Source organism: Aegilops tauschii, chromosome 1 (genome assembly GCF_002575655.3).
Source record: "Aegilops tauschii subsp. strangulata cultivar AL8/78 chromosome 1, Aet v6.0, whole genome shotgun sequence".
Taxonomy (NCBI): Eukaryota; Viridiplantae; Streptophyta; class Magnoliopsida; order Poales; family Poaceae; genus Aegilops; species Aegilops tauschii.
In genome coordinates, this window is record NC_053035.3 from 35,412,068 (window position 1) to 35,484,156 (window position 72,089).

General features: G+C 44.7%; 1 protein-coding gene and 1 long non-coding RNA gene across 2 annotated transcripts; both read right to left on the bottom strand.

Annotated features, from left to right (window-relative positions):
• Positions 1–23,459: 23,459 nt before the first annotated feature.
• LOC120966347 (uncharacterized) lies at positions 23,460–25,932 on the bottom strand. The gene is made up of 2 exons (XR_006665767.2): positions 24,646–25,932; positions 23,460–23,777 (listed from the first exon to the last, which is right to left on the bottom strand). It is a non-coding gene; the product is annotated as an uncharacterized lncRNA (long non-coding RNA).
• A 15,068-nt stretch (positions 25,933–41,000) lies between these two features.
• Positions 41,001–52,499, bottom strand: LOC109775641 (uncharacterized). The gene is made up of 3 exons (XM_020334359.4): positions 51,824–52,499; positions 51,498–51,721; positions 41,001–41,846 (listed from the first exon to the last, which is right to left on the bottom strand). The coding sequence occupies exons 1-3, from the start codon at positions 52,443–52,445 to the stop codon at positions 41,223–41,225; spliced, it is 1,470 nt and encodes a 489-aa protein (XP_020189948.1). The 5' UTR covers positions 52,446–52,499; the 3' UTR covers positions 41,001–41,222.
• Positions 52,500–72,089: the final 19,590 nt, after the last annotated feature.

Consider the following 72,089-nt stretch of genomic DNA (forward strand, 5'->3'; position numbering starts at 1 on the left):
AGAATGGCATCGTGGAGCGCAAGAACAGAACCCTCATTGAGATGGCATGAACAATGCTTGATGAGTACAAGACACCAAGAAAGTTCTGACCCAAAGCCATTGATACTGCATGCCACGTCATCAACCGTGTTTATCTTCACAAGCTTCTAAAGAAGACATCCTATGAGCTCTTGCTGGTAAGAAGCCAAACGTCAGTTACTTTAGAGTATTTGGTGCTAGGTGCTGGATCAGGATCCACATCACACTTCAAAATTTGCACCGAAAGCACATGAAGGTTTTATGCTTAGATACAGAAAGGACTCGCACTCCTACAGAGTCTTCAACCTCTTTCACTATAAAGTGGTTGAAACTGTGGATGTGCGGTTCGATGAGACTAATGGCTCGCAAAGAGAGCACCTGTCAAATGTGCTAGATGAAGCCTCACCAAGTGAATCTATCAAGCTTATGGGTACTGGAGAAATCATACCTTCAGAGGCACAGGCTGAAGAGGAAATCATCATTTCTGCACCTAATCAACCCGAAGACTCTGCTCGGCCTGAAGCCAATCCTAAAGATGAAGACAATGATCAGCAAGGGCAAAATCTTTGTCCAGTTCATCCTCGTTTTGCAAATGAAGTACAGATTGAGAAGATAATTGATAGCATCAATGCACCTAGTCCACTCACTCATTCAAGAGCAACACAGCTAGCAAATTTTTGTGGGCACTTTGCATTTGTCTCTATATCTGAGCCCAACAAAGTTGATGAAGCCTTCATGGAACCTGAATGGATTCAAGCTATGCAAGAAGAGTTTCAACAGTTCGAGCTGAACAATGTATGGGAATTGGTTAATCGTCCTAATCCTCGCAAGTACAATATCATAGGCACCAAATGGATCTATCGCAAAAAAACAAGATGAGCATGGTCAAGTGTCAGAAACAAGGCTCGTCTCGTCTCTCAAGGATACACACAAGTTGAAGGGATTGACTTTGATGAAACCTTCGCTCCTGTGGCCAGGCTTGAAGCCATTCGCATACTGCTAGCCTATGCCAACCATCACAACATCTTATTGTACCAAATGGATGTAAAGAGTGCCTTTCTCAATGGCAAAATTGAAGAAGAAGTGTATGTTGCACAACCACTTGGTTTTGAAGACCCAAAGCATCCTGACATGGTATACAAGCTCAACAAGGCACTGCATGGCCTCAAACAAGCCCCTCACGCTTGGTATGACACACTCAAAGACTTCCTGAAGAGAAAAGGCTTCAAACCTGGTTCCCTGGATCCCACTCTCTTCACGAAGACATACGATGGTGAACTGTTTGTGTGCCAAATCTATGTGGATGACATTATCTTCGGCAACACTGACAAGAAATACGGTGATGAGTTTGGGCATATGATGCAAGAGCAATATCAGATGTCCATGATGGGTGAGCTGAAATTCTTCCTCGGTCTTCAAATCCGTCAGCAGAGCAATGGCATCTTCATATCACAAGAAAAGTATCTCAAAGATTTCCTGAAGAAGTTCGTAATGCAAGACTGCAAAGGGTACACGACGCCAATGCCAACCAAAGGTCAATTGGGTCCCGACGACAATGGTAAAGAGTTCGACCAAAAGGTATACCACTCCATGATTGGTTCTTTACTCTATTTATGTGCATCTAGGCCAGATATAATGCTTAGCGTTTGCATGTGTGCCCGATTCCAAGCGGCACCAAAGGAATCGCATCACTTAGCTGTGAAGCGAATTCTTCGATATTTGGCTTACACCCCAACACTAGGATTATGGTATCCAAAGGGCTCAGAGTTCGATCTAGTTGGATTCTCAGATGCTGATTATGCTGGTGACAAGGTTGATCACAAGTCCACATCAGGCACATGTCACTTTCTTGGACGATCTCTTGTCTGCTGGTCTTCAAAGAAGCAGAACTGTGTATCCCTCTCCACTAATGAATTTGAATACATTGCTGCTGGATCATGTTGTCCTCAGCTTCTATGGATGAAGCAAACTCTCAAGGACTATGGCATCCACCTGAAGAAAGTGCCACTCTAATGCGACAATGAAAGCGCCATCAAGATTGCCAACAACCTAGTTCAGCACTCGAAGACAAAGCACATTCAGATCCGTCATCATTTCCTGAGAGATCATGTCATGAAGGAAGATATTGATATCATTCACGTCAACACTGAAGAGCAATTGGCAGATATCTTCACAAAGCCCTTGGATGAGAAAAGGTTTTGCAAGTTGCGGTGTGACCTAAATATCTTAGAATCCTCAAATGTCCTGTAATTGGACACACATCCTAACACTTATGCATGTTGATGACTTAGATGTGCAACACACAAAGTAACATATATCTTTAATCAATGAACACATACACTCTAAGCAACACACAAAGTAACACACACACACACACACACACACACACACACACACATATATATATATATATATATATATATATATATGCATGTTCTGTCCTCTACAACATTCACTTATAGCTATGTCTTTGTTCTTGAACTTTTCTGATCTAAGTGAATGTGATCGGACCCTAACCCCCTCTGTGCTTCTTCCTCAAATTCTATCTATCTAGTCATATGCATTCTGTTAAAACCTGTCAAATGTCTTCACTGCATCCTTGCCAGCTGAAGACATAGAGACAAAACATTTAAATCTATTTTAATGCTATATCCGTTTTGCCTGAATACCGGAGAAGCCGGAACGACCACCCGACAATCCAGGCGTGCGTGAGAACATGGAACAACTTCCAATAAGTTGCATGCAAGCCACGTGTCCTACAGATGTGAACCGCCAGGGGCACCTGCGTAATTACGCTGTGCAGCCCCCTTCCTTATAAATACACACATCGACACGGTCATTATCTCTTCTTCCACCTCGCCACCTCGCTCAAACCCTAGCGCCTCCGCTAGCTCGCGTCGACGCCGGAGACGAAGCGCTTAGCTGTCGCGACTTCTTCGACGTCGTCCTCACGCCGGCCGCGGACCTCTCCCTCTCCGCCTCCGCCGTAGGTGTCTTCCGTCGCCAAGTTAGGGCACGGGAGATTGAACTGCTCGGATTCGTTCTCTACCTCGTTTAGCAGTTCGCCAACGGTAATTAAATCTCACTTTTTACAGTCTCTTTGATCCGTCAAATCCATCCACTTCAACCAAAAGAGGTTTCTTCACTTCCAAATTGGATATATCTTTATCTGCATCTCATATTATGCTAAGGAGATTCACTTATGCCTCAGAACTAGTTAGATTCCTCACTTGTACTTATTCATGGATTCGTACAAATCTGGAACCAACTCTCTTTAAATAAGTGAATGTCTTCGCTTTATGAGGTGCATATGACCTCTTCCCTTCCCTCGCACTTCTAATGCTGTCACAGGTACATGTCCGTGGGAGAATCCTTTGGTTCTCATAGTCTGCATTCATTTGCAAAGTTCTTACAGCATCACATTCACTCCCCTGAAGCCAATTCTTGTCTGACCAGTAGACAGAAGCCTTTCACTATTCTGAAGCCAATCAGTCTAAATATCATGGCCACAGAAAAATCAACAAGGAAAGGTGGTCGGCAACGCCGTGGAGATACTGCTAAGGATTTACCTCCAGATCTGTCCGAATTGTACAAGTCTGGTCCAGAGGAAAGCTATGGCCAGCACAAGTCCATGATTCAATGGATCCGAAGATATTGGGATGAACAATGGTTCAAGTACCGCTTCGCCACTCCTGAATATGCAGAGAAGAACGCAATCAAGCACCCGTGGGGCGATATTCTGTACAAGAATCTACAACCCAAGTCGAAGCCTGAAGCTATTGCCCAAGGCTTCTATCCATGCATAATCCGAGGACCGATGCCTGAGAATGCCGACCCATCATCTATGTTATGGTGTCGCGAAGACAATCTCTTCAAGCGCAATTATCAGTTTGCGAAGGAGTCAGCTACCAAAAACAAGAACGCATTCGGACTCGACTTCAACCATGGTCCGTCTGCTCCAAGACAGGATGGCACACGTGAAGCCAATCCCAATGTCATCGGCCCCTTCAACAACTTCAATGGTCTTCTCTCTCACATTGCTGTAAAAAGGGCCACGGTGGATGAATCTGCTGAGGATGTAGACTCAGAAGATGCGCCAGCACCACCGAAGCAAAATAAGAAGCCAAAAACTTCAAAGCCCTCTGCTGCACCAACCGCTTCGACTGTGAAGCCTTTGAAGACTGCACCTCCTGAACCCAGTGTGTAGTCTGAAGACTTGTCTCGTGTCTCCAAGAAAGACCAAGAAGACCAAGAATCCCATGAAGAGTTCTGGGCATGAACTGACTCCCGCTGCCATTCTGCGCAATGAGGAAGATGCCATTGATCTGTCCAGTGATGAAGATCTTGGCGATAATGCACTTGAGATGCTGATCAAGAGCAAACAAGAGGCGGAGATCTTCAATGATCTACCCCTCTTTGACGTCGATATTTTGAACAACTTCATTGATGAGTGGTTTGACGACCAAAGCATCAGTATTGATGATCTTCAGTTGCCCGTGAACATAAGTGTCACGTTTCACGGAGCCATTGCCAATGAATTGGCCTTGGCTAAGAGCATCGTCGATCTCAAGAACAAGATCGACCATGAGAAGGCACACTTCAAGAAGCACATGGCCAAGCTCAGTGTGGCAGATGTTCAAATCTTCAGGAAGTTGTTGCATGATCTTAAGGAAGAATTCCGGAAGAAGCGTGAAGAAGCCAAAGGCTCTCGTGAGCGCATGAAGTATTATGGAGAGAAATGTGTCCAAGCCCACAATGAAGCTGAAAAGAGAAAGGCTCTTGGGCGTCCTGGCATCGACCCCAGGATGGCTGCCAAGCAAAAGAAGAAGCCTGCTGTGGCTCAAACTGAAGCACCAAGGCAGGAAGAACCTCGCATTGTCTTCCCTGCCAGCATGACTGGCTCGAAGCCAAAGGTCACCTCAGCAGCTTCAGAGCTGAAGAAAACAAGGGCAGCTGAAGCTGAAGCCAGGAAACGCAAGCACAAGGACACTTCTGATGGTGCTCCATCAAAGAAGAAATTGAAGACAAAGTCTTCAAAGAAAGAGCGAGCTAAAGCCCCCGAGCCCCTCAATGTTGAACCCATTTCTGTTGCTCTTCCTGCCTCCAACAACCAAGAGCGTCGTCTTGTGATCCATGAGCCTGCTTCCACAGAGGCTCCAGAGACTGAAGAAGTTCCAACTGTTGACCCCAATGCAGCTGAAGACATTGGTCACGAAGACAATGTTGATGATGATGCAGTCCTTCCTCAGCTCGAGCCCCAGTCGGTATCATCGCCTGCTCCAATGAGCAGTGAACTTATCAGCATTGGTTGTCCTTTGATGCCAATTGCTCAGGATGACTCATGGGCTGAGCGCCAACAACAAGACACCCCAGTACAAGATGAGACACCAAGAACACCACCACCACCACTCGCTCACCAAAGGCGCCGCCTGTACTATGCAGGCTTCACAAAGGCCCCAGGCCACAGGTCACCTTGTCGAGCATTCCAGAAGGGGAAGTGCACCAAAGCTCAGTCGCACGTCAAGTGTTTCCTGAAGCCAAAGTTGCTGAAGACATTCCGGCTGCATCAGCCGATGAAGATAAAGAAGCAAGAGAAGAAGAAAGAGTTGCCACACCCCCAGCTACTGATCAAGTCATTCTCGAGGAGAATGTGATTGTGCCAGACCCTCCAGTTCTTGAACGAATGGAGGTTGAAAATACTGAGGCTGCCATGAACAACGCTATTGAAGCCAATGACACGGTCATGGCTGAAGACAATGTGGAGCCTGAAGCCAATGAAAATGCAGAAGTCACCGTGATGCCAATCGTCTCGGATAGCGCAGTTCCTCCACCAAGGCCTCACACCATGGAATAGGCTGTCAATCGTGAAGGTCAATTGGTCACTGTCAGATGGCCAATTATGGTTCCACCTACTGCTCCCGGGCCACAATATGACTATCATGTGGAGCAGAGGCCACAAGATCAGAAGCCCAAGCCCAGGCTGCCAAGGCTTCTGAGTGCTACAACAACATAGGGTTCTTTCAGCGTGCACAGCTTCAAAGAGCACAACACTTTTTTTGACATTGCTAAGAACCCTTACACGAAGCCTAAGATCTCTTTCGATAGATTTTGGAGTCACCAGCAGCGAAGCTACTACTCATGCATCCTATACAATCAAGAGCGGATCTTTCCACACATGCGTCTGGATTGTGAAGCTATAGCTGGGCTGCCATGTCTTGAAGATGCCCTTGACTACTTCAGGGATGCGGGTCTTCTGCCTTTCATAACTGATAAGGAGCACTAGAATGAAGAGCTTCTGCTGCAGTTCTATGCCACACTTCATATTCGAGGGTACAACAAGGATCCGAAGACATGGATCCTTGAGTGGATGTCAGGTGATGTGCATCACGAAGCCAAAGCTCAAGACATCATTGAGCTTACTTCCCTGCCCACTCCAGGTGAGTTGTACGAACCTGGTTGTCAGCTTCATAGAGATGAACTATAGAGTATCTTTCAGAGGCTTGAGCCAAATATGAGCCAGATGCTTAGCATGATGAAGCCATTGCCTCTTGATGCTGAATACCCCAAGGAGTTCTTCGTGAGGACCTCGAGTACTTGCCACGCACAGTATACCATATCCTGAGGCGTACTCTATGGCCAATCAAGGGACATTCTTCTGAAGCTAAACTAGAAGGAGCCATGAAGACTTTGGTATTTTATATCATCAATGGCATCAGATTCAACACCCAGGATTTCTTCATCAGGCAACTAGCTGCTTCTGGGATTGATCTGTTTGGCTTGAAGTTCTATGCTCCATGGGTGATGCGCCTCATTAAGCTTCATTCCACCATTGACTATCAACCCTCAGCACGCGACCACCTTGTTTTTCTGCCTGAGGTTGATCTGTCTATTGAAGCCATCTACTCTGAGCCTGCCAAGGAGCCTCTACATCTTCATAATGTTGAACATCAAAGCTTCATGCAACCCATTGAAGGCATTCTTGTTCCCAATGCTGCGACTCCTGTATATCCTCTGGCTGGCAACATGAGAGTGCCATATCGAGCGAACACTGAAGCCACTGCTAGTACAATTGCCCAAAGGCCTCGGACGCGTTCTCATGTACTCAATGATCGAGAAATTCTAGTGGAATTACATCAGAAGCAGGATAAGCATCATGACTGGCTAAAGCGTCAGATGCAGAGTCTCTTGGTGGATGTCAATCGCATTCGCAACTTGGCCACCAAGAACTCATTCGTTGCGCATGAAGCCTGTAGGCGGTCCTGGAAGAGCCTCACAATGCTCTGTCCTGAAGACGATCTTCGCGAATATGGCTTCACAGAGCACTTTAAGTTTGACTCCAGTCCTCCTCAGAATGTAAGTTGGCGTCGCACTACCTCCATTGAAGACTCTGAACGTTCGTCTTCGGCTGCAACTGTTGTTGCGAGAGTCGTCGATGACGAAGATGATGCCACTTCACCAACATTGACTGCACTATGCCACGACTCTGCATCGGGCCCGACTGCACCACCAAACTCCAACGTCGACCCGGCTCCATCATCTACTCCTTCTGGGAACGAGTAGATGCTCTATGTCTTCAAACCTTTTTGGTCATTACTGACAAAAGGGGGAGAAGCATATGAGTTGATAGTCTTCAAACGGGTCCTTATGGGTGGTTGCATTATTTTTGCTAAGTCGTTACAACTCTCGTCTTTTGAACAATTTGGTTTCTGGGTTGTAACACTTAAACTCGATGGTCGTCTGCTACGTTACTTTTGCTGCCACTTTGTGATGCGATGATAAATTCTGCATGAAGCCATCCGCAGACGTCCATTTCTCATTATGCATGTCATTATCTTTGTTATCTCTGTATATGCATGATGAATTATCTTCATACGTTGAAGAGGATCTTGACAAAGCAAAACCTGCCATGTGCATTTGCATTCAAAAGCAAACTACTTATATGCACATCTTCAGGGGGAGCCTTTTTCTACTTATAAAGACAATGCCTTAATCCTATACTTTCACATACTTTTATCCCCGTTGAAAACTTCAACCAGTTTGTCATCAATCACCAAAAAGGGGGAGAGTGTAAGTGCATCTAGTGCCACCCCTAGTTGGTTTTGGAGTATTGACGACAAACTTGGTTAAGGGACTAATGTGTTTGTGAGAATTGCAGGATAACACAAGTAGTAGTCCCTTATTGATTCGGTTTACCTACCAGAGATGACCCCTAAAAATGTGTGAAGACATTGAAGACAATGGTGGTCTGTGAAGATATTCACAGTGAAGATTATGACATGAGAAGACAATCACACGAAGACTATGGACTGTGAAGACATAGTTGTTTCGTAGTTCCCTTTTCTTCTTTGTTGAGTCATAGGAACCACCGTACTATTAAGTGGGGTCCAAGTGAACAAAGTCAGAGTGACTGAAGTGATGCTCAACCGAATCCGATGTCTTTGAGCGAAGACAATGAGAGCAAATCTTATCCAGAGCTGGATGAGTCAGCTTTACTTGTAGCCCAAGTCAAGCTGCCGCGTGTGTTTGAAATTTGACCGTTGGACATGTGTCAGTTCCTTAGTGACCCAGGGTCATTTCGGACAAATCAGGTCGAGTTGCCTCCTGGCTATAAATAGCCCACCCCCTACAGCATAAATTGGTGGCTGCTCAGAGTTAGTGCACGGCTTTTCTCGTTTGAGAGCAACCCACCTCCGAAGCATTTGAGAGAAAGATCCTTGCGAGGACAAAGCCCAAAACACCCAAAGCCAAAGAGTGTTAGGCATCACTGAAGTCTTTCTGTCTGCGTGATCTGAAGACTTATTACACTTGAGGACTGTGAATCCTCCAGTCGGTTAGGCATCGCGTTCTGAGCATCCAAGAGTCATTATGGATCGCCGGTGAACGAAGTCTGTGAAGGTTTGGAAGTCTACCTTGAAGACTTACCAGAGTGATTGGGCAAGGACTAGGTGTCCTTAGCTCAAGGGGAATAAGGTGAAGACACGGTCTTCTGAGTTAAATCTCAGCCTTCCTAACCAGACCTACAGTTGTCACAACAACTGAAACTGGTCTACCAAATCCCTGTCTTCACCAAGCAACTGGTTGTATCCTCCCTTTCACTTTACATACAGTTTGTCTTCGTGAAGTCATTGCCTGATTGCATGATCTGATTGTCTTCACTGATTGAAGACGAGTTACTGTTTGGCTTTATACCTTCTTCCATCCTGATCCATACTACCTAACTGTTGATAGTCTTCGTGCTTTCACTTCACTAGATGACCCGTCGCGCCAAATGGCGCAGAGACCAGTTTAAAACCATGTGCTAGTTGAAAATATTTGCATTTTTTAATAACTTTGTGTTTGAGCATATGTTAAGAACCTGGCCTTTTGTATAAAAGTGTAATTGATTGTACAGAGCTAAGCTCTCGTAAAAAAGCAAGATCGCAACAACAGAGTACAACTGTATTGTGTGCAACGACATCCAAAATTAGTTAGCTAATAAATGGTTTGAAAGAAACCAAACATTTCAGAGTGTGTATCCCACATCTCGCTCTCCTAGAAAATGAGCTCACAGAAAAAACAAGCGGCCATCAACTCAGCGAAAATACAATTGATTTGATTCAACAACGGTAAGAGAAAATCAAAACTGGCAAAGAAACAAAACATTTAAATTAGTATTTTTAACCATACAGGAGAGTTGCATGTAACTTTATACAAGAAGAAAAGGGCCAAAACCACAGAGTAGAATGACTAAAAGTAGTAAATACATATGTTTTATTGCGTATGATTATTGTATAATTTTAAAATAATTATTAAATATGAATTACATAATAGATTGAAATTCTTATGCATGTTGAGCTGTAATTTTTTCTGCATGGCTGTATGTTGAGGTGGACCTTTTTCCATCCATGTTATTTGATGAGGTGACATACTTACATGTTAAAAAAATTAGAATAATGAAGGCTAGCTATTAAAAAAATAGGTTAGAACCCACGATAAATGACTTACTCACATACAGGACCCTGGTGGGCACTTTCAAACTTATAAAACCTGCTTGACACACCCATAATACTCTTAGGACCGATGGTGTACACTTCATCCAACTGAATGTAGTTTGACTACAGACTTTTTAGGCTTGATGGATGCAATGTAAAGCATACTTGGATTTCAGCTCAATTCCAGCAGTAGGTTAACGCACCAGTAATAGCCTTTTTGGGCAAATGTTACTTTAGACAACATGTAGTACGAAATAATAACTCTAAGAGGTAAGCTTGCTTCTGGATGTTAGCTCATGTATAAACAATGGATGAAAGTAGACTCACAGTTCATCATAGATGGGAGGAGCATTTGTTTGAGCAGGTCCGTCCTGCACTTTCTCCAAGATGTCTTCAGCTGATACTGAGCCTGATCTCATAGCATCAGCCAGCTTCCTTTGCAGTATCAACGGGCCAATACGTCTTGTGACAATGTACAGAACCACCAAGGAGAACACGAGGAACCCAATGGTCGGGATGATCCTGGAACAGATGATAGCTAGAAACTGGACGACCCAGACAGTATTCACTAGTAGAAAACAGGGCATAGGTCACAGGGCAGTTTTCACATTAGCCCCGGTTCAGTCACGAACCGGGACCCATGGGGCATTCGTCCCGGTTCGTGAGCCCAGGGGGCCGGCCAGGGCCTCGTGGGCATTGGTCCCGGTTCATATGGAACCATTTGTCCCGGTTCGAGCCACGAACCGGGACTAATGGTCCTCGCTCCTGGCCCACAACCATTTGTCCCGGTTCTTGGCATGAACCGGGACAGAAGGCCCGGATTTAGTACCGGTTCATGCCACGAACCGGGACCAATGAGGTGCCTATATATACCCCTCGCCCGTGACCAGAGCACTCCAGTGCTCTGTTTTTCTCTGGCCGGCGAGGGGAGGGCTTTGTGGTGCTCTAGCTCACCTCCTATGCACATGAGGTGTTCGATGAAATGCCCGAGCCACATTAGTTAAGCTTTGTCCTCTTGAAGCTCGACCTCAAAACTCCATTTTCCTCGAGATTTGTCTAGGTTTAGCGGCCCGTCACGTCCCATTCCCGTCTTCACTGCCGTCGACCACCCGCGCCGATCTCGTCGCCGGCACCACCGTGGTGAGCCTCTTGTTCTTATCTTCTTTTTGAAAGAAAAAAATTCTTACTTTAGATAGATACTTGTCTAATTTTCTTACTATTTTATTCCTTCTTATTACATAGTGCGATGGTTTTGGTATCCGCCCCCGTCGGCCCTCGTCCTGTCTATGATTCGGATATGGTATATATTATCTTTTAATAACTATTTGATTCATTTATTGTTTATTACAAATATATCGACCAGCGTGACATAGATTTTATTTATCTAGGAGGTGGTTGAACCGGAAATTCTAACCGACCCTATTGTCAAGAGGTTAAATTTAGTTGAAGAAGAAAACAATTACTTAAAGGAAAAAAAATTGAGGAGGAGAAGATGATATTGGAGTTGCATGTTACGGATGTCGTCGATGATCACAAGATCAAGATGGATGCAATGCACTTGAAGATTAGAAAGATTAGAAAATATGCCATTCATACTGAGGCTTGGTATCATTATGCCGTTGGATCAATTGTTACCTTGGTTGCGATTATGATCACATTTGTTTTCGCATTGAAATGTTTTACATAGTTTCAATGTATGGTTTAATTAATTAGATGCTCTGGAGAGCTATATATATGTTGTTAGATGAGAACTATGTATGTACTTTGGTTCTAATGTGATGATGAAATTCTATTAATTTGGTCACTTAATTATCTATTCATGATGTTCTGTAATGGTTTTTGACACACTTAATTATATATAATGCACGTAGATGAACCGGCAATGGATGTACGATGACAGACACACCTCCGAGTACATTAAGGGCGTGCATGATTTTCTCGAAGTGGCTGAGGCAAACAAGCAGAATGGTTTTATGTGGTGTCCATGCCCTACATGTGGGAATACGAAGTCTTACTCTGACCGGAAAATCCTTCATGCCCACCTGCTTTACAAGGGTTTCATGCCACACTATAATGTTTGGACGAGGCACGGAGAAATGGGGGTTATGATGGAAGACAGCGAAGAAGAAGAGGACGATGACAACTATGTGCCCCCTGAATATGGTGATGCTGCAACGGGGGAAGCTGCTGAAGATCAAGAGGAACCAGACGATGTGCCCAACGATGCTGCAAGGGGGGAAGCTGCTGAAGATCAAGAGGAACTAGTGCCCGATGATGATGATCTCCGCCGGGTCATTGTCGATGCAAGGACGCAATGCGAAAGTCAAAATGAGAAGCTGAAGTTCGATCGCATGTTAGAGGATCACAAAAAAGGGTTGTACCCCAATTGCGAAGATGGCAACACAAAGCTCGGTACCGTACTGGAATTGCTGTAGTGGAAGGCAGAGTATGCTGTGCCTGACAAAGGATTTGAGAAGCTATTGAAAATATTGAAGAAGAAGCTTCCGAAGGATAACGAATTGCCCGACAGTACATACGCAGCAAAGAAGGTCGTATGCCCTCTAGGATTGGAGGTGCAGAAGATACATGCATGCCCTAATGACTGCATCCTCTACCGCGGTGCGTACAAGGATCTGAACGCATGCCCGGTATGCGGTGCATTGCGGTATAAGATCAGACGAGATGACCCTGGTGATGTTGACGGCGAGCCCCCCAGGAAGAGGGTTCCTGCGAAGGTGATGTGGTATGCTCCTATAATACCACGGTTGAAACGTCTGCTCAGAAACGAAGAGCATGCCAAGTTGATGCGATGGCACAGTGAGGACCGTAAGAAAGACGGGAAGTTGAGAGCACCTGCTGACGGGTCGCAGTGGAGAAAAATCGAGAGAAAGTACTGGGCTGAGTTTGCAGCTGACCCAAGGAACGTATGGTTTGGTTTAAGCGCGGATGGCATTAATCTTTTCGGGGAGCAGAGCAGCAATCACAGCACCTGGCCCATGACTCTATGTATGTATAACCTTCCTCCTTGGATGTGCATGAAGCGGAAGTTCATTATGATGCCATTTCTCATCCAAGGCCCTAAGCAACCCGGCAACGACATTGATGTGTACCTAAGGCCATTAGTTGAAGAACTTTTACAGCTGTGGAATGGAAACGGTGTACGTACGTGGGATGAGCACAAATAGGAGGAATTTAACCTGCACGCGTTGCTGTTTGTAACCATCAACGATTGGCCCGCTCTCAGTAACCTTTCAGGACAGACAAACAAGGGATACCACACATGCACGCACTGTTTAGATGACACTGAAAGTATATACCTGGACAAAAGCAGGAAGAATGTGTACCTGGGCCATCGTCGATTTCTTCCGACCAACCATCAATGTCGAAAGAAAGGCAAGCATTTCAAAGGCGAGGCAGATCACCGGAAGAAGCCCGCCATGCGTACCGGTGATCACGTACTTGCTATGGTCAATGATTTACACGTAATCTTTGGAAAGGGTCCCGGCGGACTAGCTGTTCCGAATGACGTTGAGGGACACGCACCCATGTGGAAGAAGAAATCTATATTTTGGGACCTACCCTACTGGAAAGAGCTAGAGGTCCGCTCTTCAATCGACGTGATGCACGTGACGAAGAACCTTTGCGTGAATCTGCTAGGCTTCTTGGGCGTGTATGGGAAGACAAAAGATACACCTGAGGCACGGGAGGACCTGCAACGTTTGCACGAAAAATACGGCATGCCTCCGAAGCAGTATGAAGGTCCTGCCAGCTACGCTCTTACGAAAGAAGAGAAAGAAATCTTCTTTGAATGCCTGCTCAGTATGAAGGTCCCGACTGGCTTCTCGTCGAATATAAAGGGAATAATAAATATGCCAGAGAAAAAGTTCCAGAACCTAAAGTCTCATGACTGCCACGTGATTATGACGCAACTGCTTCCGGTTGCATTGAGGGGGCTTCTACCGGAAAACGTCCGATTAGCCATTGTGAAGCTATGTGCATTCCTCAATGCAATCTCTCAGAAGGTGATCGATCCAGAAATCATACCAAGGCTAAGGAGTGATGTGGCGCAATGTCTTGTCAGTTTCGAGCTGGTGTTCCCACCATCCTTCTTCAATATCATGACGCACGTCCTAGTTCATCTAGTCGACGAGATTGTCATTCTGGGGCCCGTATTTCTACACAATATGTTCCCCTTTGAGAGGTTCATGGGAGTCCTAAAGAAATATGTCCGTAACCGCGCTAGGCGAGAAGGAAGCATCTCCATGGGCCATCAAACAGAGGATGTCATTGGGTTTTGTGTTGACTTCATTCCTGGCCTTAAGAAGATAGGTCTCCCTAAATCGCGGTATGAGGGGAGACTGACTGGAAAAGGCACGCTTGGAGGGGGGAACTCAATAATATGCAGGGACGGATATTCTTGGTCTGAAGCACACTACACAGTTCTACAGAACTCTATCTTGGTGACCCCGTATGTCGATGAACACAAGAACAGTCTGCGCTCCAAACACCCGGAGCAGTGTGACGACTAGATTACATGTGAACACATCAGGACTTTCAGCAGTTGGTTGGAAACACGTCTCAGAGGTGACACCACTGTTTGTGATGAGTTGTACTCGTTGTCCAAGGGACCATCTTCGACTGTATTGACTTACAAAGGATACGAGATAAATGGGAATACATTTTACACGATCGCCCAAGATCAAAAGAGCACCAACCAAAACAGCGGTGTCCGCTTTGATGCAGCAACCGAGAGGGGAAAGGACACATATTATGGTTACATAATGGACATATGGGAACTTGACTACGGACATGATTTTAAGGTCCCTTTGTTTAAGTGCAAATGGGTCAATCTGTCAGGAGGCGGGGTACAGGTAGACCCACAGTACGGAATGACAACAGTGGATCTGAACAATCTTGGGTACACTAACGAACCGTTCGTCCTAGCCAATGATGTGGCACAGGTTATCTATGTGAAGGACATGTCTACCAGACCGAGGAAAAGAAAAGATAAGGAAGCGAATACATCATACGATGAGCCAAAGCGGCACATAGTTCTTTCAGGAAAAAGGGACATTGTGGGAGTGGAGGGCAAGACAGACATGTCTGAAGATTATGAAAAGTTTCATGAAATTCCTCCCTTCAAAGTCAAGGCTGACCCAAGCATCCTGATAAACGATGAAGATTATCCATGGTTACGGCGCAATAAGCAAATGACACAAGCGAAGAAAAAGTGAAGACTTTCTCCCGCAACTATTATGATGATACCATGCCAACTTTGTAATAGACGAGTATGATACCATTGTCCATTTTGTACAAGAAGTGCATCTAGTTTTTGCCGTAACCCTCTCAACTTTCTTGCACATGCTATGTGGATGAAATGATGATACCATGCCAACTTTCAACCTTTTCAGAGTTCATTTGAAATGCTTTATAAGCCCTGAGTGCAGAGAGGTTAGGCCCGTAAGCCTGCTTTAGAGAGGAGCTCGACAGCTCAGGCGCACCGCACCTTATAAACAGGTGCGGCTCTCTCTTAGCTAGCGAGGTGGGACTAAACTCACCACCACGCCGCTGTGCAAGGCCATTGGTCCCGGTTGGTGGCACGAACCGGGACCAATTCCACCCTTTGGTCCCTGTTGGTGCCACGAACCGGTACTAATGAGGCTGTGGCCCCACGAGCACCTTTAGTACCTGTTCGTGGCACGAACCGGTACTAGAGTTTCTTACTAGCTAAGCAGTTTTTTAGTCCCACCTCGCTAGCTGAGAGGCACTAGGAGCGGTTTATAAGCCCTGAGTGCAGAGACGATGAAGAAGAGGCGCAATGCTCACGTTGCTTAGCTTCAAGCCTTGAGGAATAAGGTAGACTGCATCGAGCTATGTGCAGTGCAGTCTACACTATTCCGAAAGGCTTGAAGCAAATCAACGCGCATTGCGCCTCTTTTTTATTTTTAATCATTAAAAGCAAAAAGAATTTTCATAAAGAACTTTTTTTGATAGAAACTTTAATAGCAGAAAGAATTATCATAAAGTAAAATAAATAAGTAATTAGAAACAAAATAAAATAAAATAAATAAGTTTTTTGTTGTAAGTAGAAACAAAACAAAATAAATATAGCAAAAAAAACAAAAAAATTAAATACAGCAAAAAGAATTTTCATAAAGAACTAATGGCACTAATAGAAAGTTTATATGTTTTCTAAAACTAATGGCACTAATAGACAGTTTATAATTTTGCTGACCTAAAAGCAAAAAGAATTAAAAAATAAAGCAAAAAACAAAAGAAAATAAATAATGCAAAAAACAGAACCAAAAAACTGGAAAAAAAATTTAAAAAACTGCCACCTATTGGGCCACCACGGCCTGAATACGACTAGAAACCCAACCTGGGCCAGGATTCAGGCCCGCAGAAGGCCCAATAGGCCAACAGACAACACAGTGTGACATTAGGCCCGTAAGCCTGCATTTGAGAGGAGCTCGAGAGGGCAGCCGTAGTGGGGCTTATAAACCACTCCAAGCCCCTCTCAACTAGCGAGGTGGGACTAAACTTTTGGCCGCGGGCAGCGCAAGGCCTTTGGTCCCGGTTGGTGGCACCAACCGGGACCAATGCCCCCCCTTTAGTCCCGGTTGGTGCCACCAACCGGGACCAAAGGCCGCCGCTTCCCGCCCTTTGGGCTGCTGAAAAGAGGCCTTTGGCCCCGGTTGGTGGCACCAACCGGGACTAATGCCCACCTGTAGTCCCGGTTGGTACCACGAACCGGGACTAAAGGCTTTGCTATATAAGTCCACACTTAGGAAATTTTCGACATACCTCGCCAGTTGCCCCCGACGCCGCCAGGCTGCCCGTGCTCGCCGTCGCCGCCCGCTCCTCATCGCCGTCGCCCCGCGCCCTTGCCTCGACGGGTCGCCGCCCGGTGCTCGTCGCCGTCGCCCTACCCCCACGCGCCGCCCCGCCTCGTGCTCCCCTGCGCGCGCGCGCCTCCTCGGCGCCCCGAGCCCCCTGCCCGGCCCGCGCGTGCTCGTCGGCGCCCTCGCCACCCCCGCCCCGTCCCGGCCCCGCGCGTCGGCGCCCTCGCCGCCCCCGCCCCCGCCGTCGCCATCGTCCTAGCCGCCCCGCTGTGAGAGCCGCCGCCTCGGCTCTGTTTTTTTATTTTTATTAGTTTAATTTTTTTGTTCATATGTGATGTATATGTGTATGTGGCTATAATGTATATGTGAACAAAAAAAATTGTATGTATGTACATGTTCAAAATGTATGAATATATATGTCAAAAATGTTTTTTTGTTCATATATAGAAAGTTTTTATATATGACAATGGATATATATTTGATATATATGAGAAATGATGATCCACATGGAAAAGTTTTATATATGCAAAAGTTACAATTTTAGAAAAGTTTTATATATCTAGCTAGGAAGGGAAGAAGAAGAAAAAGAAGGATAGGAAAGAAGAAAATAAGAAGAGGAAAGAAAGAAGAAGAGGAGAGGAAGAAGAGGAGATATAAATAAGAAGAGGAAAAAAGAAGAAAAAGAAGAGGAGAAGAAGAAAGGAATAGAGGAGAAGAAGAAAAAATAGAATGAAGAAAAAATAGAATATTCTATTTTTTCTTCTTCTCCTCTATTCCTTTCTTCTTCTCCTCTTTTTTTTCTTCTTTTTTTTCTTTTTTTTTTCTTCAATCCTCTCCTCTATTCCTTTCTTCTTCTCTCCTCTTTTTATTTCTTCTTCGTTTTCTTATGTTTTATCGGGTCTGTCGTCGTCGATATATACCCCTCCCGATAACTTCAACACGAGGGGGGATAACTTCAACACGAGGGGGGGTCGATATACCCCCTCCCCGATAACATTATTTTCCCGTGTATATATGTCGTCGTTGTCGATATAACCCCCTCCTGATAACTTCAACACGTGGGGGGGTCGATATACCCCCTCCCCGATAACATTATTTTCCCGTGTATGTATGTTGTCGTTGTCGATATTACCCCCTCCCGATAACTTCAACACGAGGGGGGGTCGATATACCCCCTCCTCGATAACATTATTTTCCCGTGTATGTATGTCGTCGTTGTCGATATAAAACCCCCTCCCGATAACTTCAACACGTGGGGGGGGTCGATATATACCCCCTCCCCTATAACATTATTTCCCCGTGTATGTATGTCGTCATTGTCGATATACATAACTCCCTCCCAGATAACTTCGACATGATGGACGGTCGATATGTATACCCCCTCTCGACCGTGATAACTTATACCACGGGAGCCCCCCCCCCCCCCGGCCCTCTCGCTCGACCAAAACTCTCAAGGACACCCAAACCCTAGAAAAAAACGATGTCGGTCTCCTACCCCCTCCCGCCGCGCCCCTACCCTTGAAGCGTTGCCTAGGCCACCCCAAACCCGGAATAAGCTAGGTCTACGTTTGCACTAATGTATCCACCATCTGTCATGTTTGTGTAATAATTGCCATGTTGTAATATTTGCAGAAACAATGGAGCACGGGCGAGATGAGCAAGCAGAAGATGTGTTGGGGGACATAATCTTAGCCGGAGGTGATATCTTGTCGTATCTTAACGACAATGATGGTCTGGAAGAACAGGGTGAAGAAGCAGGCTGCGGTGATCGAAGAGTGGAGGAGGAAAGACATGATTATGATGGCTCCGGTGACCCAATGCTGGTGCAAGAAGGAGCCCGTGGCGGCTTCGGTGACTGAACAGAGTCCGGCCAGGTAAATATATTAGTTAAGCCTGTGCTGACTAGCTAATTGATGCATTCATTGTTTTGGTATGTACACATATTAATTAACACTCGTCTTTCTTCTTTTTTCTAGCCCTCCGGATCGAGCACAACTGCGGTAAAGAGACGAGGCCCGAAGAGAAAGTTGCGCTCGGATGAAAGGTTTGAGATCACAGCAATCGTGCGCGACAGCCAACCGATTGAACCCCTCCGGACAAAGGATGCTTTTGCTGCTCAGTGCGGGGTTCTAGTTAGGGACAAGATCCCGATCAGCATCCAGCAATGGTATAAGCCTAAGAAGGAAGACCCTGAGGTGTCTTATGTCAATGATATGCAGAAAGATGATCTTTGGACTGAGCTGAAGGCAAATTTCACCCTACCGCCAGAGGAGGATCCGGAGAAGCCAGTTATAGAGCAATTAATCAAGTCTCATGCTCTGAAGAAGATGGCAGACCTATTCAGGAGGTGGAAGAATGAGCTGAAAACTTTTGTCGACAAAGAAGAGACACCAGAATTCGTCGGCCGGTATGAGAAGATCAGAGATCACTGGCCCGCATTTGTGGCCCACAAGACATCGGAAAAGAGTAAGAAGATGTCAGCAACAAACAAGCAGAATGCTGCGAAGAAGAAGCTTCACCATCGCACGGGGTCAGGTGGCTACCTCAAAGCCCGGCCTAAGTGGGCCAAGTCTGAGAGGGATCTGCTTGATAAAGGGGTCGAACCAGAGACAATGAACTGGCCAGACCGTTGCCGGACTTGGTTCTTCGGGACTGGCGGAACCTTGGACCCTGTATCAGGGAGGTGTCGTTGGACGGACGAGCAACTTGCAATACCCGTCAAGAAGCTTAAGCACTATATCGATGCAGCGCAGCAAGGGACGTTCGTTCCAGACAGAGAGAACGACGAGCTCACAATGGCCCTCGGGAATCCTGAGCACCCTGGACGGACACGAGGCACGCCAGGCTCCGTTCCGTGGAAGGCTGGTTTTCCGGACGCGGGCGGTTACAAAACCCAAGAGAGGAGGAAAAAAGTGGAGCAGATCCAAATTCAGCCTCTGCACGAAAGGGTTCAAGTGCTAGAGGAACAAGACGGCAATAGAGATGCCGAAACTGCCCCCGAAGCTACACCGCCATCTCAGCGTAGAAGCAGCATGGCTTCCACCGAGCTGCCTCAGCTGGAGCATGCGGCTACTCCTAGCTACCCCGTGGATGCTATCACGGAGTCTCAACATTGCCACCTTATGGCGGAATGGCAGAACTTGAAAGTCAAGGCGGCTGTTGGCTCTGTTTTACCTACTGAACCTGGCGCAACCTACCACTGCCGGCAGATTCCAGAAGGATATGCTAGGGTGATGGTGGATGACATAACGAAGGGATTTGAGGACCTCCAGCTTGACCACCCTACCGGTGAAGGGGAGACTCGGCTGGGTTTAGCTCTGAAGACTCCATGCCTATGGCGGAAGGAGCTCATCAAGCTTCGTAACTAGACGGCTCCGGCGAGTAAGGGCACTCCGCCTCCTCCTCCGCCTCCTCCTCCGGCGAGTGATCACGGCACTCAGCCTCCTTCTCCGGCGCGTGGCGGCACTCCGCCTCCTTCTCCGCCAGCGCCGACGCGCCAGAGCAGCCAGCCTCCTCCTTCTCCGCCTCGTCAGCAAGGGCGGAAGAGACCCGTCGCCGCTCCGGCTGCTCCGGCGCATCGTAGTCCTTCTCCTCCGCCTCGTAAGCAAGGAAAGAAGACAGCCGCAGCCGCTCCGTCTGCTCTGCCAACGTCTAGCAGTACAGCTGCCAGAGGCGGGAGGCAATACAGATTCGGTCCTTCTCTGAAGACTCCAGAGAAGTTACCATATGAGAGGACCGAGGAGGAGAACGCGAAGATCGTGTGAGCCGAAGTGAAGAACTTCTTTGAAGGGGTGAAAGCAAAGAAACATCCACCTCCGGAGGAGAAGGTAGATCCGGTGAAAGCGAAGCGCACTCTGGATGCCCTGACAAAACCGCCAAAGTCTCCACCGAAAGGCAACTACGAGCGCATTATTGCAAAGACATTTGTCGAAGCGGAGCGGTCGGGAAGTACTGTCAGTGATCAAAGGTTAAAAGAACGACGAGCTGGGAAAAAAATTGCCCAGCTCGGCGAACAAGCGAACCAATCGTGCCCCCCGCTCAAGGTGTCTAAAGACATCGTCGCTAATGATCCGAGGATGGTGGTCGTTCTCCTCCTCCTTCTCCGCCTCGTCAGCAAGGGCGGAAGAGACCCGCCGCCGCTGCGGCTGCTCCGGCGCGTCGTAGTCCTTCTCCTCCGCCTCGTAAGCAAGGAAAGAAGACAGCCGCAGCCGCTCCGTCTGCTCTGCCGGCGTCTAGCAGTACAGCTGCCAGAGGCGGGAGGCAATACAGATTCGGTCCTTCTCTGAAGACTCCAGAGAAGTTACCATATGAGAGGACCGAGGAGGAGAACGCGAAGATCGTGCGAGCCGAAGTGAAGAACTTCTTTGAAGGGGTCAAAGCAAAGAAACATCCACCTCCGGAGGAGAAGGTAGACCGGTGAAAGCAAAGCGCACTCTGGCTACCCTGACAAAACCACCAAAGTCTCCGCCAAGAGGCAACTATGAGCGCGTTCTTGGAAAGGCATATGCCGAGGCGGAGCGGTCGGGAAGTACTGTCAGTGATAAAAGGATGAAAGAACGACGAGCTGGGAAAAAAATTGCCCAGCTCGGCAAACAAGCGAACCAATCGTGCCCCCCCCCCCCCCGCTCAAGGTGTCAAAAGACATCGTCGCTAATGATCCGGGTATGGTGCCCGGTTATAGCAATCTTGGAGATTACCTGCCCGACGATGTACATTATGAAATCATGGAGGTGGACAACCACAAATACCATTACGGGAAGCCTCTCGTCAAAGATGTCAGATCTCTAAGCACGATGATGCGAAGACTACATGATTGGTACATGAAAACCTGCAGAGAGTCTGATGGGATGAGTACTTTGACGCTGAGAGTTAAACCGGAGCATGACCTCGTTGGAATTGAACTGCTGAATGTTCCATTTGAGGATTTCTTCCAGTTTTACAATCTAAAGTCCCTCGATAAAACAACGATCACTCGCTACTGTCTGTAAGTAGTACTACTTCTATCATTAAGTCTCTCTATATAGCTCAGCTCTTTCATTGCATGTATTTATACTTATCCTCACTATATTATGCAGATTGAAGATCGCCGAATTGAAGAAAAGACAAATCGGTGATATTGGGTTCATCAACACAAATCTCATAGATGCATATACGGTTGAAAAACATCCCAAAGAAGCCGAGGCCAACTTGTTACAATCGTTGGTATTAAATCAAAACAAAGATATTGTACTCTTTCCTTACAACTTCAAGTGAGTGTTACTGTCTTCTGCATATTCGGTTTCCCTTATTAGTCCAGGTTATGGTAATGTAATTGATGACTTATGCATGCATGCGCGGCTTCCACTATATTCTCATAGAGATTAAGCTTGAGCCGGGAGTAGTAACCGTCTTAGACTCGAGACGAAAAGATCCCCAGGACTATGCGAACATGACTCAAATGCTCCAGAAGTAAGTTAAATCGATCATTATCCACCATATCAGCAACTTTGTTCATTTCCTGATATCAAGTTATTGTTTTCTTTGTCTGGCAGGGTTTGGAGAAAATTCACCTCAAAAGCCCCGGGACTGCCGAACCAGCTGCAATTTAGACACCCGAAAGTAAGTACTATAGTAGCATGTTCCGCGCATCTCCTAGTGATTCAAGCGCTAGTTTGATCAATACCATTTAGCATGCTTGCTTATCAGTTTGATTGACCTCTATTTCTTGTAAAGTGGTTGTGGCAGCAACCCGGGAATAATTACTGTGGATACTACGTTTGCGAGTCCATCCGCTACCATACCTGTGAGCGGGGCTCCACTGAAGAACAATATGAAGTGCGTAAGCAATAATATTCATAATTTTATTTTGTTACCATCATTTGTGTTGAGTTTCACTTATTCATATATATATGTGTATTGACCCCCTTCTTCAAATTAGATTTTTCAGAAGCGGGATCAACTCCTAGCAGAAGATCGTATGCTGGGAATTCAAGAGGAATTGGCGGCATTCTTCCTTGACCACGTGATCGCTGAAAACAGAGAATACTATGTGGACCCTGTGTTCCTACAATATAATTAGGAGATTGTATAGTAAGAGATAATTATTGTATATATGTAGCCGGTAGTGTCGGATAGATATACGAGAACTTGTTGTTCGACCAATATCTCAGAGAAGGAGAGGTGGTCGATATCACTTCTCTCTGTATGCATATGTTCATGACGATCTTCTGTTTCCTTCATTTGATTACTAGCTAGCGCGTCTACTCCTCTTCATACGTATATAGTACGTAGCGTCGACCAAGCACGGAGATAAGAGAGGACACTTCTCTCTATTAATTAGCTAGCTAACACAATATATGAAACACCTAAATTAACCCCCCAAACCCCCTAAACCACCCCCTTTCAAAAAAAAACAAAAACCTCAGCTCCTGCCAGGTGCTGACGCATGGATGCCTATTGGTCCCGGTTGGTGGCACCAACCGGGACCAAAGGCCCTCCTGCCTGGGCTCCCCGCACCGGCCACGTGGACGGCCTTTAGTCCCGGTTCGTGTAAGAACCGGAACTAAAGGGCTAGGGCATTAGTAACGTCCCTTTAGTCCCGGTTCCTGAACCGGGACTAAAGGCCCTTATGAACCGGGGTAAAAGCCCCTTTTCCTACTAGTGATTGTTGTTACACAAGCAGAAACTTGTCTTGCAGATGGAAACCAAATGCTTATCGCAACAGGAGTAGGCATACAAGTTAAACCCATTTGTTCCACTTTTGTTCGACTGAAAGACAAGAACGACCACATCATAAATGATTGGTACTAATAAGGCTGGTTTTGAACTCTACAAGAGATTCCTGCTACATACCCATCAAGAACATCTTGTCGTTGCATCGTGGTGAGCAAACCATGGGTGCGCATCATCAAAGAGCGGTGCCCTTGATATTCACCTTCAGCCTTTCGGAGAACACTTGTTGATTCATCTGCATAAAAAGAAATTAAAATTAGCAAGCAGCTTGGCCTTGATAGGTCTGGAAATGCGTTCGTACCACAGACAAAGAGTATGTAGTTCTTATTCATATGGAAAACTTGAAGCACATGAGGCTCTGCAGCGGATTTCATCCCAGCCTTTCTCCTAGAGCATTTAGCAGGTTCGTTTTCATTGTAAACATAAATTATAGAATGAAATAACAAATATAGCCGGCGATTCTTAATTAGTGCAATGCGATTTCATTTGGTCATATGAAAGAGTTATATCACCACAATGATTTCTAATTTCGTGACCACATTTCATAGTTCAAGGGAAGTTATCTTTTTCCCTGTTCTCTCCATATCAGTGGTGAACATCACCATGCCTGTCACCCATTGGGACATAACCCTCCATCACTGCACACATCCCCAGTGAGTACCACACTGTCTGCATATAGAAAGGAGGTGAGACCATGATTGATAAACTATGCGTGAGAAATCTATATTTGCCTTCCAGTTTATAGAAGAATAAGAAAGAGAACTTAGACAGACTTTTACGCAATGCTCATTTAACCTGTGAAGGACAAAAATATTCCACCATCTCTGAATGATGAACTAAACTAAATAAGAGATATATACAGTAAATTCATTCAAAGTAGAAAAGGGATCTTCACATAAGCTTCTTGCTGAGGACATTTCTTGACTGGAAGGTCACACTTGAACCCATTACACTTATAAAACCCAGCCCTGTTGCCATTTCAATTGCAAATTAATCATCAATAATGCAAAATAATTTATGACCAACAAATGATTTGGAGAAAAATATTAATAATGCAAATAAATACACACACGTAGAAAGATGCATCGCAATAGTCGTATTACCTGAATTTCTAACCTGACCAGCAAAATCAGATCTTTAACCATAGTTGGTGCTTAACCTTCTTGCTGCTGCTAATGATTTTGGCCATGAAGGCATCGGAGTAAGGGGAGGAAGAACGGGACGGCGCCTGCCGGAAGTTGCCGATTGGTGTTGACGGCCTGGCAAAGCCATCTCCCTCCTCCATGATAGGTGGCAGTCGGCGGAGAGGTATAAATATGACCAGATGTAAAAACAAGCTCGAGCAAACTAATATGGACCAGAAAACTGACAAAAGCAGAATATAATATAATTATATTGCAGAGTGTACTAACATAATTATATTCCTGATTAAACTCAATAGCACAAGAATTTAGACGGTTAGAATGTAGTGCACATATATATCTCAGTAGCGCAAAAACTATTTAGCCAACTTCACTAATAATGTACTCCCTCCGTCCAAAATAAGTGTCTCAACTTTGTACTAAGCTTGAGACACTTATTTTGGGACGGAGGGAATAGAAATTAACTTCAGTATACTAACATAATTATTTTGGATATAAGCAATCAACCACGAATAAAACATGAGATATCCGACCATTTTAAGAAAAGAAAAAGGGGCCCAATAGCAAGATAGCACAACATCGAGTTGTATTGACCAGTCCCTTTTAAAGAAAGGCTTTAAGATCAGAAGTTGTGTAGTTGATCAACTTGGAAATATAAAAGCCTTTCCATCAAATCATTACAGCACCTCCGGCAAAAGCTAATGGGAGTTTTATACCAAGGCAATTCAGTTCAGTTACCAAATAATGAACATATATACTTCTCCACATTTAGTTTTGTATGTAATAAGAAAGCCAGTCGCACATGATTTTTTTTTTGTCACAGAAACCTGGCCTGAATACATCTGAATGATATAATCAATTTGTCGAAATGCTTGGCAGACACATGAAAAACACACGAGTAAAGAAAAATATATGATCGGTATCTGTATTTGATCCACCTGGGTACATGTACATCCTAAAAGCAACAAACAAGCTGCCATGCTACCTGATGTGCAGCTTATCACGTGATACACAGAACTTCACAAATCATCAGGACATCATGTATTAGAATGCATGAGCAAGCAGACAAACAGGCTGACCACAATATAAAGCCGGTGACTGTACTGATCCTCACCACTACATCATTGTAATTTGTTCAAACCAGCACCTAAATTCCACACACTGCCTCACTATATGCAGTAATGCAGGTGGGAAAAAGGGCATAAACCAGAAAGCGACTGAACAAGCGATAACAAGATTGGCATACCTAGTTTGGACCTTGTATGCAGAGCCGGGGAAATGAGAAAGTTGGAGGCAGTGTTATTGTGGAAATCGGCATACACCTGAAAAGTAGTTATCCAACTAATTAGATAAAAGACCTTGATTTGAGAATGCCTGCACCCAAACCTTTCATTAACAATCGTTTTGTTGTTGGTCTTATGAACCCAAAGTACGTTTTCCCTTTTACTTTTGTTTTTTCATGCAAATGTGTAACAGAGAGAGGGTCTGAAAAGAGAGATGGTTCAGAAGAAAGAGAGGGCACGGAGGGGAAAGGGATTACCTGTGAGTGGAGGCGAGGATGGAGTCGCAGGGTTCGTCCAGTACGGAGGGGCTCTGTACTGGCTGGGCTGCTCCGGGACCTCGCGGTGCACCGTGCACGTTACCGCCGGCGTGCTCCGAGGAATACCCCCTGTGCGCCGGGCGCGCGCGTTCCGAGCTGTCGGGCACGCCATCCTGAAATGCCTGCGGGCAGGCCGCGCCCATCTTACCGGACTTGGCGCACCGTGCGTGTTGCCGTTGCCGCCGACGCCATCTGCTCGTGGTCGGCTGTCCGCGCTTCCGCACACATGCTGCTATGCGGAACAAGGTGGATGCAGAGGCTGCGGCGGCGCTCACGGCGCAGCGGCGGCGAGCCGATCCGCCTCCCTGGCTGGCATCCGCGCCTCTCCTCCTTCTCCGGCCGGCGAATGCCCGGTTGAGCTCCTCCTCCCGCGGCTTCCTCGTGAGCTGGGTGGATAAGGACCTCGGGAGGCGGTGGATCTCATCGACGGCAGAGCTCCTGGGGCCGCGCGGGGGGAGGGGCGGAAGGGAGGAGTGAGGAGGAGACCTGTGGGTTGGGGGCACCCACACCGCACGCTCCTGCCGCCGTAGACGAGACGCGGCATGGCGCAGGAGTCAGGCAGAGCACGACGCAGGAGTCAGCCGCACAACTCTCTCCAACACCAGAGGCGAACGCAAACGACGACGCGGCGACCCCGACGAGACGCGCATCCAGTGCAACCGACGAGCGGGACCACGAGCAGCGTCGGCCCACCCGTCATCGCGGCAGGCCAAAGAGGGTTGCAGAAGCCGGGTGCACACGCACCGGCCGATCCCTCCGCAACTGCTCCCCACGACGCGGGCAGCGTGCCAGGAACGTCCCGCCAAGAGCGGTTGACCAGATAAACCGGTAACCTGAGTCCGCGCGCACACAAAAATGCAACAGCCAGTTCACTGACACGCGGGACCAAGAAGAAGATAGGCCCACCTACAGCGTCACCGGCCAGCGAAGCAGAGGGGCGAGCGGGAAACGTAAATCGCGCGCAGCGCTCAGGACGCACGCACGCACGCGGCGCGGCAGGAGAGGCCGCCCGGGCACCCGAAAAAGGCTCACCCAGCCAATCGCGGTTGAGAGACCGAGCGCACAGGTCATGGTCTGTCATGAACTCACCGCGCGGTCAAAACAAAAACCAACGAAGATCCAACGTCAACCAACGCAAATGGAAGCAGTTTGACCAACATCGAACGGCCCAAATTGAAGCAAAACGCGAGGAGACGAGTTGGCTAGCCTCATTATATATGTTAAAATTACTTACTCGACTATGACTTATCTAGTGTAGTCTACCTTCCGCTGTATATCAATAGGTTCATTGCTACTGTTTGTCTTTAAAGCCCCCGTGTTTTGAAGACTTTCGTAAAAATCGCTTATTCACCCCCCCTAGTCGATAACCACCACTTCCAACAAATACTCGAAATCACTAGTTGAAGAGTACTCGTTGCAAAGATCACTCCAACTCCCCAGGCTGCGACAAGTGGCGCACATGCAACGCACCACTTGTCGCAACCTGTGAGTTTTCTCTTTATTCGTAGTTTCGTTTATTCAAAACGTTTTAGCTCTCAAACCATGAATCCAAATCTCGAACAGCTTTCACCGTTGGATTCCTCGCGTTGAGATTTTCAAAACTAGATCCCATGTTGATAGGTTTTGATGAAAAAAATTTCACGAAAAAACGGAACCAGGAGCAAGGGTTTTTCCCTTTCTGAAAGAGGCACACCCGTGCCTCTCACGAAATCACAACCGTGCCTCTCACGGAAGCAAAACCGTGACTCTCGCGGAAGGAAAAAAAACGTGTTTTTTCCGTTTACGAGGAGGCACGGCGTGACTCTCGCGGAAGCAAAACCGTGCCTCTCGCAGCAGCAAAACCATGACTCTCGCGGAAGCAAAATCATGACTCTCGCGAATGGAAAAAAAACAGAAAACTCGTTTATTTCCGTTTCCGATAGGCAAGGCCGTGACTCTCGCGAAAGCACAACCGTGCCTCTCGCGGAAGCAAAACCGTGACTCTCGCGAAAGAATAAAAAACAGAAAATGCACTTTTTTCGTTTCCGAGAGGCACGGCCGTGACTCTCGCTAAAGCACAACTGTGCCTCTCGCGGAAGCAAAACCGTGACTCTCGCGAAAAAAAATAGGAAACACGTTCTTTTCCGTTTCCGAGAGGCATGGCTGTGACTCTCGCGAAAGCAAAACCGTGACTCGCGAAAAAAAAGAAAAAAGAAAAAACGCGTTTATTTTTCGTTTCCGCGAGGCACGGCCGTGACTCTCGCGAAAGCAAAACCGTGCCTCTCGCGGAAGCAAACCCGTGACTCTCGCGAAATAAAAAACAAGAAAGCGTGTTTTTTCGTACAATTTTTTTCCAAATTTTTTTTATCGAAAAGCTAAGGAAGACTGGTGGAAAACTAAAACATCGAAAAAAACCATTTAAAAAGCCGAAAACACGTGCGGAAAAATAAAAAAATAAAATCTGGAGGGAGCGCCCAGAGCACGACACGTGGCGAATGGCTGAGAGCGCGCCAAGTGGCACTGATTGTAGCTAGGCTCCCGAAGGAGTGCTCGTTAACTTTTTTTTAGACAATCTCACGAAGCTTTTATTAAGTCATCACAATGTATACAGGGACAGATGGAAGATCTCCGTGATGACCTAACCAGACACGGTGGCCAAGCCCTAGAGAAAGTGCATGCTTCGCTAAATTGTGAGCCTCTCGCACGTACTTCGGTAGAAAAGGGGTTGGGCCACTTGGGCCATGAAACCCAAATCCAGGTAAGCACGGGCACAACCGAATATTTGAGAATAAAGAATCGCCCCTTGGTACACCCCGGCGGTAATGGACTGGCATGTCTTTATCGATTTTGGGAAAGTTCTAAATAGGTTCTCGCTGGTGTTCTTTTGTTTTGCGAATAAAGCACTTCCATTACTTAAGCAGGAACATTACAATCCTGCTCACAGAGCAGGTTAAGCCCATCAGGTACGCATCTTAACCAAACAACAGTTCTAGTAGCTGCTTTGTCGCCTCCACCATCTGTAGGGGAACGCAGCAGAAAACAAAAAATTTCCGACCTACGCACCAGCCCAGGACCACTATGGAGACTGCATACATGGTTTGATCTTTTTCGTTACCGACTCGTAGCGCAGCGGGAAGTAGAGTCGATGATGATCGGCGGTGCAGATCCCCGCAGCTAGGATTTACAACCTCCCAACCGCGAGGATGTATATCCTCATCTGCTCCTCAGACAGCCCTCCGGGAGGCGGTCGAACAGTCCCCCGGACGGTGTCGCGGACAGCCCTTCGGGAGGACCTTCGAAACTCGAACGGTCACTCGGACAGCCCTTCGGGAGGACCTTCGAAACTCGGACGGTCACACGGACAGCCCTTCGGGAGGCACTCACGAACTAAGACCGAAACTACGATCTCTCTACAGAGTTGCACACATACGGTGTCATCTATCCGGCAGGGCTTCGCCGTCCAGAACTAGTTCCTGCCGGAACCCAGACAGCCTTACGGCTCTACGAAACTCTTTTCGTGGGAGGGAGAGAAGAAGCCAGATAATGCATGGCATGTGTATGAGAGCAAGGGATGAGTGTGGAGGGCTGCCCCTCCACCTCTATTTATAGGAAATCCCAAGGGGGTAGGGTTGTTTCACAAAAAACCCAAAATGCACATGAATGAAGTCCTTCCACAAGGACCTAGGAGTGAAACCAAGGAACAAGAGGGTCCCCAAGGGGGGATACCCCATGTGGCCGGCCACACCCCCATGAGGGGCCCAAAAAATGGCTCCTATCCATCCATGTCATCCCCAAGATCTTTTGGAGCAAAGCCCCAAAAGGTGGCTTTCCATAAAGTAACCATAAAGCTGATTTTCACTATTCACGATGACATTTTTCAGCGTCTGATCGAACTGAAAATATTTATGTGGGCTAAGAACATTTCCAGTACCCACTAAAATGATTTTCAACGCGTTCCGAAACAATTCCGGTTTTAGTGATTTTCATCTGCGAAACGCATCTGAAGTGGCTCCGGCAGCTCCGGAACATTTCCGGTTTTTATCTCAGAAAATTCCAAAAAGCTTCCAGAATGATTCTGGCATCCTCCAAGAATTATCAGGCATGTGCCGAAACCAATTTGACTTAATGGTGTATCCCGAAACAACTTTTCGGTATCATCGAAACTTATCCGATGACCTCTCTCTGCGGTACGATTCCGCTGTCCGAAACTTTTCGGTGTCCGAAACTTTTTCGGTGATTTTCTCTCAGACTCCCTGTCTAGTATTCAGCAGATAGATGACCCTTAAGCGTGTGACCCTATAGGTTCGGTGAAGTATAGACATGACCCGGAACCCCTTCCGATCAATGATCAACATCGGAGCCGTGGACACCCATATTGACCCCTATACCCACACGAATAAATATTCGAGTGAACCTCCAGTTGCCGTGTGCTATTCCTGTTGCTTCGCGATATGTTACAAATACCCGAGGTGAGACATGTTGGCATTCCCGTGGATCAACAACTTGTCCACTATGCTAGTTACCTCGTTACCGGTATTGTTCTCTTTTCTCGTTATCGTGTTCCGGCATCCCCGTGATCAAATCACAAAGTGTCTGGCCAGACGATGATGGATACCGTAACACCGAGAGGGCCCAGAGATATCTCTCCATCGTTGGAGGAGCAAATCCCAATCTTGAGCTATCAAGTTACTTGACACACTTTTCCATGAACCCGTAAGCCGCCGTAATAGCCACCCATTTACGGATGACGTTTAACAAACCCCAAAGTTCATGAAGCAAGCATGAAGAAACTCGATACTCTCATGGTCTAAGGAATCATGCAAACGTTAACCATCTCTGTGTTATGTACCAATAAACTTGTGACGAATGTATCTCATAGCATAACATCAATTTGGGTCGATTCAACACAAATGTCCTTCCTGACATTGTGCCCTCAAAGTTGCTTGGCATAGACATGCCCATGATTGGGAAAACATAATCATCATGCAACACTTGAGCTAGTCTTAGAGGCATGACTAGGAATACATTTTATCGTTTATTATTCCACACGTGCATATGGGTTCTCCCCAGAGCCTTTATGGATATACGGGCTCGGGAACCACAGCAGTTATAGCATGGAACATAAACATAATTATGAACAGGGAGATAATCAATAACATTTATTATTGCCTCTAGGGCATATCTCCTACAGACTCCCACTTGCACTAGAGACAATAATCTAGCTTATGCTAATGCACTTCACACCTGTGGCACACCGGTGTAAATATGCTTCGCTTGTGGTATAGCCTGATGTCCAACGTATCTGACGACTTCAGTTCCGTGTGTATCTTTGCATGTCCTCGCGTTTTCACAAAATTCATATTTTGTGTGGACTTGGCTTTGTATGTATGTGAATCACAGGTCGAACCTGGATTCCTCAGACTGAGTTATGGAGCAACTACCTGCAGTAGTGTCCCATTGTCAAAAGCCATCTTGGAACTATACTAAGTTCATGAATGAACTATATGATTCAACATCTTCTTTGTCGCTTCTAAAGCGTCAACATACTTAGCCCTTGTTATAGAATTCGCCACAGTAACTAGCTTGAACAAATTCCAACTAACTGTGCCACCACATTGTGTGTTACACAAAACCCTTAATTTAAATCGAAAATCGCATGGAGAAAAGATGAAGACTGTATCGATGTAACATTTTACAACGAACTCTTCATGATCTCTGCTTGCAAGAAAACCATGTCATCAGTACTTACTCTAGTACTCTGTGACATCTTTCACTGTTGTCCCATGATCAGTAATTTGATCACTTTGGTATCCATACTCGCAACACCTTGGGAGTATCGGACATATCTGGTTGTTTTACATACCATGGAATACATGATTAATCCAAACACAAAAGTGTGTGGAATCTGCATCATGTATTTTACTCATCAGTGTTTTGGGACACCGAGTCTTGCAAAAACTCTTTCCATGTGACTTATGCTAGAATCACTCCTTGGCGTTTTAAATGCTAAAAGGTTTTAGCATCTTGTCAATATGTATTCATTGCTTTAGCCCATTAGGTAAATCTATCTCCATAGATCATCATGCCTAATATTGAGGCTATTTAGCCTAAGCACTTCATCGAAAAACTATTTTCAAATGAAGTCCTAATTTGTGTCAAGAAATTTATTTCCAATTACCAATGTGCCAAGCACATAAGGTTTTTAGAAATATTATTACGCTCCCACTTACTTTCTTGAATTACAAGCATCTTCGTTACCCATTGATGAAGTCAAAACCCCTTTGACCATTTCATCAAAACACGAAGATTCCAACTCCATTTTGCTCTCTTCTGTCCATTGCTGGAACTCTGAAGTTTGCATACCTACTAGCATCCTCTGGATCGACAAATTACTTTGGACTGTATCATATACAAGTCCTAGCTTTCATTTCCATCAGATGGAAATCCTTTTATCATCCATGTTTCATATCTCATGATTGAAATATGTATTAATTGCTAGTTCAACCCGAACCGACTTTAAGCATCGCTACGATGAAAACAACCTCATCGTAGTCAACTCTTGAACTTGTTATTTCAACAAGTCAACCTTTATGGATAAAACATTTTTATCCGTATCAGTTTTAAGTTCCATAAATATTCGTTAGACTCTAAGTCTTCCGAAAGGTGTATCAAGGTTTTAATCTTGAATCACTTATGTTGAAACTAACTCGGATTGTATTGGCATTTAGCCAATTCTGGAGTCAGGGCCCATCAACGCTTCCTTGTGTATCGTAGGTATAATGTTGTCTAACAACAATATCTCGTTTGCGCACCTGAGAGGTTTGCACGAGCCTTGCCTACGTGGTTCAGCTGCAAGTTCGACCGAAGTTCATACATTTTATTGTAGAGACTTCCGTATTAGTCACAGTAGGAAACTCTGAAATTACTTCCAAGGTCTCTTTCCTTTGATCTGATGAAGATACTGTTTATCTCGTCGAGTTGCACTATTCTCCTACTCACCTTTTAGAAAGAACCATTCTCTTTAAAAGCATACCGTTCTTTGTGGCAAACCTATTTGCCTCGGTATAGTGAGGGAGGAATACCCAATGACTTGGGATAACCTACAAAGTAGCACTTGTCTGATTTGGAATAGGTTTGTAACCTTTTACACAAGCCCCATATTCCAAATGTTAAGAAAAGATACAGCATGGTTGGGCGTACCATACCATGGCTTCATTTCAACAGACCCGATGTAGCTCTTTTCAGTGTAAAAGCCGCAGTCTCTAAAGCATCACTTTAAAAAGGATAATGGCAAATTTATTTATGTCATCTTTGACCTTACCATGTCATAAATGGTTAGATTACATCTCCACGGACTTTCCACTTGCAGTGGTGTTCCGGGAGGTGCAAGTTTATGAAACCCCTTTCACAACTCATCAGACATTCGCTAAACATGTAACTCAAATATTCCTTTGTGCAATCAAATTGCAGAAACATAATTTTCTTGTTACAATAACTTCTACTTCATTTTGAGAACCTTTCGAATGATTTCAAAAGATCCAGACTTACGTCTCATCAAGTAAATATCCATATATCTACTTGAGTCATTTCTGAAGATAAATAAATCCACCACTAACAACACTTATCGGACTACACACATCAAATGTATGATCACTAATAAGTTTGTTGTTCGTTCCTTATGGCCTGTGAACGGTATTTTAGTCACTTCACTTTTCGGAGGAAAGTTGCAAGTGTCAGATGATTCAAAATCAAAAAGACTTCAAAATCCATCATGAATTTTCCATGCGGGTTTCTCCAATGTGACCAAATGTAGTGCCACACTTGTGTGGTATTCTTTTAGTCTTGCGACATTTAGCGTCAGTGTTATGGATGTATCATATTACCCTCAATATTCATAACATACGTCCCATCTTGGATGGAAGCATGGCCCTTCATGTTATTCATAATACTTAACAACAATTGTTGTTTTTATGAACAACTCTTTTGCAACAAACATTGTGCAATGGGCTAGAGTGTATGAAACTCTAAAATGAATTATGAAAGTAAACCCAGAGGTATTGTATTATTATCAATATTCATAACATACATCTCATTCATAATGAAAGTATGGCCCTTGTGTTATTCATAACATCGAACATAAAAGGTTCTCTTATGAACAACCTTCTTGCAAGATACCTTATGCAATGGGCTAGAGTTTGTAAAACTCTAAATGAATTATGAAAATAAATACAGACGGCAATACACCGATGGAAGGTATAGTAACATTTACTATGTTCCCTGTGTATACCTTAACCTCATTTCTGGCTAGTCTTTTTAGGCCATAGTAGCTCTTATAGTGATTCGCAATTGAATGCAATCGAGCGGGTATCTTTGTGATTAACTCACAATACCCAAGAATTAGTGATTAACATGTTTAACCATAATTCCCAAGAACTATATCTTTGAACAGCCTACTATACATCAAAAACTTGTATGACATTCATACATGAGCTGGATATTCCAGTCATCTTTCTTTGCCTTTATACTTCTAACAGTTTAACTTTTAGTATTTCTCCTACTCGCAAAAGAAGCACCCAACTTAAGAGTGGCGTTAGCCCCGGACTTCCTAGGCGTGTAAGTCATACTAACACCCTTTGGACACTTCCTTTCTCTTTAAGTTGTTGTTTTATTCACCTTTCATTATATGACAGGCGTTCTTCTGGATCCCTTTCCCAACAGTCAAATGCATAGTAAACACTTTTACTAATACTTGCAAACAAACATTGCTTTGTTTGTATCTGAAAATAATTTTCAGTTCCATGAATATCATATAACTATCCCAACTTTCGAAGTTTGGGTTTCATGGAAGCAAACATATTGCACTTGACTGAAACGGAATTATAGCTTTTGGATCGAAGGACGAGAGTCACATGATCCATAGCATTAGCGGGAGGATACGGAAAGCATGCAATAGGACAAAGTCCTTCTCGGCACTTTTGAGGACAATCCTCATATTACGGTACCAATCGTAAAGTTTTAACCAAATATTTAACAGCTATTCAATTTTAACAGGGAAGGTGGAAACGCGAGCCATTATTCTACAACTATTTTGCATATAACACTTAGACAATGTTCATAATTAATTGCACTAAGAATTAAACATGTTAATTCAACAGTGCGCTCCCACTCAAATCAATATCTCTCAAAATTGATTGTGAGTGATACAAGACCCACATTTCAATTGTTCGCCATTGGTGTAACACCACTGATGACGAAAAATCTCAACCGGTAGGCCAACTTGCCAATCACATCTCTATGTGACTCTTGTTCATCTTTCGATGCGTGTGTTCCGAGCTCATGACGGTCATGCCTGAACGTCAAGACAACCAAGTGATCTCGCTGCGAGGTCTCAACTCACCCGCCTCACACTTCTCTAATCGTTCGTACCCGTGTGACACGGCGCACCCCGAAAAGATAGGTGCCGTGACGGTGCTACACTTGGGAGAACACTAACTACTTGGTATTTTAAGTGAGAGATCACCCTAATAAAAGCGACTACCGCGCAATCAAGAAGGGTGCATCATAAGGGATAAACATCTCAGGCAATTCATAATAGCATGATATGGTATAGCCCTTTCTGACGGAGAAGTCTTTCATTTCTTCGTCTTCGGCATTCGCGTCGGTGTTCACCTACGCGAAGATTGCCACCACCTTGTCGATGCACCAGATAATATTGCTATCTCTATAGCTAACAAAATAATGCATTACAACAAGGTTGACACGCAGGTCATTAAAGTGCAATCATATGGCTCCAACCATCATGCCGAATCATGACACGCAGGTCATGTTAATCAAATTACATCATATAGTCATCTCATATATAATCGAATTAGTATGAGCACTGCTATACCACATCATATGCACATCCTGCAAAACAAGTTAGACGCCTCTAATCGGTTTATGCAAAATTTATTTTACGTGGCTTCTAAGGTTTTGACTTAAACCGCAGCGACCAACGTTTTATCATCAAGTATGATTATTCAAGTTGCTAGATTAACATCTCGGGGTGTATGAAACACGGGATAATTAAATCTCGAGCCCCATACTAAACTTCGTCATACACATGACCCCCGTGTAGATCATATCTGCAATGCCCTTTCATCTGCGAATTTCATCTTTCTTTTGACTACGGCAGAACCCAAAGAACTGATAGCACTTCCATGATCAATCAGGATCACGGATTGCCAGAACTTTGTCAAATTCCACCATGCTGTCTCGAGATTGAGCAAACACAAATTCTAGGGAAGCAACAAGAACCTCGGGTAACAGATTTCATCTGTCACCCGCATAAATAATTTTCAGCAATAGATCTCATCTACTACCTAATTATATTATGCAATACCCATACATCTCCATGTATTCTAGATCGAAACCTACATCTACGCATAGCATGACTCTTGATGCCACTGTAGGGGAACGCAGCAGAAAACAAAAATTTTCCGACCTACGCACCAGCCCAGGACCACTATGGAGACTGCATACATGGTTTGATCTTTTTCGTTACCGACTCGTAGCGCAGCGGGAAGTAGAGTCGATGATGATCGGCGGTGCAGATCCCCGCAGCTAGGATTTACAACCTCCCAACCGCGAGGATGTATATCCTCATCTGCTCCTCAGACAGCCCTCCGGGAGGCAGTCGAACAGTCCCCCGGACGGTGTCGCGGACAGCCCTTCGGGAGGACCTTCGAAACTCGAACGGTCACTCGGACAGCCCTTCGGGAGGACCTTCGAAACTCGGACGGTCACACGGACAGCCCTTCGGGAGGCACTCACGAACTAAGACCGAAACTACGATCTCTCTACAGAGTTGCACACATACGGTGTCATCTATCCGGCAGGGCTTCGCCGTCCAGAACTAGTTCCTGCCGGAACCCAGACAGCCTTACGGCTCTACGAAACTCTTTTCGTGGGAGGGAGAGAAGAAGCCAGATAATGCATGGCATGTGTATGAGAGCAAGGGATGAGTGTGGAGGGCTGCCCCTCCACCTCTATTTATAGGAAATCCCAAGGGGGTAGGGTAGTTTCACAAAAAACCCAAAATGCACATGAATGAAGTCCTTCCACAAGGACCTAGGAGTGAAACCAAGGAACAAGAGGGTCCCCAAGGGGGATACCCCATGTGGCCGGCCACACCCCCATGAGGGGCCCAAAAAATGGCTCCTATCCATCCATGTCATCCCCAAGATCTTTTGGAGCAAAGCCCCAAAAGGTGGCTTTCCATAAAGTAACCATAAAGCTGATTTTCACTATTCACGATGACATTTTTCAGCGTCTGATCGAACTGAAAATATTTATGTGGGCTAAGAACATTTCCAGTACCCACTAAAATGATTTTCAACTCGTTCCGAAACAATTCCGGTTTTAGTGATTTTCATCTGCGAAACACATCTGAAGTGGCTCCGGCAGCTCCGGAACATTTCCGGTTTTTATCTCAGAAAATTCCAAAAAGCTTCCAGAATGATTCTGGCATCCTCCAAGAATTATCAGGCATGTGCCGAAACCAATTTGACTTAATGGTGTATCCCGAAACAACTTTTCGGTATCATCGAAACTTATCCGATGACCTCTCTCTGCGGTACGATTCCGCTGTCCGAAACTTTTCGGTGTCCGAAACTTTTTCGGTGATTTTCTCTCAGACTCCCTGTCTAGTATTCAGCAGATAGATGACCCTTAAGCGTGTGACCCTATAGGTTCGGTGAAGTATAGACATGACCCGGAACCCCTTCCGATCAATGATCAACATCGGAGCCGTGGACACCCATATTGACCCCTATACCCACACGAATAAATATTCGAGTGAACCTCCAGTTGCCGTGTGCTATTCCTGTTGCTTCGCGATATGTTACAAATACCCGAGGTGAGACATGTTGGCATTCCCGTGGATCAACAACTTGTCCACTATGCTAGTTACCTCGTTACCGGTATTGTTCTCTTTTCTCGTTATCGTGTTCCGGCATCCCCGTGATCAAATCACAAAGTGTCTGGCCAGACGATGATGGATACCGTAACACCGAGAGGGCCCAGAGATATCTCTCCATCGTTGGAGGAGCAAATCCCAATCTTGAGCTATCAAGTTACTTGACACACTTTTCCATGAACCCGTAAGCCGCCGTAATAGCCACCCATTTACGGATGACGTTTAACAAACCCCAAAGTTCATGAAGCAAGCATGAAGAAACTCGATACTCTCATGGTCTAAGGAATCATGCAAACGTTAACCATCTCTGTGTTATGTACCAATAAACTTGTGACGAATGTATCTCATAGCATAACATCAATTCGGGTCGATTCAACACAAATGTCCTTCCTGACATTGTGCCCTCAAAGTTGCTTGGCATAGACATGCCCATGATTGGGAAAACATAATCATCATGCAACACTTGAGCTAGTCTTAGAGGCATGACTAGGAATACATTTTATCGTTTATTATTCCACACGTGCATATGGGTTCTCCCCAGAGCCTTTATGGATATACGGGCTCGGGAACCACAGCAGTTATAGCATGGAACATAAACATAATTATGAACAGGGAGATAATCAATAACATTTATTATTGCCTCTAGGGCATATCTCCTACACCATCACTGCTGCATGCCGCCGTCTCGCTATCCGTCTCGACGATGAGTTGGTCCTTACTCCATTCAAGGGCAAGGGTCACACCTTCCAAACAAGCTGCTACTTCAGCATCTAGAGCACTTGAAACGACATGAAGCAAAGATGACTGCCCCATTGTGGTCGCGTAAAATCATTCCGGCACCTCCTGTACCACCTTCTTCATTCCATGATCCATCCACGTTGAGTTTCACGTATCCGGCCGGAGGTTTACACCAGTACTCCGGAGGTCTTGTACAGGTCGCCGACGCAGCATGTGTGCGTGCATGACTCATGTGCCGGTTGTATGAGACAACTTCCTTCCCTTTTGCTATGTCAGCCGTGGGGTGCTGCTGTATGTGGAGCAATGTGTTGATGTAGCCACATAGGAATCTCCTAGACGCTTCGACAGGAGGCACTGGCTTCTCATGATATACTTCATTTCGCACGTACCAATTCCTCCAGAGTGTCATTATAACTGGTAGACGCTGATCATCATTGCAATTATCCAGCAAGTGAATGATCCATTCAGGTCCTGTATTGGAGATGGATTCCAATTTAGGCATACTCCACATGCTCTTCATCGCCATCCATAAGCTTCGCGCCAGTGGGCATCTGCATAAGGCATGGAAGGTATCCTCGCGTTCCATCCCACACAGAGCACACATATAAGAGATCTCGAGCTTTCTTTTGAGTTTATTTGCAAGAGTGGTCTCGCTGGTGTTTTTCCTGTGTTTTCTCTGCTGGCATCTTCTTCTTTCTTTTTTCTCTTCTTCTTCTTTTATTTTCATCAACTTCCAAAACCATTTTAAAATTCACAAAGATTTCTTTAACTTCATGATGTTATTAAAATCCATAAGCATTTTTAAACTTTATGAAATTTTTAAAATTTTAAAAACATTGTTTTAAGTACATTAACATTTTAAATTTTGCAAAAAAAATCAAATTTGTAACTTATTAAAAACTTTATGAACTTTTACAAATGCCAGCGAGCGACCGCGCGTAGCCTTGCACAAAGGTTTTGGGGACTATCCCTGCAGGCATGCAGAGTGATCAATGGTGATCCTCCTACTCATATTTTGTCGGACATCTTGTACTACATAACTGTGCTTGTTAAGGAGGGGAACGTTGCGAGCCAACCTATGGTTGAATGGTTAGAGGGACAGTGGTATCCCCAGCCCATCAGGTCTCAGGTCTTGATGCTCGATGACTTCGTAAATCTCAAAATGATATGCCGACTCAGTCTCTCAGAGGTGCTCATAAGGGTAGGATGTGCGTGTGCGCGTTCATAGGGGTGAGTGTATGCACGTATGTATGAGCGCTTGCACCTGTACTATGTTAAAGAAAGGAGGGAAATGTTTGGAACATTGGGGGGAGGGGGGGGGGGATATGAACTTGTTTTTCTTAAAGAAAGTAGTAATTTCAAAAAAGGTCGAAAAAACATGAAATTTCTTGGCAACAAACTTGACTTATTGTCCTACTCATAAAAAATTGGAGGCGAAATGACTTTTGTGGTATTGTCAAGGACAGTCAAAATCAACACTATATTAGTTGTACTATTCGTTCTAATTGTCAGGGACAAAAAAAATTATGCTCAGATTTTTTACAGCGGTTTTTTGTTGTCAGATTCTTTTTGTGAGGGACAAAAAAAAATTATGCTCAGATTTATTTTTTTGACTTATTTTCCTGAATTGCTAAAAAAATCCCTAAAAATATTTATAGGGTTCATCTACCTCCAGGTTTATAGGGATATTTTCCTGCTTGTTAACCAATATAAAGCGCCAAAAGGCATTACATCGACAAGAAATGGGCCCTCTTATCTGGTGATGTTTTGCTAAGAGGAGATGGCATTTGAAAACATTTTGATGGCAGTTTTAGTTAGTCGGAGGGTGGCAGATCGACATTTTCATGGATGAATGTTCAAAAATGTTACCCTCCTAGAAAATGTATGCTGTTCTGAAGAAACTGTCATCCCTGGGGCAACAAAAAATGCAAGCAAAACCGTTCAAAATGCAAATTGTTACTCCCTCCGTTCCGATTTACTCGTCGTGGTTTTAGTTCAAAAACCACGACAAGTAAATCGAAACGGAGGGAGTAGGTCATAAACTTATGTCGATATAATTATTTTCCCTGTGCAAGGACTGAACCAAAAGACTAGTTGACCGAGACAGCACGGCCGTAACTCATTATACAAGCATATATAAGCTTAACAGCCATCGAATCTGACTTGTCTACAGTACCACCGCATAACACATGCTATGAACCATACATACATGCATTAGATAAATAACTACTGTGCTTCCGGCAACTAGAGCCAAACCAAAGCCATTCATATGCTAGGACACGGCATGTCACGGTAATGTGGCCAGTACGGGAGAAGAGACCAGGCGACAGTGACTTCCATCTTACAAGAGAAAACTTCAAGTTTAGCATAGCTTCTGGAGGATGTCTTAGCTGCGAGTACTCCAGAATCCCGTCGGACAGATCGATCCACCAGGTGACGCGCCATGACAGAGACTCTCAGCTGCCCGTCGTCTTCAACAGACACAACACTTCGTGAGAGCTGTATCGGGCCATCAGCTGCAACAGGCAATTTGTCGTCTCCGAAATCAAGCAACTCGATTTTCTCCTCGTCTATGCTGGCGGTAGTGGCTGTAAATACACCTCTGAAACCTTGTGGCCACTCCCCGCCAACCACTTTCACACTGATGGTGGCCTCCACGGAGTGAACCATGTCACCCAATGTCAACTCCATTGTGCTCAGCCTGCTAGCCCTGACGCGATTGAACACATAGGATTTCATTGAGCCGGAAATATAATAAGGATCGACGTGATAGCTTAACTCTTTATCCTCAGATTCAGTGGCGCCCTTCACTTTCAATGCAACCTCAAACCACACAGGATCCACCACCACAATAGCACGGCTAGGACCTGTCAGTGTCAGATACGGATTCTGCATGCAGACATTATTTAGTAAGTAATGTATCGTTTATCTCAAATAGGACTGCAGCATATATGACCAATATATGTTGAAAATAAGAGAATGTGCATTCATCGACAAACAATCATAAATAAAATGAAACCTAAGCATAATAGCTTAAATTAAATATCTGTCGATAGCAAGCACAGAAGAAAGGTAAACTCGTGACATGCAAAATTAAGATGTAATTTAGAGCCAGTAGATTTGAGTCGAGATAGGTAAGAAAGCATTTCAAGTCTTCAAAGCTGAAGCAAGTTAACAAACATATGTAAACTGAACCCAAAGGCATTGAGCATCATCACAATGAAAACATAACTTGCAAAAACATGTGTAGTCTGCAAACAACATACAAAAAAGGGGGCATATTATTAGGGTGTTCATATACTACTAAAAACAGATATCTCAAAGGTTAATTTGTCAACAGATCACAACAGTGTTCAGCATTTTCAAGCAGAAATTTACAAGAGAACACGATAAAGTAACAGGCACAAACAAAATAAAAGAATGGTCTCACACAGACCAGGGGACGCTATGGATTCGAGAATCTACCTACGCCTTGTGGGAGCACAACTAAAGAGGTCCAATGTATTCTCAAAGAGAACAGACAAGAGTAGGCTAAATGTTGTAGGCGCTCTTCCATAGAATTCTCCCACCCCCTCCCTTCCCGTCCAGCTCTCTCAAATGGGATGCGATCACACGGCTTAATAAAATTATAATTGTCCCAGGCGCTCGCTGCCGCCGTCCCCATCAAACACCCAGGCAATGGAAGGCCTTTGTCCAGTGCATAAGAGAGGCAGGAAAAACAATTCGCCAGAGAAAAAGAAGGGAGGAGCCAAGGAAAAGGAATAATAGAATGCCACTCCAACGAACCAACCCTCCCAAAGCAGGAAGGAGGCAGATCTATGGCTTAGAAAGGAAACCGTCGGAGAAAAAAAATTGGAGCACCAAATCCGGTGAGGATAACTGAGAAATGAAACAGGGATTTATTGATGCCTGAGGAAAAGAGAAAGGCACCAAAAAGAGGACGTCGCTGAACAAGGATCTAGCAGACAGTGAGACACCATGGACAAAGAAGGTGTGAATCCTGCATAGGCTCCATCGTCAATGACACACCCACCAAACCAAACAACTTGCCATCAACATGGACAGGCGGCAGCTGGGAAGTAGATGGGAGGGTGAAGCCAGGGCCAGACTCTGCAGAGGAGCAGATCCGCCAGGGAGCCATCCTCAACTGCTTGCATGAGCTCCAGCCGCCAGGTATAGAGCAAGGAAGAGGAGAAGACTGTCAGGCTACAGACATGCTCTGTCTTTAGTTAACAAGCTAGCGGATGGGTTCAGTTAAGGGACGGAGAGGATGCAGCGTCAGTTAAGTCGATCCAACGGTTCGCAGATCTCACCGTTGCCTGTAGCGTTTCACGGGTTGCCATTACCGTTGTCGTCCTTGTACTCGGCTACAACAGCCTGCGCAGAGCGCGTGTATGACATTCATTCATCTGAGAATTATCTCCAGAAACCCTAAACATATACTCCGCATATACTCTCTGATCCCGATCTAGGAACTACGAACCCTAGCACGAATTCCTCCTCTCGATCCCCTCATAGCAGTACTGGGGCGTGACAATTGGTATCATGAGCCAGCACTTTCCTCGGCGGTGTGATCGTATGGGGCGGTGCTGAATTTTTTTACCCTCCCTTCCCTCCCTCTGTTTCGGCGGCGGTGTTGGTGGCGCAGGCGGCGGTGTTGGGGTGTGGCGGCGGAGATCGGCAGCGTTGGTGGCGGTAGACTTCATTCGGCAGCAGCTCGTGGTCGAGCTCTGGTTACCAGAGCTCCTTGCTTGGAGTAAAATCCCAGGTGCTACGGCGGGTGATGCTGCACTCCGGGGGCGTCATCATCTAGGCAGCGGCAGGTATCATGTCTCTCTGTTCGGGTTACCGCATCGGCGGCAGTAATATTCCTCTCAGAGCTCACGGTACGCCATGGGGCGAACTAAGGCAACGTTGGATGAAGCAGAAGTGGCAGATCTGTTAGCCATGAAGGCCGATTTTGCAGTTCATAAGGGTGAAACAGAGGAAATCAAAGAGGATGTTGATTTGCTTCGCAAAGAGGTACAACTAGTCCATACCAAGTAGGATAACATGAACAAGATTATTGAAACTGTCCAAACTGCTGGGATGGCCCTCAATCAGCAGCTCTCAACTATCACTGCTGGGGAGTGGTAGTGAGAGACCAGGACGGGCAAATTATCACTGCAAGAGCAGGGAGGCAGGAGCGTGTGGTGGATGCATTTGGGGCAGAAATGTGCGCCATGGCTGCAGCGGTCGCCACAGTTACTGAATTGGGGGCCTTCAGAGTGGCTTTTGAAACTGACTCGCAACTGCTAGCGGATGCCCTTGACCTACGGAAAGTGGATTCTTCCCCATATGCGGTGGCCATCGAAGATATCAAATTCCAACTCAAAATGTGGTTCTCTAAGCAGGAGGTGCTGGTGTGCCGTCACGAGGCTAATTCTGTAGCGGATGCTCTAGCTAAAATTGGGCGGCTAAGCCCATCAAATAACTCTTGTATGTGTTGGGACTCAAATTCTGTAGTGGCTGTTTGTGCTTCAGGTGATATGCCTGAGCACCGTTGATTTATAAAGCTTTGCTTTACCCTCAAAAAAAAAAAACTATCACTGATGTGCTTAAAACACTGGGAACAAACAGCAGTCACCGCAGGGCAAAATCCTCAGACTGATGAGGGAAGAAGGGAACAGTTGCAAGCAACAGAGCAAGGACAGCCAAGCACTGATCCTGTTCCTGAAACTGGGGATGGAACGGTCAGACCTTTAACTGAAGAACTTCGAAAGAGGTTATCTATAGAACAAAAGAAAACAAGGCAATACACCTTATTGAATGCTCACAGACTACCTCCTATTCAAACAGGAAAGAGATCAGCACCTCCAGGTTTTGTCAGAACTAATTTCCAGGACATTACTTCTGAAGCTGCTTCACCAACAGCACAAATGAAAACAGCTAGAACTAATTTTGCTCCTCAATCTAGTGCTCAGGATGTATCTGGTCTGTGGGATGAGTATTATAAAACATATGAGAAAGAAATGAGAACTCAATTCTTGAAAAACATTACTAAGGGCCCCAGAATGGAGTTTCATAAATTTGATGGTGAGAACCCAGGGGGTTGGATTAGGCAGTGTGAGAAGTACTTTCAAATGGCTGGAGCTCCTAGTGATTATAAGGTGCCTCTAGCTCAATTGTATATGACTGGCAGAGCTGATATCTGGTTAAGGAGATCTGGAATAGTTAAGAAACAATTATCTTGGCCTCTGTTCTGTGAAGAGATTTTGCACAGGTTTTCTCCTACTAGTTCCTATGATCTCACTGAGAGATTTAATTCTCTTAAGCAGAACAACAACAGTGTCAATGAGTACACTGATCTGTTTGAAGATCTCATGGCTGAGATGCAACAAGAAAACCCTACGTTGTCAGAAGAGTGGTTCATTAAGTGCTATGTTAATGGTCTGCGGCCTCACATTAAATTTCAGCTCAGACCTTTGAGACCCCCAACCCTGACTGAAGCTTACTGGTTAGCAATAGATATGGAGCAATCTTTGCCTGCCAAAAAGAATTGGAAATCTCAAAATGAGGGAGGAAAATCTCCTTATAATGCATTCAAGTCAGTAGTATTTGACAGCAAAACTACTGAGTACAAGAACACTAATGCTACACAAAAACCAAGAGAACCAGGCAAGTGTTGGAGATGTGGTGATGCTTGGTTTCATGGCCACAAATGCAAACAAGCTCCAGTAATTAACATGCTAACTGGAGAGGAGCCAACTGACCAAACAGAGGAACTTGACACTGTTTCTGAAGAGGAATTGGAAGATAAACCACCAGAGCAAGAGAAGTGCATGAAAATCTCCTCCCAAGCCATGGAGTCTGACAGCGTTAATGCTATTTGCATCCTGATTTCTGTTGGTGGGAAACAAGCAGTGGCATTGGTGGACTCCGGGAGTAACTCCACTTTTATGAATTTATCTTTTGCTCTCAAAACTTCTTGCACAATATTGAAAGATAAATCAAGATGTGTGTCAGTTGCTGGTGGGGGAAAGCTGTGGTCAGGAGCTTATATACCAGAAACTACTTTCACTGCAGCAAAACAGCAGTTTCAGCAAACTTTTAGAATTCTGGAGATACCAGGTCATGATGTGGTGTTGTGTTGTGACTGGTTAGCAAAGCACAGTCCAACTGCATTTGATCACATCCAAAGAACTATCACTGTCAGGACAGGAGAAAATACTTTTGTTCAAATTCCTGCTTGTGACACTATTGAAAATGCAACTGAAGTAGATGAGAGGGAAATGTGCAAATTAATACAAAAAGGTGCAACAGGGTTTTGCCCTTTATCTGATAAACTCTCATGTGGAAAAGAAAATTCCAACTCCCACACCTCTTCCAGTTCCCAGGGAAACAAATGATTAGGCAGTAGCTACATCTTCCAATTATAAACATTTGGTATTACCAGATATGCCTTTTCAGATCAGGGAAGTACTACACAAATTTCAGTCTCTCTTTGATGAACCTGAAGGCCTTCCTCCTAAATGGGAATTTGACCATGAAATTCCCTTACAACCTGGTGCTGTTCCTCCTTACTCTAGGCCATACAGAATTCCACAGACAGAGAAATGAGATGGAACATCAGGTGCAAAAACTGTTGAGATCTAGAGTTATTAGACCTAGCCAGAGTCCATATGCTGCTCCTGCAATTCTTGTTAGAAAAAAGGACAATTCTTGGAGGCTGTGTCAAGATTTCAGAAAATTAAATGCTCTCACTGTAAAAAACAAGTTTCATATTCCTGTGATAGATGATCTGTTGGATGAATTATGTGGAGCAAAGTATTTCACCAAATTAGACCTCAGATCAGGATATCATCAGATAAGAATGAGTGAAAAGGATATTCAGAAAACTGCCTTTATCACTCACTTTGGTCATTATGAATTGGTGATGCCCTTTGGGTTGGCAAATGCTCGTGGCACTTTTCAAGCTCTAATGAACCACATTCTAGCTCCTTATCTTAGGAAGTTTGTGCTGGTATTTTTTGATGACATCCTTATCTTTAGTGAAACATTAGAAGAACATGCGTCACATGTGGAAACAATACTAGCAGTATTGCACAAGGAACAACTGTCAGTTAAACTGACTAAATGCTTGTTAGCAGTCCCTCAAGTTGAGTATTTGGGACATGTAATTTCTGGAGAGGGAGTTTCTACTGATCCAGCTAAGATCAATGCTGTTACTGATTGGCCTACTCCTAGTAATGTGACTCTGTTGAGAGGTTTCCTAGGTTTGTGTGGGTATTACAGAAAATTTGTAAAAGATTTGGAGTTATTGCAAGGCCTTTGCATGAAGTGCTCAAGAAAGACAATTTTCAGTGGTCTGCCTTGCAACAATCTGCTTTCCAGGCTCTCTAGACAGCTCTAGTCACTGCTCCAGTTCTTGCTCTGCCTGATTTTTCTCTTCCATTTGAATTAGAAACTGATGCATCTGGAAGTGGGTTGGGAGCAGTAATTATGCAAAAAGGCAGAGCTATTGCATATTACAGTTCAACTCTATGCCCCAAAAATGTTGCTATGTCCACTTATGAAAAAGAAGCTCTAGCTATCGTTGAAGCTTTAAAAAGGTGGAGGCATTATTTTGTGGGCCAAAAGTTAATAATCAAGACAGATCACCAGAGTTTAAAATTTATGACTGATCAGCAACTTCACACAGGTATGCAACATAAGCTGATGTTGAAGTTATTGGAATTTGACTTTCAGCTGCAATACAAAAAGGGAAAGGAAAATGTAGTAGCAGATGCTCTCTCTCGAAAATATTCCCTAAATGCAATATCTCTGGTTACTCCCAAATGGACAGCAGAAGTGGAAAAATCCTATGAGCAGGATCCCAAATGCAAAGTTTTGTTGGAAAAATTACTGCTAGCTCCTGATTTTTCAGATCAGCATGATGTGTTGAAAGGAGGGATTATAAGACACAAAGGCAGAATATATATTGGTAATGATCCAGAACTGAAGTACAAATTGTTCACAGCTCTGCACTCCTCGGCTCTGGGTGGTCATTCAGGCAGGAAAGTATCTTATGAGAATCAAGAAAATATTTTACTGGCCTGGGTTAAAAGCTGATATGGACAAATGGATAACTGAATGTCCAGTGTGCCAAAAGAACAAAGGGGAAACTTGTCACTATCCAGGCCTGCTTGACCCTCTTCACATTCCGGACATGGCCTGGACACACTTGAGCATGGACTTCATAGAAGGTTTGCCCAAATAACATGGGAAGGAAGTTATATTGGTAGTGGTGGACAGGCTTACTAAGTTTGCTCATTTCATTCCATTGGCACACCCTTTTATTGTTGCTACTGTGGCACAAGCTTTCATTGACACTGATAAAACTACATGGCCCTCCAATTGCTATTGTGTCTAACAGGTACAAAATATTCACTAGCCAACTCTGGAAGGATATTTTTCAGTGCTATGAAGGTGGAGTTGCGCTACAGCTCAGCATACCATCCATAATCTGATGGTCAAACTGAACGTGTCAACCAATGTATTGAGAACTACCTCAGATGTTTATATGCAAATCATCCCAAACAGTGGGTCACTCACTTACCTATGGCTGAATACTGGTACAACAGTTGCTTTCACTCTTCTCTGAACAAAACACCATTTGAAGCACTTTATGGATATCCACCTCCTCAAATCAGCGAGTACATTATTCATGATAACACAGCAAGGGAGTCCTTGACTGACAGACAAGAACTGCTGTCGACCTTAAAAGCAAATCTTCACAAGGCACAGCACAGCAACGCATGAAGAAATTTGCTGACAGGAAGAGAGTGGAAAGATCCTTTCAAGTAGGTGACATGGGGTACTTAAAGATGCAACCGCACAGGCTTAATCATGCGTTAAGTCAGCAGTTCACAGATCTCACCGTTGCCTGTAGCGTTTCACGGGTTGCCGTTACCGTTGTCGTCCTTGTACTCGGCTATATAACAGCCTGCGCAGAGCGTGTGTATGCCATTCATTCATCTGAGAATTATCTCCAGAAACCCTAAACATATATCTTATAGTACTAACAGCATATTCTCCGCATATACTCTCTGATCCTGATCTAGGAACTACGAACCCTAGCACGAATTCCTCCTCTCGATCCCCTCATAGCAGTACTGGGGCGTGACAAAGACTAACAGGCATATCTGGTTTATTAGAAAGATTACAACACCTAATGTCATAGTAGGGGCATACAGGCCTCCATCCCTCTTCTTTCCACTGCTGGAACCACCGGAGATGGGAGAGAGAGTGAGGCCAGAGGAGGAGGTGAGGTAGGAAGAGCTTCAGGAGAGGGAAGACCACATGGGTAAACAGCTACTTAGGGAAGAAGTCTCAACTGGTTGACACTGTCTGATGGTGCTTATTTGAGTAGTCTAATCTCTTGTTTCAATCGCATAGCAACTTTTCTCTAGAGAATAAAATCCAGCTGTTTCTTCAGCTGTGTAATAACTCGGATACAAGAGAATATGCCGAGTTCGATTTCATTGCAGGTGGAGAACTTGAGAAGCAGGGTGTGTGGAGAATCCATGGTTGGATTGAATGGAAGTTGCCATGGCCATGATCGATCTTGAATTGGCTTCTACTTCCGTCTTAATGCATGTGCCGCTGAGTAAGATTTATCCATTGCTTATGTCCCCTTATTTATCTTGTATGCTCGAGATATTCATCCAGGAAATTAGTTGCAGGCCGAGTTCGGCTATTGTACATCTGTTATTAAAGTTAATGTAAGTTCTTCCGGCCAGGGTTCTTTGCATTGCCTCACTCTTCTATTGATTGCTAAACCTACAGCATTTGTATTTAATTAGGCTCTTGCTGAAGACAGTGATAGTGACCACGTGTCGATTACTACAACGTGTGTGCACCATCCAAGTGCCAATCACATGCATGTATGTTCAGATGGTTCTATGCTTAATCTCTCGCTGATGGACACGAATGCCAGTCATTGTGGCAATATAGCTAAGATAACCAATTTGCCAAAAAAAAAAAATTATGATGACCACAATGAACAGAGGCTGACCAGATCATCAGACTTTAACCGTAGACTGCTAAGCCAGTGTGTGTATAATCATGTTCTTTTACAAAGCTGGAGCATCATCCTTTTTAGAATTTTTGCACAAACTCTGTTTTAGTCAAACCATGACCAATTAATTAAATTTATGTGTCATACTATCTAGTCATGTATATTCTTGATTTGTTCTCCAATTAAGTATATCACTTCTTTTATGACTTCTAGTCTATGTTTGCATTGATGAACATGATATATTATTTCTTTTCTTCAGAAGAAATTGCAGTAGCTGGCAAAACTCTCATATGTTCTACTCCCTCCGTTCCTAAATATAGGACCTTTTAGAGATTCCACTATGACTACATACGGATGTATATAGACATATTTTAGAGTGTAGATTCACTCTTTTTGCTCCGTATGTAGTCCATAGCGGAATCTCTCAAAGGTCATTGTGTGTGCGATTTGGAAAATCTATTCACTTGGCCGGGATATAGCTGTTCTGCTAGTATGTACTCCATACTCTTAAAGAAGTTATATACTACTATACATTTTCTGAAGTGTACATACTCCATATTAGATACTCTATAAATACAGTATACCGTATACTGCATACTCTTAAAAAAGTTATATACTACTATACATTTTCTGAAGTGTACATACTCCATATTAGATACTCTATAAATACAATATACCATATACTGCATACTCTTAAAAAAGTTATATACTACTATACATTTTCCTAAGTGTGCATGCTCCATATTAGATACTCTAAATACAATATACCGCATACTGCATACTCTTAAAAAGGTTTCTATTCATATTACAGAGTGCATACTCCTGAAAATGTGACTACACTTCAGTGTCGGCTAGTCTATTGAGTTGCAACTTCAGTGTCGACTAGTGTCGATTAGTCACGCTTAGTCTATGAGTCTCAACCTCGGAACGACTCATCGACTCGTAAACCTTGTTCTTACTACATGCTCCATACTATTTTCCCTTCAAAAAACAGTGTACTCCAACCAGAGATTTTTGTTCCATCTTATGGAATAATAAACATGGTGGTATTAATGTCCTTATCCGATCAAGAACTTTGTTCCATGTGGCGAATAACTAAAGAGGTGTTTGAATTAACATCACTTGCTGGATTACTTAATTAATAAAATTAATTAGCGCAATGTCTAATGGATTCTGAAGCATCCATTAACCCGATCAGGCTGGTGGCACAGGAAGGTTAAATAACGATGGATGCCTAGGGAGTAACTACACGGGGGAGTATGCAGAAGTCTTCATATACATGTGTGAATGCCAATACCAAGTATACACGTGTTTCATCTTCGTAAAACCTACAAAAAAGTAAATTATTTTCTCCTTCCACTTTAGTTTCTAAATCTGTAATTTGATCATATATTTACTAATATCATCGCATTGTATAACACAGCTGAAAAGATCAGACCAAATAGTGTCCATGGAGGCATATGCATAGGCACCAAACAATTGTCAGCGGCAGGAATACGAACCTCCTTGTGGATCTTTTGGCAGTTATCCCTTTCGCGCTCGAAGATAATATTGCGATTATGATCCAAACAGTCTCGCGCAGCAACGACGCCAAACACTTCCAGCGGCCAGTGCACTCCATCTTGTAGTCCTGCAACTTTGACTGAAAAGACCTGCAGAGTTCTTATGGGGTGGGCTGTGCCACCAGACGACTTCTTGTCCGTGTAAAGCATGGATGGGATACGCGCTGCATATTATCAATGTCAAATTGTCAATCAATCAAGATGCTTACAGCTAGCAGTAATAATAAGCAGCAATGGAGAGGGGAAGAGGCGATTTGGCAGCTTACTGTTGTCCTCGAATTTACCGAAGGATTTGGGATAAAGGTATTCCCAGAACTCGCGGAACTCCTTGGCCTCGAAGGCACGCCAGTCGGAGGTATCCTCGTCGGGATCCATGTCCCTGAGCCTCAGGGCCTCCATGTCTTCCGCAATCCACCTCTTGCGGCACTTGACGGCCTCGGGGTCTCCCGTGGCGATCCACTTGTTGAGGGCGCTGGACTCCTCCGGCCGGTCCTCGTTCCTGCGCGCCTCCTCCGCCTTGGCTCTGTACACGGCCGCCGCCGCGACGTCCTCCTCTGTCATCGTCTTGACCGGCTCCTTGATGACGATCCCCTTCATCCGCGCCAGAATCTTGGCCATGGCTGCTTCCATAATCTCCCTTGTCCTCGCCAGATCTTCAGATTCCGCTGGGCTGCTCCCCACCTCGCTGACGCTCATCTCCACCGGAACCGCCGGCGCCTTCTTTGAGCTCTTTCCCGTCTCCGTCTTCCGTTTCTTCATTTTGCGGCCGGGGCCTCCTCTCTTCATCCTCTCCCGCGCCTCATCAACCTTCCTCATCGCCTCCCTCCTCTGCATCAACATATAATTAATGTAGGAGTCCACTTCCGCCTCCGCCTCCGCCTTCGCCATCGCCGCTCTGCTTATGCGAAGAAACCCTAGACTTGCTCTGTCTGGGTGGAGTATATCTGGCCATGGGCCGGGCCGGGCTGGGCTTGTGCCGGGCCTAAAAAAGCCCACGACAGAAAACTGAGGCCCAGGCCCTCCCAAGGCCTACCATCAGGCCTACTTTTCAAGCCCAAGCCCGGCCCATCCAGTAAAAAGCCCTGAAAAGCCCTTAGGGCTTAGGGCCATGGGCCGGGCCTCTTCCTTAAAATGCCAATATGCCAAGCCCAAGCCCGTCCAGGCCCTGCTGGTGGGCTCAAAACTCAGGCCCAAGCCCGGCCCATCGGGCCCATCGGGCCTAGGCCCTGGATTTTAGGGCCGGGCCTGGGTGGGCCGACAGGGCCGGGCCTGAGATGGCCAGGACTAGGGTGGAGGATTGGGGATTTGTACTGTTGAGAGGTCAGGCTAGGCAGTACAAACATCTAGAGTGTTCGGTTGGGCTTCCCCGCTTTGGATTTGGGTGCGATGGCCCAAGTGGCCCAACCGTCACCTTCTGTGTGGCCTAGAGTAGGAGCATTTTCGCTCCCGTTGCTACAAAAAAAAAGGAGCATTCTCGCTTCAAAAAATATAAGCAACATTTCCCTCATGTTAGGGTTCTATTTCTCCGAGAAGGGATTGCGCCGACGTCTAAAGTTGGTTGTCCCTGCCGCTGTTCTACCTTTGCCTTGGTTGTGCGTCGTTGCGGTCTCTGTATCGCGCGGTCCTGGGATAGGACGCGGGAGACAACGGATTAGGGTTTCTTCCACCATCCCGATCCGATCTCAGCCGGGATAGAAATCTCTGATGGCTTCTGACGAGGCTTCGAGAAGTTTTTGCAAGAACTAGGGCTGCGGGTAGAAGCCTAGGATGACGTCATGTTCGACGAGAAGGAAGTGCCAGCGGAGGCAGCCTGATGGGTTGCTCTGGTGAGAGTTCACAACGAGAAAACCTATAGCCAGACTAGGTTCTTTAGGAATACTAGATGGTACCCCGTGCGTTGCTGCGGGAACCAGTTGCAATATCTTTTGATGACATTCAATTGTTTATCCTTAGCAATGCATATATGAACACCAATGTGAAAGTTACATGTTATCTACGGAAGTTATCTATAAAAGGGAGCTATGTTCAGTTAGGAACTTGGAAAAGATACAAATAAATCACCACAACTAATTTGGAGCTGCATTAATTAACGACACAATAACTATATCTAAATTGCAACTACATATGGAAGAAAATGCAGAATTGACTTAATAGCAACAATAAAATATCTTATAGAGATATTATAACAAAACTAAGTGAAACATTTTTTTAAATAGAACTTACGAAAACTTGTTTCGTCTGTGAAACATGACGTATCCTAAAGCATTAAAAAAAGTGCACTAAACACTAAATATGCACAAAGCAACTCCAACAAATCATTGGGAAAAAATATCATCTTAGTTATGGGTCTCACAAACAAATGATGGTTGAGGTGAAAGATGTAACATGGATAAGTGATTACATATAATTTATAATTTTTGCATGAACACTTAGTTGTTCATAATTGTTAAAACATGTTAGAGAGTTAGACTGCGTCCATTACTTTTCAAAATTGATTTCGATAATGTTCTGGTACTATAATTGGTGATCTCTATAAAAAATCGATGAAAATATATTGTTCCTTCTGTTACACAATAAATATTTACAACTGGATAATCATACGTATGACTAGTAGAAAACGGGCCATCAGTCCCGGTTCCAGAGGCCCTTTAGTCCCGGTTCTTCAACCGGGGCTAAACCGTCGGACTAATGCCCACCGCTTTTAGTCCCGCTCGTGTTACGAACCGGGACTAAAGGGGCTCCACGTGGCCGCTGTGGGGGTGCCCAGGCAGGAGGACCTTTAGTCCCGGTTTGTGACACCGACCGGTACTAAAAGGCAACCACGCGTCAGCAGCTGCAGGCGCTGGGGTATTTGTTTTTTTAAAGAGGGGTTTAGGGTTTTGGAGGGTCTAGGGGTTTTCATATTGTGTTTCACCCTTTTATTTTTGTGTTTACCCTTCAATTCTTCTACGTTTAGGGTTTCATTTTTATTTTATATTTTCCATTCAACTCGACGCTAGCTACTACATATAGCAAATGAAGGAACCATTATATTACACAACATTGTCATGAACATATATAGAGAGAACTGACCTCTCTTTCTTCGTGTTTGGTCGAACAACAAGTTTTCGTATATCTATCTGATGCTACTACATATAGTACACGATCATGCATATATACAATATAACATCTCTTAAGATCCCTAACGTCATCTACCAAAATCACATTGCAATCCTCGATGGTATTCTCCGCCTTCAGGTATGACGTGCTCAACAAAGAATCCCGCAATTCCTCTTGAATTGCTCTTATGCGATGGTAGGAGTCCGTTCCGCTTCTCCCAGATCTAATTTAAAGAAGGGGGTCAATACATATATATGAATGAAACTCAACACAATTAATGGCAATAAAATAAAATTGTGAATATTGTTTACGTACTTTAAATTATCGTGAAGATCTGCCCTGCTCAGAGGTCGAGTGACGAATGAACTCGCAAACGTAGTATCGACATAAATTATTCCCGGGTGCCTGCCACAAGCACTTTATGAGAATAGAGTTCAATCAAAATGATAATCAAGCATGATAATGGTATTGAAACTATAATCAATGAGAGATGCGCGGAACTAGCTAGTACTAGTTACTTGGGGGTGTGCAAATCGCAGCTCCTTTTTCCATTCACCCAATACCAAGCTTGTCAGGGATATACCCCACGGTATGACCCGACCGGATATATGACCCGGCTTAGACTTGGCGTTTCATCGGTAACCCGCCCGAAGGCTGGCGACTCACTAAGTGACCCGTCTGGATCTCTCCACTCACTGACGACCCGGACGGACCTGGTGACTCATTGGTGACCCCGTAGGCGGGTCAGAGGAGCGACAAGACCCGGTGGCCCAGAAGGCGGCTCATGGAAAGCCGGCTCATGTTACCTTAGGCCGGCTTAAGAGGATGGGCATAAGGAGTTTTCCCTTACAAAGGAAGTAAGACTAGGATTCCTACTAGGACTCCACATGTAACCCGCCCCTCCAACTTATATAAGGAGGGACAGGGCACCCCAAGAGGGACAAGTTTCACAAGTTACGTTAAGACAGACAAGTCAATAGCTCTCGAGGGAGAGAACACCCTTGTAATCATGAGCATCACCATGATCAATATCAATGAAGCAGGATGTAGGCTTTTACCTCCACCAAGATGGGCCAAACCTGGGTAAAAAACCTTGCGTTCCTCGATTTCGACCAACCCCGTTCAAGCTACTACCTAGTTGCGATGGCCTCATGACAAGTCCTCACACTAGGACATCTGCCGTGACAAATCCACGACAGTTGGCGCCCACCGTGGAGCCCGCGCACGGTGGTTTGTGTTCTTGGAGGGATGTCTTTTGGGGTCGAGAAGCTCGCGATGTGACGGATGAAAAAGAATCGGCGCAAGGTTCACATCGTCGATGGGCAGTCAAAACGGCATATTCAAGATCTAAGATCAAGAGAGATTAGGATTGGCGATCTGTGCGCCGACGAACAAGTCAGAGCCCGAGAGGGTTAGACAAAAATTTCTCGCGGATCCGTATACAATCTGAAGATTGATTTCCGCTGCAACCCGAGTCGCCGAGACCGAGGCGCTGCCAGATTCGGACGCACAACCGTGTTTTTTTTCCGTTCATAAGTACTCCCTTCATTCCAAAATAGATGACTCAACTTTCTACTAACTTTAGATGCCTGGCTGCTGTTGCTCCTCCACCCGTGATCCACTTCCATCAAATAGAAGTTGACGATCTGTTAGTCGGTCGCAGCCTAGCGGCCCGTCTGCGCAAGCGCTCATATACACGTGCATACACTCACCCCTCTGAACACACACACGCACACCCTACCCCTATGAGCACCTCCGAAAGACTGAGCCAGCATGTCATCTTGAAATTTATGAAGTCACCGCAGGCACCTCGTCATCGACGGGAACGTCTCCCCCACTGAATGCGCATCGCCGGAAATCCTGAAATAAATGTAGAAATAAATGCGAGCACTAGGATTTGAACCCTGGTGGGCTGGGGATACCACAGTCCCTCTAACCATCCAACCACAGGTTGGTTCGGTTGCAGGTCAAGAAAAATAAAACAAAACCAAGAGGAGACGTATTCATCTACTCCCGCGTGAAGATTAAAAAAAGGGAGAGCAGCTGGATTGGTCAAAACAACTACGACCCGGAGAATGAGGAGGACTCGAACTCGGACGCAGCCGTGGCCGTATCTCCACTGTCGGGCCTCGCCTTGTCGACCAGCTGGTGTGCTTTGTGCTCGCCTGCGCCTCGTCGGTTCGGCCGCGCCCGGATTAGTGTCCATGCACCTCCGACGCTCGCACCGGTGGCTCCACCGCCTGCTTACCCATGAGCCGATGTCGCTGCCGTAATTCACTGTAAGCCGCCTCAGTCGTCTTCCTCGCCTCTGCTTTGCTCCACCTACGAGCGGACCTGGCCACGAGTCGCTCGGCCTCCGTCGCCGTGGCTGTAAGTGCATATAGTGCCCCTTAGTGATTTTGGTGTATTGAAGACTTATAGGTTAAGGGACTGATGCGTTTGTGAGTGTACACAGGTCTATAAGTCTATGAGGAGTTTGATATTTATAGAGAAAGTCGACCCCTAAAAATGAATGTCTTCGACGGAAGACTTTGGATTTATGAAGACTTTGAAAGTGAAGAAATTGGTGTGACCATGAAGACTTGATAATCATGCGAGGAATATGAAGCTTGAAGACTTCTATTTTCATAGCTTTATTTTTCTCTTTCTTGAGTCATAAGAAACACCGTAGTGTTAAAGGGGGTCGAGGAAATACTAAGGAAAATTTTCCAAATGATGCTCATCTCAAAATCCTATACGTACCAATCCCTTCGAGTGAAGCCATTGGAAATCTCATACAGTTCAGTCAACTTCTTCAGTGACAGAGACGAAGATCTTCTGGTCTCTGAGGAATTTGTTCTGACTGAGGAGTTAGGAATTCGCCAGTGCAGATTGCCTACGAGTGAGGAACATGATAGCCCAGAGGAATTTGATAGTCAAATTTCCGACCGTTGCTGTGCTATGTGCCAGCTGTCCCAAAATATCTTATCCACCTAACGGTCATATCATTGAAGGGCATTTATGTCTTATCATGTCGGGCTGCTCCCTAGGCTATAAATAGCTGCCCCCTACAACCACTAGCTGGTTGGCTGCTCCGAGAGAAACTGACACTTGTCATTGAGAGCAACCCATCCTCCGAGGACTTTGAGCGAAAATCATCAAGTGAGGAAAAGCCCAAAAACCAAACACCTACAAACCCAAAGTGATTGAGCATCACTGAAGAGATTGATCCTGTGTGGATCCGACGCTTTTTACCGTTGAGGACTGTGCATCCTTCAGACAGTTAGGCGTCATGGTCTGAGCATCGAAGAGGAAATTGTGGATCGCCGAGTGACCAAGTCTATGAAGGTTTGGAAGTCACCTGAAGACTTACCACGAGTGATTGGGCGAGGTCTATGTGACCTTAACTAAAGGGGAATACGGTGAGGACGGGGTGTCTTGGACTGCGAGTCCTCGACTGGGTGTCCGGGACTGTGTGTCCTTAGGTTTAAATACCTAGCCGCCCTAACCAGACGTACAACTGTCACAGCAGTTAGACCTGGTCTACCAAATCATTGTTTTCACGAAGCCACCAGTTCTATTTCCTCAACTCTTCCATTTCCTCATTACTGTACTGTGTGCTTGTTCATATCTGTCTGAAGACTCTGACTGAAGACTTTCTCAATTTCCCCAGTTCATTTTGTTCAGTCTGTTTGTCTTCATCCTGTGTATCCTATGTTTATGCTCCCCGTACTCTGTGCTTTGTTTTCATTTCATCATGGTGACCATGCTCATGCTCTGTTCTGATTGATTCTGAGTACTTATTCCGCTGCAAGTAGTTCTTCAGTTAGGAATTTCCTCACCCTGAAATTCCTCATTGAAGAATTCATAAGAATCGCCTATTCACCCCCCTAGTCGATATAACGCACTTTCAATTGGTATCAGAGCAAGGTACTCCCTTGTTCTGTGTGATTTTGGTTTAACCACCTGGAGTTTTAGTTATGTCGACTGCAGGTATGATCTAGGTCTCTGCTGGGTGTCCTACCTTCGATGGGACGGACTACCCCTACTGGAAGAATAAGATGCGCATGCATCTTGAGGCAATTGACAACGATCTTTGGTACGTTGTGGAAAATGGTGTTCCCTCTGTCACACCTTCTGTGAGCGCTGCTGATGTGAAGAGATTCAAGCAACTCGATTCCCAAGCGAAGAACATCATATGTGGCCATTTGAGCAAAGGCCAGTATGGCAGAGTGAGTGCTTTGGAGACAGCTAAGCTTATCTGGGATATGCTGTCCAAGGTCAATGAAGGAGTCTCAACACAGCATGACTCTCGAGTTGACGTTCTTCGCAATCTTTTCAACCGTTTCAAAAGACTCGACAACAAAAATGTTCAGCAAACCTTCGATCGCCTCACTGACATATCAAATGAGCTTCAAGCACTTGGCGCCACTGACATCACCGACCATGAAGTGGTGAAGAAATTGCTGAGATCGCTTGATTCCTCATTTGACACTCTGGCACTGATGATTCAAGAACGTGGAGACTACAAGTCACTTGATCCCGCTAATATCCTTGAAAGGCTAAACACTCATGAGTTCCAGCTTGCTGAGAAGAGAGATCTCTATGGACCGAGCTATGGCAGAACACGCGCTTTGAAGGCCAAGGCGGTCTCTGAATCTGAAGGTGAGGATTCTGGTAGCAGCCTTGGTGACCCTGAGGAATTGAGCGAGGCACTGGCAATGCTAGTGAAGATGTTCCAAAAGTTCTCAAGGCGTGGTCATTTTGGAAAATCCTCAAGAAGTGATGACATGAGAGCTGATTCCTCATCCCGTGACTACAAGTCAAGAACTTGCCACAAATGCAAGAAACCTGGTCACTACATTCAAGATTGTCCTTAGTGGGAAAAGGAATCAAAGAAGAAGAAATCTTCAAAGTCCTCATCCTCAAAATCTTCAAAGACTTCGTCTCACAAGAAGAGCAGCTCCAAAAAGGCTCGGGCATTCATTGGCAAGGAAATGGACTCTGAAGCTGAATCTGAAGAAAATGAGGAGGAAGAGGCCTCTGAAGAATATAAATCGGGTGTGGCTAGCCTAGTCCTCGCTACTGCATTCGTCAGCAAGTCCATCTTCAACTCTGAGGAGAATGACTTCCCCAACAATGCTGACGACTGCGATGATGACTATGCTCCCACCTATTGCTTCATGGCAAAAGGTGCCAAGGTACTCAAATATCCCTCCTCTGAATCAAGTGAGGATGAATCTGATGAAAACCTTAAGCCCAGCTATTCTAAACTTGCTAAAATTGCTGTGAAACTACAAAGGGCTCTTGATAAGGTTCAAAATATGTTAGACAAGAGCGATGATATGTTGGGTGAAGAAATGGATCGCACTAAAACTTTGACTGAAAATCTTCAGAGACTTCAGTCCAAGTATGACAATATTCAGAGTCACCATAACACTCTCCTGTCCGATCATGAGAAGCTTTCTTATGAATTTCTTCAAAGAAAGCAAGATCTTGAGAAGCTAAGAGAGAGTTATGAAGATCTTCAGAAGGAGCGTGATTCATTACTTGCTCAACAAATCAGTGCTGCTCGGGAAGAATTTATTCCTCCATGTTTGAAGTGCATTGAACGTGAATCTGCAAATTCTTCACCTGAATGTTCAAATGCTTCTACTGTTACAAATTCTTCACATGTCTCTGCTATCACTAATTCCTCATCTGAGGATATTGCTAGTATCACTGATGATGCAGGGCTGAAGGAATTGTATATGTCAGGCATGTACAAAAGCCTCAAAGGGCATCGGGCTCTTTGTGATGTGCTCAAAAAGCAGATCCTCAACAGGAACCCTAGGAAAGAGGGTATTGCCTTTGAGAGGAAACTCAATGCTGATGGGACATACTGGAAGCCTTAGCAGTACCCCAAAACCACATGGGTTGCTGCAAGGGGACCTCCAGTTGATCCATCTACTTTATCTGGCTTTACATGTGAATCTCCTCATTCTACTGATGAGTCATTTGACTCCAATTATAAACTGTTCAAAAATCAGAATGGTGAAGCATTTGCTAGATATGTTGGCACTAACTGCAGGAACGGTTTCCCTATGAAGAAAATCTGGGTTCCCAAAAGTTGCCTTGAAAGTCTTCAGCTGAATGTCATCATGACACCACCTGTGAAGAAAAGGAACCCCATATCAAATTCTTCATATGGACCAAATTCTTCATATGGATCCAAGTCCTCATATGGACCAAATTCCTCACGTGGATCAAATTCCTCAAAAGGATCAAAGTCCTCACATGAACATCATCATGCTAACACTTCTGTTTCGCAGGGAAGAACCAAGGGCTATGGATATGCGCATTATTCTTCTAATCATTATGTTCATATGTCCTCGAAGAATTTCTCTGCTTATTCATATGCTTACCTAACACCTCTTATGTGAAACGAAGTGGACTGGCTTCTATGCCACCTTTCTATTATGGAGCTCGCAGAATGATGAACTCTTTACCACCCCTTCAGATGTGGGTGGTGAAGAAAAATAACTAATCTCTTATGCAGGGTCAGGTCTCCAAACGTATCTAAACGTCTGAAGAATTTGCTGGAGACTTGAAAATTCTTGAATGGACGCAAGCTAAACACGATGAAATGAAATTTCATTTCACATGTCCTCATACTGCTATATCTGCTTTACTGCTTGATGAAATTCATCTGATGAAATTGATGTCATATTCTTCACTGATGAAGTATATGAGTTCGTAAACTGCACTAATTCATCTGCAGGATGATCAACCCAAAGCCACTGAATGGGTCCTCGATAGTGGATGTACAAATCACATGAGTGGTGACATGAATCTATTGATGGACGCTCCCTTATCTCCATCTCATCTGAAGCATATCACCTATGCTGATAAAGGCAAAAGTAAGGTATTGGGTCTAGGTAAGGTTGCGATCTCAAAGGATTGACACATGGACAAAGTCATGCTTGTCGAGTCCTTAGGATTCAACCTCATGTCAGTCTCAATGCTTTGTGATATTGATATGGTTGTTATCTTCGGCAAGTATCGTTGTGTTGTGATCATGGAAGCTGACCATTCCAATGTCTTCGAAGGCTTTAGGAGAGGAGATCTGTATATTGTTGATTTCTCTACAGGACCACAACCAGCTATATGTCTACTTGCAAAAGCTTCAGAAGGCTGGCTATGGCATCGACAACTAGGTCATGCTGGCATGAGGAATCTGCACACGCTCGCGAAGAAGAAGCATGTCATTGGCATTGAGAATGTCAAATTCCTCAAGGATCACTTGTGCGGAGCCTGTGAAGCTAGAAATATGACCAAGGCCAAGCATCCCGCGAAGACTATCATGATCACATCTCGACCATTTGAATTGCTTCACATGGATCTCTTTGGTCCAAATCATTACTCTGCATTTACTAATGAAGCATCTCTATATGGCTTTGTCATTGTTGATGATTACTCTCGTTACACATGGGTACATATTGTCACTTACAAACGTGAAGTGCAGGAAGTCTTCAAACGATTTTCCTCGAGGGCTTCAACCAACTTTGGTGTGAAGATAAAGCACATCAGAAGTGACAATGGAACTGAGTTCAAGAATACTGGTCTTGATGACTATCTTGATGAACTTGGTATTACTCATGAGTTATCTGCTCCTTATACTCCTCAGCAGAATGGCGTCGTGGAGCGCAAGAATAGGACTCTTGTTGAGATGGCTACTCATGAGTTATCTGCTCCTTATACTCCTCAGCAGAATGGCGTCGTGGAGCGCAAGAATAGGACTCTTGTTGAGATGGCTCGCACTATGCTTGATGAATACAAGACACCTCATCATTTCTGGATTGAGGCAATTGATACTGCGTGCCACATCATGAACAGGGTATATCTTCACAAATTCTTCAAAAAGACTACTTATGAACTCCTCACTGACAAGAAACCCAATGTGAGTTATTTCAAAGTCTTCGGTGCTAAATGTTGGATTAGAGATCCTCATCACAGTTCTAAATTTTCACCAAAAGCACATGAAGGTTTTATGCTTGGTTACGGAAAGGACTCGCACACCTACAGAGTCTTCAACAATGTTCACCACAAGATTGTTGAAACTGCAGTTGTGCGGTTCGATGAAACTAATGGCTCGCAAAGAGAGCACCTACCTCCTGTGCTAGATGAACTGTCACCTGAGGAAACCATCAAGTTCAAGGATACTGAGGATGTCATTCCTACCGAAGAATCTGCTGAAGAAGTCATTCCAGAACGTGAGGAAAATCATGCTGACGCACCTGAAGAAAATGGTGCTGAAGAAAATGCTGATCAAATTCCTCGACGACAACCCGCTCATCCTCGCATCGCTAAAGAAGTGCAGATTGAGAAAATCATCAGTGACATCAAAGCACCAGGTCCTCTCACACGCTCAAAAGCTTCACATTTATCTAACTTTTGTGGGCACTATGGTTTTGTCTCTATCACAGAGCCCACTAAGGTAGATGAAGCATTTATGGAGCCTGAGTGGATTCAAGCTATGCAAGAGGAATTACATCAATTCGAGCTCAACAATGTTTGGGAACTTGTCAAACGTCCAGACCCTTGGAAGCACAACATCATTGGCACAAAGTGGATCTACCGCAATAAGCAAGATGAAAATGGCCTTGTTGTGAGAAATAAGGCACAACTTGTAGCTCAAGGCTACACACAGGTTGAAGGAATTGATTTTGATGAAACTTTTGCACCTGTTGCTAGGCTTGAGGCTATTCGCATATTGCTTGCTTATGCTAACCATCATAATATCATCTTATATCAAATGGATGTGAAAAGTGCATTCTCAATGGTAAGCTTGAGGAAGAAGTATATGTTGCTCAACCACCAGGTTTTGAAGATCCAAAGCATCTTGACAAAGTCTTCAGACTCAATAAGGCCCTCTATGGCCTCAAGCAGGCCCCTCGGGCGTGGTATGATACTTTGAAGGAATTCCTCATGAAGAAAGGCTTCAAACCCGGTTCACTCGACCCAACTCTTTTCACCAAAAGCTATGATGATGAATTATTCATGTGCCAAATTTATGATGATGATATTATCTTTGGCTATACTGACCAACGTTACAGTGATGAATTTGCCTATATGATGAGTGAAGAATATCAAATGTCTATGATGGGAGAATTGAAATTCTTCTTAGGTCTTCAAATTCGTCAACAGCACAATGGCATCTTCATATCTCAAGAGAAATACCTCAAGGACTTATTGAGGAAGTTCGGCATGCAAGATTGCAAAGGCGTCAAAATCCCTATGCCCTCGAGTGGCCATCTATGCACTGATGAAAATGGTATTGACTTCGATCAAAAGGTATACCGCTCCATGATTGGCTCTTTATTGTATTTATGTGCATCTAGGCCAGATATCATGCTTAGTGTTTGCATGTGTGCCCGATTTCAAGCTTCACCTAAGGAATCACACCATAAGGATGTGAAGCATATTCTTCGATATCTAGCTCACACACCAACACTTGGATTATGGTATCCCAAGGGCTCAGCTTTTGATCTCATTGGATATTCAGACTCTGACTATGCTGGTGATCGTGTGGATCGCAAATCAACATCTGGCACATGCCATTTCCTCGGACGATCTTTGTGTTGGGGAACGTAGTAATTTCAAAAAATTTCCTACGCACACGCAAGATCATGGTGATGCATAGCAACAAGAGGGGAGAGTGTTGTCCACGTACCCTCGTGGACCGACAGCGGAAGCGTTATCACAACGCGGTTGCTGTAGTCGTACGTCTTCACGATCCGACCGATCAAGTACCGAACGTACGGCACCTCCGAGTTCTACACACATTCAGCTCGATGACGTCCCTCGAACTCCGATCCAGCCAAGTGTTGAGGGAGAGTTTCGTCAGCACGACGGCGTGGTGACGATGATGATGTTCCACCGACGCAGGGCTTCGCCTAAGCTCCGCAACGGTATTATCGAGGTGTAATATGGTGGAGAGGGGCACCGCACACGGCTAAGAGATCTCAAGGATCAATTGTTGTGTCTCTGGGGTGCCCCCTGCCCCCGTATATAAAGGAGCAAGGGAGGAGGAGGCTGGCCCTAGGAGGGGGCGCGTGTGGAGTCCTACTAGGACTCCCTAGTCCTAGTAGGATTCCACCTCCCATATGGAATAGGAAAAGAGGAAGGGAAAAAGAGAAGGAAGGAAGGGGGCGCCCCCTTCCCTAGTCCAATTCGGACGAGACCAAGGGGAGGGGTGCGGCCACCCTTGAGGCCCTTTTCCTTCTTTCCCGTATGGCCCAATAAGGCCCAGTACGTATTCCTGTAACTCTCCGGTACTCCGAAAAATACCCGAATCACTCGGAACCTTTCCGAAGTCCGAATATAGTCGTCCAATATATCGATCTTTACGTCTCGACCATTTCGAAACTCCTCGTCATGTCCCCAGTCTGATCCGGGACTCCGAACTCCTTCGGTACATCAACATACATAAACTCATAATAAAACTGTCATCGTAACGTTAAGCGTGGGGACCCTACGGGTTCGAGAACTATGTAGACATGACCGAGATACGTCTCCGGTCAATAACCAATAGCGGGACCTAGATGCCCATATTGGCTCCCACATATTCTACGAAGATCTTTATCGGTCAGACCGCATAACAACATACGTTGTTCCCTTTGTCACCGGTATGTTACTTGCCCGAGATTTGATCGTCGGTATCTCGATACCTAGTTCAATCTCGTTACCGGCAAGTCTCTTTACTCGTTCCGTAACACATCATCCCGCAACTAACTTATTAGTCACAATGCTTGCAAGGCTTATAGTGATGTGCATTACCGAGTGGGCCCAGAGATACCTCTCCGACAATCGGAGTGACAAATCCTAATCTCGAAATACGCCAACCCAACAAGTACCTTTGGAGACACCTGTAGAGCACCTTTATAATCACCCATTTACGTTGTGACGTTTGGTAGCACACAAAGTGTTCCTCCGGTAAACGGGAGTTGCATAATCTCATAGTCATAGGAACATGTATAAGTCATGAAGAAAGCAATAGCAACATACTAAATGATCGAGTGCTAAGCTAACGGAATGGGTCAAGTCAATCACGTCATTCTCCTAATGAGGTGATCTCGTTAATCAAATGACAACTTATGTCTATGGCTAGGAAACATAACCATCTTTGATTAACGAGCTAGTCAAGTAGAGGCATACTAGTGACACTCTGTTTGTCTATATATTCACACATGTATTATGTTTCCGGTTAATACAATTCTAGCATGAATAATAAACATTTATCATGATACAAGGAAATAAATAATACTTTATTATTGCCTCTAGGGCATATTTCCTTCAGTCTCCCACTTGCACTAGAGTCAATAATCTAGTTCACATCGCCATGTGATTTAACATCAATAATTCACATCACCATGTGATTAACACCCATAGTTCACATTGTCATGTGACCAACACCCAAAGGGTTTACTAGAGTCAGTAATCTAGTTCACATCGCTATGTGATTAACACCCAAAGAGTACTAAGGTGTGATCATGTTTTGCTTGTGAGATAATTTTAGTCAACAGGTCTGTCACATTCAGATCCGTAAGTATTTTGCAAATTTCTATGTCTACAATGCTCTGCGCGGAGCTACTCTAGCTAATTGCTCCCACTTTCAATATGTATCTAGACCGAGACTTAGAGTCATCTAGATTAGTGTCAAAACTTGCATCGACGTAACCCTTTACGACGAACCTTTTTGTCACTTCCATAATCGAGAAACATATCCTTATCCACTAAGGATAATTTTGACCGCTGTCCAGTGATCTACTCCTAGATCACTATTGTACTCCCTTGCCAAAATCAGTGTAGGGTATACAATAGATCTAGTACACAACATGGCATACTTTATAGAACCTATGGCCGAGGCATAGGGAATGACTTTCATTCTTTTTCTATCTTCTGCCGTGGTCGGGCTTTGAGTCTTACTCAATTTCACACCATGTAACACAGGCAAGAAACTCTTTCTTTGACTGTTCCATTTTGAACCACTTCAAAATCTTGTTAAGGTATGTACTCATTGAAAAAGCTTATCAAGCGTCTTGATCTATCTCTATAGATCTTGATGCTCAATATGTAAGCAGCTTCACCGAAGTCTTTCTTTGAAAAACTCCTTTCAAACACTCCTTTATGCTTTACAGAATAATTCTACATTATTTCCGATCAACAATATGTCATTCAAATATACCTATCAGAAATCCTGTAGTGCTCCCACTCACTTTCTTGTAAATATAGGCTTCACCGCAAGTCTGTATAAAACTCTATGCTTTGATCAACTTATCAAAGCGTATATTCCAACTCCAAGATGCTTGCACCAGTCCATAAATGGATCGCTGGAGCTTGCACACTTTGTTAGCTCCCTTTGGATCGACAAAACCTTCTGGTTGCATCATATACAACTCTTCTTCCAGAAATCCATTCAGGAATGCAGTTTTGACATCCATTTGCCAAATTTCATAATCATAAAATGCGGCAATTGCTAACATGATTCGGATAGACTTAAGCATCGCTACGGGTGAGAAGGTCTCATCGTAGTCAATCCCTTGAACTTGTCGAAAACCTTTCGCAACAAGTCGAGCTTTATAGACAGTAACATTACCATCAGCGTCAGTCTTCTTCTTGAAGATCCATTTATTTTCAATGGCTTGCCGATCATTGGGCAAGTCAATCAAAGTCCATACTTTGTTCTCATACATGGATCCCATCTCAGATTTCATGGCCTCAAGCCATTTTGCGGAATCTGGGCTCACCATCGCTTCTTCATAGTTCGTAGGTTCGTCATGGTCTAGTAACATAACCTCCAGAACAGGATTACCGTACCACTCTGGTGCGGATCTTACTCTGGTTTACCTACGAGGTTTGGTAGTAACTTGATCTGAAGTTACATGATCATCATCATTAACTTCCTCACTAATTGGTGTAGAAGTCACAGGAACAGATTTCTATGATGAACTACTTTCCAATAAGGGAGCAGGTACAGTTACCTCATCAAGTTCTATTTTCCTCCCACTCACTTCTTTCGAGAGAAACTCCTTCTCTAGAAAGGATCCATTCCTAGCAACGAATGTCTTGCCTTCGGATCTGTGATAGAAGGTGTACCCAACTGTCTCCTTTGGGTATCCTATGAAGGCACATTTCTCCGATTTGGGTTTGAGCTTATCAGGATGAAATTTTTTCACATGAGCATCGCAACCCCAAACTTTAAGAAATGACAACTTTGGTTTCTTGCCAAACCACAGTTCATAAGGCGTCGTCTCAACGGATTTTGATGGTGCCCTATTTAACGTGAATGTAGCTGTCTCTAATGCATAACCCCAAAACGATAGTGGTAAATTGGTAAGAGACATCATAGATTGCACTATATCCAATAAAGTACGGTTATGACGTTCGGACACACCATTATGCTGTGGTGTTCCAGGTGGCGTGAGTAGTGAAACTATTTCACATTGTTTTAATGAAGGCCAAACTCGTAACTAAAATACTCTTCTCCACGATCAAATCGTAGAAACTTTATTTTCTTGTTACAATGATTTTCGCTTCACTCTGAAATTATATGAACTTTTCAAATGTTTCAGACTTCTGTTTCATTAAGTAGATATACCCATATCTGCTCAAATCATCTGTGAAGGTCAGAAAATAATGATACCTGCTACGAGCCTCAATATTCATCGGACCACATACATCTGTATGTATGATTTCCAACAAATCTGTTGCTCTCTCCATAGTTCCGGAGAACGACGTTTTAGTCATCTTGCCCATGAGGCACGGTTCGCAAGCATCAAGTGATTCATAATCAAGTGATTCCAAAATCCCATCAGTATGGAGTTTCTTCATGCGCTTTACACCAATATGACCTAAACGGCAGTGCCACAAATAAGTTGCACTGTCATTATTAACTTTGCATCTTTTGGCTTCAATATTATGAATATGTGTATCACTACGATCGAGATCCAACAAACCATTTTCGTTGGTGTGTATGACCATAGAAGGTTTTATTCATGTAAACAGAACAACAATTGTTCTCTAACTTAAATGAATAACCGTATTGCAATAAACATGATCAAATCATATTCATGCTCAAAGCAAACACCAAATAACACTTATTTAGTTTCAACACTAATCCCGAAAGTACAGGGAGTGTGCGATGATGATCATATCAATCTTGGAACTACTTCCAACACACATCGTCACCTCGCCTTTTTACTAGTCTCTGTTTATTCTGCAACTCCCGTTTCGAGTTACTACTCTTAGCAACTGAACCAGTATCAATTACCGAGGGGTTGCTATAAACATTAGTAAAGTACACATCAATAATCTGTATATCAAATATACCTTTGTTCACTTTTACTAGTCTCTGTTTATTCTGCAACTCCCGTTTCGAGTTACTACTCTTAGCAACTGAACCAGTAACAATTACCGAGGGGTTGCTATAAACACTAGTAAAGTACACATCAATAATCTGTATATCAAATATACCTTTGTTCACTTTTCCATCCTTCTTATCCACCAAATAGTTGGGGTAGTTCCGCTTCCAGTGACCAGTCCCTTTGCAGTAGAAGCACTTAGTCTCAGGCTTAGGACCAGACTTAGGCTTCTTCACTTGAGCAGCAACTTGCTTGCCGTTCTTCTCGAAGTTCCCCTTCTTCCCTTTGCTCTTTTCCTGAAACTAGTGGTCACGTCAACCATCAACACTTGATGTTTTTCTTGATTTCTACCTTCGTCGATTTCAGCATCACGAAGAGCTCGGGAATTACTTTCGTCATCCCTTGCATACTATAGTTCATCACGAAGTTCTATTAACTTGGTGATGGTGACTAGAGAATTCTGTCAATCACTATTTTATCTGGAAGATAAACTCCCACTTGATTCAAGCGATTGTAGTACCCAGACAATCTGAGCACATGCTCACTAGTTGAGCGATTCTCCTCCATCTTTTAGCTATAGAACTTGTTGGAGACTTCATATCTCTCAACTCGGGTATTTGCTTGAAATATTAACTTCAACTCCTGGAATATCTCATATGGTCCATGACGTTCAAAACGTCTTTGAAGTCCCGATTCTAAGCCGTTAAGCATGGTGCACTAAACTATCAAGTAGTCATCATATTGAGCTAGCCAAACGTTCATATCGTCTGCATCAGCTCCTGCAATAGGTCTGTCACCTAGCGGTGCATCAAGGACATAATTTTTCTGTGCAGCAATGAGGATAATCCTCAGATCACGGATCCAATCCGCATCTTTGCTACTAACATCTTTCAACATAATTTTCTCTAGGAACATATCAAAAATAAAACAGGGAAGCAACAACGCGAGCTATTGATCTACAACATAATTTGCAAAATACTATCAGGACTAAGTTCATGATAAATTTAAGTTCAATTAATCATATTACTTAAGAACTCCCACTTAGATAGACATCCCTCTAATCCTCTAAGTGATCATGTGATCCATATCAACTAAACCATGTCCGATCATCACGTGAGATGGAGTAGTTTCAACGGTGAACATCACTATGTTGATCATATCTACTATATGATTCACGCTCGACCTTTCGGTCTCCATGTTCCGAGGCCATATCTGTTATATGCTAGGCTCGTCAAGTTTAACCTGAGTATTCCGCGTGTGCAACTGTTTTGCACCCGTTGTATTTGAACGTAGAGCCTATCACACCCGATCATCACGTGGTGTCTCAGCACGAAGAACTTTCGCAACGGTGCATACTCAGGGAGAACACTTATACTTTGATAATTTAGTGAAGGATCATCTTATAATGCTACCGTCAAACAAAGCAAGATAAGATGCATAAAGGATTAACATCACATGCAATCAATATAAGTGATATGATATGGCCATCATCATCTTGTGCTTGTGATCTCCATCTCCGAAACACCGTGCTTGTGATCTCCATCTCCGAAGCACCGTCATGATCACCATCGTCACCGGCGCGACACCTTGATCTCCATCGTAGTATCGTTGTCGTCTCGCCAAATAATTGCTTTTACGACTATCGCTACCACTTAGTGATAAAGTAAAACTATTACATGGTGATAGCATCTCATACAATAAAGCGACAACCATATGGCTCCTGCCAGTTGCCGATAACTCGGTTACAAAACATGATCATCTCATACAACAAATTATATCACATCATGTCTTGACCATATCACATCACAACATGCCCTGCAAAAACAAGTTAGACGTCCTCTACATTGTTGTTGCAAGTTTTACGTGGCTGCTACGGGCTTAGCAAGAACCGTTCTTACCTACGCATCAAAACCACAACGATAGTTTGTCAAGTTGGTGCTGTTTTAACCTTCGCAAGGACCGGGCGTAGCCACACTCGGTTCAACTAAAGTGAGAGAGACAGACACCCGCCAGTCACCTTTAAGCAACGAGTGCTTGCAACGGTGAAACCAGTCTCGCGTAAGCGTACGCGTAATGTCGGTCCGGGCCGCTTCATCTCACAATACCGCTGAACCAAAGTATGACATGCTGGTCAGCAGTATGACTTATATCGCCCACACTTGTGTTCTACTCGTGCATAGCATCAACGCATAAAACCAGGCTCGGATGCCACTGTTGGGGAACGTAGTAATTTCAAAAAATTTCCTACGCACACGCAAGATCATGGTGATGCATAGCAACAAGAGGGGAGAGTGTTGTCCATGTACCCTCGTAGACCGACAGCGGAAGCCTTATCACAACCCGGTTGATGTAGTCGTACGTCTTCACGATCCGACCGATCAAGTACCGAACGTACGACACCTCCGAGTTCTACACACGTTCAGCTCGATGACGTCCCTCGAACTCCGATCCAGCCGAGTGTTGAGGGAGAGTTTCGTCAGCACGACGGCGTGGTGACGATGATGATGTTCCACCGACGCAGGGCTTCGCCTAAGCTCCGCAACGGTATTATCGAGGTGTAATATGGTGGAGGGGGGCACCGCACACGGCTAAGAGATCTCAAGGATCAATTGTTGTGTCTCTGGGGTGCCCCCCTGCCCCCGTATATAAAGGAGCAAGGGAGGAGGAGGCTGGCCATAGGAGGGGGCGCACCAAGTGTGGAGTCCTACTAGGACTCCCTAGTCCTAGTAGGATTCCACCTCCCATATGGAATAGGAAAAGAGGAAGGGAAAAAGAGAAGGAAGGAAGGGGGCGCCCCCCTTCCCTAGTCCAATTCGGACCAGACCAAGGGGAGGGGTGCGGCCACCCTTGAGGCCCTTTTCCTTCTTTCCCGTATGGCCCAATAAGGCCCAATACGTATTCCTGTAACTCTCCGGTACTCCGAAAAATACCCGAATCACTCGGAACCTTTCCGAAGTCCGAATATAGTCGTCCAATATATCGATCTTTACGTCTCGACCATTTCGAGACTCCTCGTCATGTCCCCGATCTGATCCGGGACTCCGAACTCCTT

Bases quoted from the DNA above. Each gene is read 5' to 3' on its own strand.
- LOC109775641 (XM_020334359.4), bottom strand. From the start codon at position 52,445: ATGGCGAAGGCGGAGGCGGAGGCGGAAGTGGACTCCTACATTAATTAT. The intron at 51,722-51,823 runs GTAAGCTGCCAA...GATAATATGCAG, and splicing joins CGGTAAATTCGAGGACAACA to CGCGTATCCCATCCATGCTT. The intron at 41,847-51,497 runs GTTCGTATTCCT...GTCTGCATGCAG, and splicing joins GCCAAAAGATCCACAAGGAG to AATCCGTATCTGACACTGAC.